The sequence below is a fragment of the Nelumbo nucifera genome, chromosome 2, assembly GCF_055504915.1.
Source record: "Nelumbo nucifera cultivar China Antique chromosome 2, China Antique-T2T, whole genome shotgun sequence".
In the NCBI taxonomy this organism is placed as follows: Eukaryota; Viridiplantae; Streptophyta; class Magnoliopsida; order Proteales; family Nelumbonaceae; genus Nelumbo; species Nelumbo nucifera.
Window position 1 is genome coordinate 16,052,944 of NC_142650.1, and position 72,089 is coordinate 16,125,032.

Below are 72,089 nucleotides of genomic sequence, written 5' to 3' on the forward strand. Positions count from 1 at the left end.
CACCCAACAGAAGACCACAAGAAACATGGGGAGGGAAGACAACCGAATGTTTCTACGCATTATATATAGTGTGTGTGGATGTCTTGGTATAAGTGGGTTTCACTGTTGAGTTCTTAATAATCTTCATGTGCCCTTCCTCTTCCTCTGATACGACTTAAGGTGTGATAATTGTATGTCACTTCCCTCCCCAGTCCCCACTCTAAACTCACATCTTCTCCGTCAACTAAACTTTAACCAGCTAAGCTAAACCAGTTTTTAAGGGTACGGGTGGAAAACTGGATATTTCTCCTGTCTTTTTAAGGGTACTTGATATTTGTATCTACATATTACACATGTAGGGAGGCTAACGAGGTTTGGGTTGGGCTCGTCTTAATCCAACCCAAATCCACACGGACCCGTGAATTTAGCAGGACGGTGTTGTTGTAGAAGAAGGCAAACCCCAAGTCATAGATAAGAGAGGGCGTACAGACCTGTCGCAACGAGTTCGGTTTCAGTCAGGGCAAAGCCCATTCTAGCAGTTTTTACTGTCTTACATTGAGAATATCTCATATTTCATAAGGAGATATTCCCACTGAAAGGTTACAAAAAACTGTTAGAAGATATGAACACAGATTTGCCCTGATAGAAGCCGATGTCTGTCGCAACACAGTCCGGATTAGTTGAACAGGTCAGCCATGCATGGAATGAACGTGGAAGCTATTACACACCTCCTTCCACAAAATTTTAAGGGTAACACCAACACTTATTGTCTACGTGGGAAAAAAACTACAATTCTACGTCGTTTTCATTTCCGTGGTCCCCCCGGCCCCTCGGCCTTGGTTTCTTTATCCATTTTAAAATTCTTATGTAATTCGTGAGAACATTAACTTCTCTGTCATCAATCACATTTTCAAGTTATACAACTCTACGGTTGGACCTTGGTATTTTTTCTTAACAGTTTGTGTGTTGCAATACTACGAACAACTAGATAAATTGAATGCTGATCTTGATAATTTTTGTGCTTGGTCGGTCAGCAAGTAAGTTTTGAAAAATCATCCATCTTTTTTTAGCAAAAATGTGCATCGTAGAAGCCGTACTCGAATGACTCGTTACTTGGGGGGGGGGGGGGGGGGGGGGTTTCAAATTGATGACTGGCAACGAAATTTATTTGGTTGCAGTTTTCATGAGATCCGTGGTTGCAAAGAAGTTAGCCAAGAAAGTAATTGAAAAGGTTAAATATAATTGGAAATGCAGATTGTTATCTCATGCAGGTAGATAAATTCTGATTCACAGCACACTCAATTCTCTGTCTACTTATGTTATGTCCACAAAATTTTTCACTCAAAATCACTGTGATCGATTAACTGCTCTTACTCGAAAGTTTTGGTGGGGTTTTCTGGACATATTTATATAAAAAACTGGGCTTCTTTTTGTGTTCTAAAATCTCAGGGTGGCCTTGGATTTAAGGATTTTAAGCTACTTAACTTAGCATTACTTATGAAGCTTTGCTGGCGTTTTCTAACACTCAGTGACCAAATGTGGGTTAAGGTTTTGTCATCCAAATATTTATCTTGTCTTGCAACTTTTGGTCAGTTAATGCTAATTCATGCCACTCTCATATCTGGGCAAGTATGTTAAAATGTCGGCCTTTCTTGAAGCAAGGCTGTCGATGGTTGGTCTATTAATTGGTCATGTGACCCCTGGTTACCTTTAGGAACTACTCCGGAGCCCCTGCCTTCTGCACCACAAGGCTCTACTTACTTTGATGACCGATTGGTGAGCTTGATCTGTTCTATACAGCTCCCTCTACATCTTAGAGATGTTGAAGATGTGTTCGTTTGGACATATACTCCACATGGAAACCTTACCACTTCTTCAGCTTACAAAGTTATTATGCTTTGAACTTGGCTCAGTCATCATCATCTATATATGCTTTTGGACATTTAACTTGGAAGGCATTTTGGAGGTTTAAAAATCTATCTCCCAGAATTCATATTTTTCTCTGGTGTTGTTTGGTTGGTTCTTTACCATTTGCATCTTCTCTGTCTCGTCACTCCCAAAACATTAATCCTCTTTGTCATTTATGTGGCTTGCATGAAGAAAGTATTGGTCACTTGTTTTTTGGATGTCCGGTGACCCAGAGGGTTTGGTTTGTGATGGTGCGCGATCTAGATATTCCTACCTAGAAGATGATCCGAGCTTCAATTGCGCAGCAAGCTGGACCAAGCTGCAAAAGAATAGATCAGAGAACCTGGGGTGGATAACCCAACGAGCTCGCTCCGATGCTTAAGTCAGTTGTATACTGTGGATGCGAGCTGAATACTTGAATGCTAGTGAGTAAATAATCACACGTACCTTTGCCTTGGGGTTTGATGTTCTTATATAGTAGAGTAGTCGTGGGCCTTACGAAAGAGCTCCGGGATCTCAGGGCTGTGCGGATAAAGATCTGTTCCATTTTTTAAGGAGAGCAATGTGTTGATAAGGTTTATTGTTTTACCTTCGATTCAGGCGGAGCTAGGATGAGTCTCGTTGTGATCCCAAGAAATTCGGGGTTCATTGGGGAGGCTTTTGGAGTCGATTACGTGGCATTTCGGCTCTTTAGCTCTGAACTGGTACTTCGGTTCTTTAGTCAAGAACTGGATTGGGTGTCGAGGTGTCTTTACGCCGAGGTGGTTTTTGGGCCGAGGTGACTGGATATCCGAGCTTCGAATGTTGCGAACTGGATTCGTTTGGCTGAGTTGTAACCCCTCAAGCAGATCACGTCTACATGACCCCTTCTTACTAGGTCGTGCCAAATCACCCTTCATCAATTGCCTCCCACTCCTCGTGCTAGGGGTACTGACCCGGTGCAGGGAGTTCATGACGAGTCCAGGTGGATTTGACACGAAGTCTAAGCGATTTGGAGGGCGAACCGTTGGTCAGACCTGTTCAATCATCTGGCTCAACCATGAAATGACCCAAATCGTGTCTCGGCCATATGCGGACATCACACTGTTTATAAAATCCGCAGACGCCAAAGGGCGTGCTCAACTGATTTCGTCCTTGTGTAGCATTTATCCGGTTTTCATGGGAGCCGTCGGATCACACAGATTTCAACCGTTGATTGCCGGATGTGGTGGACTATAAATTAGGGGCTGAAGGGCCCACTATGCTTGCCATAAATCGTGTAACTGAGCTTTCTTGAGGTCGCGTTGGAGTCCTTCAGCTTGCCATTCTCTCCCTTGTGTCCGAGGTTGTTATCGTCTTCTTTGGTGAGTTCGTCTTATTTCACTAGTTGTTACCTTTACCTTTTCCTTTTCCTGTCCAATATGTCTAGTGCTAGCATAGATAGGTTACTTAGTGATTCTAGCGAGCCCGGGGGTGCCGAGGTACGGTCCTCAGCTCCTGTCGGTGAGGCCAGCTCTTTGATAGAGAGCTACTCTTTAAACCTTTTAGGAGAAATGCCTTTACCTAACGTCGGGCCATCTCGGGTTGAGGGACCCGAACCTCAAGTAGAGTGGCCGACCTCTGGAGAGGGGGTCTCGTCTTCTACTCGAGGTCGGGATCCGGACAACTTCGGCCCTTCCACGATGACCTCAGACAGGTTGTTGTCCCTGATAGCTTGTTTCTGTCTCCCCGACACTCTTGTCTTCAGCCTTCCTTTGGGTCAGTACCCTTGGGTTCATGATCATTATGAACTCGTGGTTTTTGAGCAGCTCGTTTCTGTGTCCCCATCATACTTATCTAACGGGGGCACCTTGAAGTCTTTCGGCATCAGAGTTGCAAGGAGCTCGGGAGACAGAGGAGATCACCGGCAAAGCAATGGAGGATTGTTTCTTCCTTTTCTTTAGCTTACTCTGTTTGTTGGCTTGGCTTCGCTGGTGGATTGTTTCTGTCTAAGGAGCAGCATGTCTTGCGACGTCGTCGTTGCTGCTTCTTCACTGGCTCGGCGTTGGTACTACTGATTTCGGTATGATCTGGTATCTCAACATCACTACGGACATTATCGCGAGGTGGATCCTGGTTCCTTCTCTCTGGGTTCTCTTGGTTGTGGAGTTCGCACCGGCTATCACGAGGGACGGAGGGGTCTTGCCTTGAGTTTGCACCTCGAACTCCGGGCTGATTGCTATCTCCTCGTAAGCCATTATTTTCCTGTTGGGAATGCCGAGCCGGATTGGCCTTGTTGAGCTGACTATCCCCGGGCCTGTTTCTAAAATTTCCTTTCGAGACTGGAGGAGTGTGCTGACCATCTCTCTTCCCATGGGGCGAAACCTGACACCTGGGAGGAACCGGCACCTACGAGGTCCCCTCACCCCGATGGGGGGATCGGTTGACGTTTTGACTAGTTCTAGGCCGATTCGGGTCCTTGCCTTGACGCAACCCTGGGTGCGAGTGTGGAATTGGTTGTTGGTTCGGCTACGGTGGTGAGAACTACTACTGATACTGCTGGTACAGATAGTATTGCTGATACTATTGGACCTGCTGCATCTGGATCTGTACTGTCCGGACGCACTAAACAAGGTCATGGAATTGGGAGTGCCTGATTCCAAGAGGGACCACAGATGGCTCGGAGAAAGTTCCGCCCACTGGGAGAAGCGGTATGCTCACTTGCGTAGTGCCCTGCGGTACGAACAGTGATAGGACTCCTGAAGCTGTAAGAGGAATAGTAAACTGGCCAATGCATACCGTAGGACCTTGGGGGAAGGTTGATTGCTGACCTTGCCCCCCGGTGACGTTCATCTCGATGCTTCCGTTGTTGCTGGAAGAATCCACTGGGATAAATCGAAAGATAAAATTGGGATGGCCTTTCGATCGAATTCCCACAGACGACGCCTATTGATGGTGAGCGATCTAGATACTTCTAGTTGGAAGATGATCCAAGCTCTAGTTGTGCGGCGAGCTGGACTAAGCTGCAAAATAATAGATCAGAGAACCCGGGGTGGCTAACCCGGCGAGGTCGCTCTGATGCCTAAGTCAGTTCTATACTATGGATGCGAGTTGAATACTTGAATGCTTGAATGCTAGTGAGTAAATAATCACGCATACCTTTTCCTTGGGGTTTGATGTCATTATATAGTGGAGTAGTCATGGCCCTTACGAAAGAGCTTCGGGATCTCCGGGCTGTGCAGATAAGATCTGTTCCATTTTTGAAGGGGAGCAATGCATTGATAAGGTTTATCGTTTTACCTCCGATTCAGGCAGAGTTAGGATGAGTCTCGTCGTGATCTCAAGAAACTCGGGGTTCGTTGGTGAGGCCTTTGGAGTCGATTATGTGGCGTTTCAGCTCTTTAGCTCTGAATTGGTACTTCGGTTATTTAGTCCCGAAGTAGTTTGGGTGTCGAGGTGTTTCTACACTGAGGTGGTTTTTGGGCCGAGGTGACTGGACATCCGAGCTCTAAATGTTGCAAACTGGGTTCATTTGGCTGAATTGTCACCCCTTGAGCTGATTGCGTCTATGTGACTCCCTCTTACTATGTCGTGCCAAATCACCCTTCATCAGTTTGCCTTACAATTATCTTTTCACGTGGAGCTTCATACTGATTATTCTCTTCAGGACTGGCTTCTTCTTTGTCCAAAATGGATGGCCCTTTGGACACTTCTCACATTTCAATGTTGGCACAAGGAGCAATAATTATGTGGAATGTCTGAAAGAATAGGAGCAAGATGATCTTTAAGCATGTTACCTTTGATCCTCTATCTGTGGTCTTGATGGCCCATTCTCGGATAGATGGATTTTTTTCTATATCTTAATTAATATATTGCCAGTAATCTAGTCATCTGCAAATCAGATTCAGTCACATATTGGTTGGAGCAAACCTCCTGCTCGTTCTCTCGAGTTAAACTTTGATGGGGCACTGAATTCTTCTTCTGGGGGCGTTGGTCTCTTAGTTCGGGACTCCAATGGGTGTTTTTGTTATAGTAGAGCATCTAAAATTCCTCTGGAATCTCCTTTGGAAGTAGAAGCCAAGGCAGCTCTTACTGCTATCCAGTTTTCTGTAGATCTTGGTGTTGACGTTTCATCAGTCATTAGTGAGGGTGATTGCCAAACAGTTTTTTCGAGTTTGTTGGAATCTGATTCTTCTCGTCCTTGGCGAATCATACATACTATTTCAGATTTCAAACTCATGTCGCAAATCCCTCACTGCTCGGTTCGCTGGTCCTCTCGTTCTTGTAACAAGGCGGCCCATCTTTTGGCCAAGCATGCACTCAAATTTGGTTTCCGGCATTCTGGTGGTAGACCTTTAGCCTTGACAAAAAAGAGAGAGATGAAATGGAGAAGAAGGTTGAAAACAAAGTAAAAGGGGAAAAATAGGAAAGAGAACTATGAGGCTCAGTATACTTTTTTGCACTTTGGGCTCAGTTTGGAAAGAGTACAAATACAAATATATAGAGTGCAAATTCTTGTATTTTGTATTATTTTGCATATATTTACTCTGTATATATTTATATTTGTACTTTTAGGCCTATGGGCTACGACATTAATTTTAGGATAAATTTCTTAAACTATCCTTGTGGTTTAGCTAATTGATTAATTGTACTTTTACTGTTTGAAAATTGATTAATGTTACCCTTACTGTTTTTGACAATTGTCTAAGTCTTATCAATATTGTTAAACATGGACGGAAAGTCTAAAATGTGTGTTTTTCTTTAATCCAAACATTATTGATCGGCAAAATTACTTTTTTATCCCCCGTTTTAACATATATGTGTGGGTTCACTTGGATGAGTGGCCACCGATGGCCACCGATCTCTGCTCGCTGCAGCTGCGGCCTATCTCTGTTTGAACACTACAACATCAATTGTTGCTAGTCTTTGCTAGATTAACCTTAGATTGCAGTGAAAGTCTTTTGCCTGAGAGAAAAATCAATAGAGGATTTTCAAAATATTCCACTAGAAGAGGATTTTCAAACCCCACCAAAGGATGGAGACCGAAGCGCCCAAGAATAGAGAGGAGCACCGTCAACTTCGCCCGCGACGCTTGTCGTTGCAATTTCCGGATGGAGGTGTGACGGTGAGAAAGGTTGGAGATCTCAAATCTGCAAGCAGAACCCAGATCTGAGATCTGGCTCGTCGTCCGACGCTTCAATGTAGGTACTCACCGTCGATGATGATTTCTTTCGATAGGTGGGTGTTAATTTCTAACCGCTTCGATTTGCAAGGAACCCTTCTTCTCCTCTGTTGTTGATACTCTTCACCCAATCCTTTAAACGCCCAGCTGCTCCCACTGGGTTGGACTTTTCCCTCTCATTCAAAGTCCCCTCCAACCTGCTCTCATGCGAACCCTATATCTAGTACGAGACCATTGACGACCAACATCAACTGATGTGCGACAGCAAAGACTGAGTCAGAGACTGAGTTGTTCCATTCTTGAGGGAAGAAGATGAGAACTATATCTCATCTTAAGCACGGTTTGAGGTTCTACATTCGACACTCCTGAGCCCTCATCCCAGAAAGTCACCTGCATTGGCCAGGTTTGTGTCAAGACGAAGAAACAGGGAAGAAGATGAGAACAATGCCAGAACGAGAGTTTCAAAAGAATCGATCCAACCCAGGACGGGATTCATCAGCAACCACATCAGTATTGTTTGTAGGAAACAGAGATGGGTTCATCTGCCTGTAATGATTTGCAAAGCTCTGAGAGCCTCTGAGGCCGAGTTTAACCATTTCCTTCCTTTCCGGTCTTCGTGTACTTCAACGGATGAGAGACAAAAGGCGGTAAGGGTGCGGACTTCACGAGAGTTTAACTATTCATCATCTTCGACGAAGAACAGAGTGACGAGAGCAGAGGATTCTGGTGGCCCATCATTTTTGTTAGCTCAGGAGCTCAACGGAGGGTTGATCTTGATAAGAATGTTGATTTGGGAGATCAGTGTTGACGGAGAAGAATCTCTATTTGTTAGCTCGGGAGCTCAACGGAGGGTTGAAAGAATGTTGATTTGGGAATCGATATGTATTGATAGAGATAGTTGGAGGAAGATAGATGAGAGAGAGAGGGTTGGAGGAGGAAGGGGGTGCCGGTTTGAGAGGAAGGGGATGAGGGTAACATTGGGTTTTAAAAAATTTTAAATGTTAGTGGTGTCAATTTTCAAACATTAAACATATACTTAATTAATTAGCTAAACCATAAGGGTAGTTTAAGAAATAATTCCTTAATTTTATGAACTTAAATTGTAAACCCAAATGATGAGCGAGATCGGATTCAGTACTCACAGAATTTGTCACAGTATTTACAGCCATGCATTTAGAACATTTCAATAGTTGTATTTTTTTTATACATGGGAGATATTCCCAATGCAGGACTGCAATTGCTATAAATTTTATAGAGAAATACAGATTTGTTCAATGCAAATTTCTGATTTACGCTGCAGAATTATAAACATTCAAAATGATCACAACCCACACTTTATGCACCAAGGTCTGCCCATAAATTAGGATCAATTCTGAACTGGCACCTTTCCCGACAGTACTTTGAGCCTACAAATTCTCCCTAAATTTTATGAGGACCGAATCCGGATTCATGATAAAGTCATCTCTGAATTTCGATTTTTTAATTTAAAAATACCCTAACCACGTTACAGGGTTGCTTATGCTTAAAATTTGCCTTGTGATATCAGAGGCCAAAAAGAGGAACATGTAAGGCCTTTCTGGGATCCGAACCACATAACCATATGGGATTTTCCTGACCCAACAGCTACACTCCCTCTCGTGTGACGCATGTGATAGTTTGTAATGGAAGATCATTTGACACACACGTGCTCTGAAAAGAATGGTGCACGTGAGGACAGGTATGCAATTTCAAAATCGGGAAAGAGAACATGCCTAATTTCGACTGGTGTTTCTGTTGGGAGGTTACAATGCCATCTAAGCATTTTTTTTTCGTCTAACTAAATGACTTCACTAGCAAATTCATTTGTTTTTAATATTTTTATAAGTTTTTAGTAACAAGTGCGCGGCCCAAGTCCAAGTCGATTCTAAGCCCAAAATTGATCAGACATTAGTTAGATTGGGCCATTTCAAATTGCAAATGCTAAGGCCTTGAAACAATATGCCCAATATTGTTCAAACTTCAAACCTTGAGACTGGGTTGTGCTGATTCAAAGCGGAGTACGGTTGTTAAGAAGATTCTGATCCTATCTTATGCAACCTTTCGGGAATCAAATCCCAAAGTTTTAAATTAGATTTTAAATCCTATCGCCATTGCTTTTTCCTCTTATTTTTCCAATCATTTCTTGAGTTAACAGCAATATTATCTAGGATGTTAGCAATGATAAAAGCAAATTGGTTAAGATATATGTATTTTCCAAAAATAAATTTTAACTTATTAATTAAAATTTTTGCAATTATTTTATACAATACATAGTAAAACTTGTAGGCTTATAATAAATTACACATAAAAACTTTTAGTAATTAAAGTAATAAAGGAACCTAAGAATATTCTTATTAACAAAAAAATTCACACACAAAATAAAAAAAATATCGTAATACGTAATCTACTAAACCTTTTGGTAAATAAGAATTGGTATATCATCAATAAACCTGAACTGACGTCTAATCTAGATTCTTACATGAATCTGCACCGATCGAATGATGGGTGCCATTCCCACTTTACCAATATACTCATCTTGTATTAGGTATCTTTCGAATTTAAAAGACGACAACTTTTGGGCCCTAATATCAATAAAAATAATATATTTAATAAAATTTTAAATAAGTTAATTTTTCTCAGAGTCGCCCGCCGCTGTTTCTGACACGCCTCCGGCATGTCTCTGGCTGTCGTTTCCGTCTTCGGTTGTCATCTCCGACAGTCGCCACCAATTGTCGTCTCCAACGATCGAGAAAGCGTTGTTGATAGTCGGACATCGGCAAGAATCCACCACTCCTCGTGATGTGCAAACCAAGTACAATCAGCATTCCAAATCGTCTGATTCAAAGATTTACGACGATGACAAGCCACTGCTCTCTCCAATGGCTGATAAGAGGTTCGTTTCGATACTGGAAGCTGACGAGAACGAGGACAAAGAAGAAAATGAAGTGGGTGATGAGATCGGTGAGTTTCAGGGATTCTTTGTGAATTTGACTCATTCGTCTTTGTATAAGGAAACAGATGAAACGATAATCAATACCGGCATCTTGAGGAATATCGAGGTTCAAATGCTACCAGAGGTTGTCGTGGTCTCTATCGACCGAAGCCACAAGACTTACGTGGTGGCACTAAAGATGAAGGCTCCTCCATCCTCGGTGTGCAATAGCAATACGATGCTGCCACTACTGAACCCTGGGCGTCGTGTGCCAATCGATTTGGTCATAGTGCTCAACGTTAGTGGAAGCATGACCCTGGGCGTCGAAGATGTGCCAGAGGCGGCGGCGGGTGGCTCTGAAAAGAAGATGAATAATAACTTTGCCCTTTTTTAATATTATTTTTAAAAAGTTAATTTATTTTTAAAATTTTATTAAATATATTATTTTTATTGATATTAGGGTCCAAAAGTTGCCCTTATTTGATATAACCCCTTATAAGTGTTGAGGTATTACTACGACTAAAAATCACTGTCATGTTAAAGCCACATCAGCCTAGAGGAACCGGTGCTGAAATTTCTGTTTGGTTGGTCAATTTGGTGATTTTTAAGAAATCAACTAAAAATACATTCTTGAAATCAGCTCTTTTTAGAGATTTCCTTTTTGGTAATTTCCTGATTTTTAGCTGATACTCATTTTTTAGGATGACATGACACCCCACATGGCATTGAATAAATAACTCTAATGCAAAAATAATCGATCCTAGAGAATCATTGCCAAATTTAAAGTCAAAAAATCGGTTTAGATTGTAGGTAGAACTGATACCAAATAAAAAAATTTACCAATTTTTGAAAAAAACACTGATTTCAAAAAATCACGGATTTTTAGGTAAGGAAAGAAACAACATGAGTGCCAAACTTTTGATATTCTTCCCCTTCCATATCTAACTAGATTAGTTCATCCTGGTAGGATGGGGATTATTTTGTATCCTATCTTCCCCATCCATTTTAAACCATTAAAAACATGTATTTTTTAGTGGTTCCTTTCTTATCTTGCCAAAACAAATAAAAAGTGCACCTAGAACACAGCAGGCCTGTGGGGTTGGGGAGACGTCGTCAGTTCAGGTTGGAAAAGACCTGTCGGGTTGGGGAGAGGTGGCCAAGTTGTGGCAGGACTGGGGAGTTAAGAGGGTTGGGCAAGCTTTATTAGGCTTTTGTAAAAATACTTAAATGTGAAGCTCAAGGACTGGAGCAAAGAGAAATTCAGCCAATTGAGGAGAAGAATCAGATTTTTTATTAGAGATAGAAAAGCTGGATGAGAAAGAAGGGAAAAGGAAAAAAATACTTAAATGTGAAGCTCAAGGACTGGAGCAAAGAGAAATTCAGACCAATTGAGGAGAAGAATCAGGCTTTTTATTAGAGATAGAAAAGCTGGATGAGAAAGAAGGGAAACGGATGAGTGAATTAAGGGAGAGATGTATGGTTAATTAGGAGGGAATAAATGTAAATGTATTGGAGACAATGGTAAAGGGTAAAATGGGTCAAGGAAAGAGATCTATGACATATGTTTTGTGCATCTCCTTGGAGAACAAAAGATAACAAACCCAACTGAGGAGCAACTGTTAAACCATCCTAGAGCGCCAATATTTTGACGCTATAGGAGTGCAAATGAAAAGGGGGGTTTTAACTTTTAAGAGCCCAAAGCCATGATGAACCTGCCATGAATGAGAGTCATGAATCACTATGCCAACACCTGAGTTTATGGAAATAGTTACGTTGCACCATCAAGGTTGATCTACAAATCTTATGCTAGCGATGCTCGGGTGATCTCCAGTCGCCACACTATAGGTTCTCAAAAGTGAGCTTGTAGGTCTCAGATTAGGGTCACTAGCTCGCTAGTCATCTAGCATTAGAGCCGAACAACTCTCACCAATTTCAGTATGTGCTTCTTGATGTAATATAGAAGGGATTAATAAGTTCTATTCAAGTTGGTATCACTACAAGACATGTAAGAAGCGAAAATGATGCCACCAACTTAAATAAATATTTATTGAGACAACATCATCGTGAGATTCTATCTTTGTTCGTGTTTACCAAGTTAGCGTCAACGTGGAACTTCTATCTTAGTTTGTAATTACCAAGTTTGCGTTATGAAGTGATTCTCGAATTTGTGTTCAATTAAGACTTTCTTTTTGAGGACTTTTACTAGGATTATAAGGAGTGCTCTTATAGATTAGGAAACTTTCTTATAGAAGTCGTAATGGTGTAACTCTATATAAAGGGTATATAGGGCATAACTATGATAGTTTTTGTTGATTTTCTATTAAGTATTTACTGAAGAGTTGTTCTTTCTGTTTATTTTTCCTTTGGCTCATTTCTTTGAAGCTTCTCTAAACATGATTTGCTTCCGAACTGTGCCATTTAGTATCAGATCTCAAGTTTGATTCTTCTTTGGATGATGGCTCCTAAGAAGAAAGATGTGGTTTATATCATGGAGTAAGAACTCAACAACAAAACACAAGAAGAGATGGCAGAATTGAGATGACAAGTCGAGGCACTTGCTCAGGAGTTGAAATCGCTGCATTCTCATTCAGAAACAGGGGACAATGACTAGGGGTGTAAATTGATCGAATTCGAATCGGATCCAACAATATCCTAATTTGAAAATTTGATATTCGAATTCGATTCAATATCCTATGGGTATTAAAAATTAATATTCGAATTCGAATCCGATTAAATATTTGAATATTCGATTCGATTCGAATTTGACTAATTAATTATTTTAGGTAACTAATAAATATACAAAATAAATGTTTTATTTATATAAAGTATATAAGTATATAAATTATTTATATAATTTAATTATTATATATAAATTATATAAGACATTTAAATATTTTATATATTATATATAAGAAATATATAATCGATCGAATTCATATATTTATCAAATATAATTAGGTCATATCTGAATTCCATCGATTAGATATTCGAATTATCCGAATTCGATTCAATTATATCGAATCTCGAATTTGAAATCGGATTTTCGAATACCATTGACACCCCTAGCAACGACTCTGATGCAAATATCTCCACTCGTTCCTTTTCATCATCAAGGCAATTAACCATATTGACTGTAGTTGCACAGGGTGACTAGAGACGGTGGGAAATGGGTCTCAAGATTGAGATCTTGGAATTCCATGGAGGTATGACTCTTCAAGAATTCATGGACTGGCTCTTTATGGTAGAAGAAGTCTTTGAATTCAAGGAAGTTCCAAAAAATAAGATTGTGTCCTTAATAACCACTCAATTAGATGGTGAGTAACAGCATGGTGGCAACAATTAAATGTTATGCGATAGAAAAGAGGCAAGGAAAAGATTAGAACATGGAAGAAAGTCAGGGCAAAGATGATGTCGGAATTTCCATCTCATAACTATACTCGTTACTTTAACAAGAATTGTAAAATTTAAAGAAAGGGATTGATATAGTAGATGGGTATACAAGAAAGTTTCACTTGTTAGTGCCCCGAAACAGGTTAATTGAAACTAATGACTAATTAGTGGCAATGTACATTGGTAGTCTGCGACCAAATATCTAGGATGCATTGGATTTATTTGACTGTTATGGCGTCTCTATGGCTTATCAACATGCTTTAATCATAGAAAGTCAAAACAATAAGGCCTAACCCATTGGGTTGAGCCCAAGTTAGTGGACAAAACCAAGATCAAGTTGGGTCATTTGGGTTGAAATGCTACAAGTGTGGTGAACTGGGGCATAAGTCTATTGAATGTACAAGGAAAGATAAAAAGAAAGGAGTGTTGTTTGTAGAAAATGAGGGGGAATACCATGGCGATGCATTTGACTTTTCAGCCCCACCTGTGCTTGACTCCTATGACGATGAGACTTTAGAAGGGAAATTGGTGTATCACAATGTAGGTGAAGCCTTAATGATGAAATGATCATTCTTCTCACCATAGGATGAATCAAATGATTGGCTTAGAAATAACATCTTTCACACCACATGTACCAAGGGAGGGAAAATAGCAAACCTCATAATTGATAGCAAGAGCTGTGAGAATGTTGTATTAGAAAAAGCAATCAACAAGCTAAATTTGAAAACCCAACAGGATCCTCACCCATACAAGCTTGGATGGTTGCAAAAGGAAATGAGGTAACAGTTACAGAACAAAGTTTGGTGAGCTTTTCTTTTAGCTAACACTATAGTGATCAGGCATGGAGTGATATTGTGTGCATGGATGCATGCCATCTACTAGGGGTGGGCAAATGGGTAGGTTCCACTTAGAACATAATGGAATTGACCCTACCCTACCCAATCTATTACAGGGTTGGGTGTAGTTCCAAATTCTTGGAATCGACTCCCACCCAGGTCAGTTCCAAGGTCTAGAGGTTTACCCTACTTGAATCGACCCAATGAACTAGTCTTGGTTGGCCTTGGAACCGAACTTGTTTTGAAATAAACCCCAAAATATTTTTAAGGATGCGAAGATTTGGGTCCAAACTCTCAAGGTTATAAAAGCCATTGTCTCACTTGATCATCGAGTTACTTAAGTGATTTGATCATTTGTTTTCGTTTTAATATTTGTATATGTATAATAAACAATCTAAATGGTAATATTTATAAAATTTAAATTATTATGAAAAATTTTCAACCATATATTAATATATTATGATAATCTACATATTAAATTGCTCAATTTAATCAATAAAGATAATATAAGTTTTAAACTATATATTATCATTATTGAAAATCAAGTTTTTGAAGGACATGTTTAATTTTTTCTTTTCTTGAAGGGGGAGAGTAAAGAAAGAACAGATTCCACAGGTAAACTCTAGAATTGTCAATGCCAGAACTGACATTCACAGGGTAGGTTCTAGTTCCAAAAACCCGAACCGACCCCTACAAGGTAAGTTCTAGGTTTTGTCACAGAACTGAGCTGAACCGACCCATGCTCACCCCTATCATCTACTACTTGGGCGACCATGGCAATTTGATTGCCACATCATACATGATGGATGGATGAATACCTGTTCTTTTGATTTAAGTGGAAAAGACTAACTCTTTGTCCTTCAAGAGAGATGATACCTAAGCCAAAACCTGGAAGAGTGTTAGTCTCTTTACCGTGACTGAATTATCAAATTCCTCGAAGGAGACTGATAATGTGTATGCGCTAGTTGAAAAGGTCCCTCAATTTAAAGACATGACAAGTCCAAGTGTGAAAGTGAAGAACCTTTATGAAAAGACCTATGATAGTTTAGAAGCAATTAATGTCAAATACAAACAATGTGTTGATAAAATGTTGGATAGTTGAATTATATTAGTTAGGCAATATTAAAAGTTGGCGCCAAGGTAGGTTGGACCATGTGAAATTAATGACAATGCCTGCAGGTTGAATCTACCCATCCATATACATACCCGTGATGTCTTCAATATCAAGCACTTAGTACCATGTGTTGGCAATCACTCACATGATGACTTGAATTTGAAGTCGGATGATCTTTGACTTAGGGATGATGATGCAGTATAGAAGGAGACTAATAAGTTTTTTGGAAGTTGGGACCACTACAAGACTCATAAGAAGCGAATATGATGCCACCTAGCAAACTTAATAAATATTTATTAAGATAGTATCATCATAGGATTTCTGTCTTAATTCATTTTACCAAGTTAATGTAAATGTGGAACTTCTATCTTAGTTCATAATTAACAAGTTATCATTACATCGTGATTCCCGAATTTATGTTTAATTAAGACTATTTTTGAGAGGTTTTAGTCCCAACTACACCACTTCTAATATATATATATTCTTACATCACTGACCTTGATGTAAAGTGCATTCATGAAAAGACAGCTACCACTACTAATATCTCCGTCGCTACTTCACGATTCCACAAACTAATGTTCATGAAAATCACAGCATCCAAACCATGGCGCACGAGATCCTGAACACTGCGGGAACAAGTGTTCAATATTCTCGGAAGCTAGCTTCACCACAAATAGTGCAAACATCCTCCACCGATCCTACACCTCGATAAAGTGTTCAATATTCTCGAAAGATATAATAATAATAATAATAATAATAATAATAATAATAATAATAATAATAATAATAATAATAATAAGCATTATTTATTAGTCGCTATACTTGATAACAAATATACATTTGTTCTGGGTCTTAATTTTATTGTAAAACGAAACAATCAAATCAAACTGAAGCGCACCCTGATGAAATCCCAATCGAAATTCCAAATGCAAGCAGAAACATCATCAAATTAACCTAAGTGCTCTAAAAGCCAAGTAATTCTTCAATTAGCACTTCAAGGGAGGAGAAAGGTCTGTTTCTGCTGTTGGGTCCTGCGTCCGCTTAAATATACGACTGCCGAAAAGCAGGAAGCCGACAGCATGGCCGGCGACAACAACGATCAAGACACCGACATTGAAGGACATGAGAGCCAGCATGACCAAGTAAGCCAATCCGATATGGATTGTATGCAAAAATGTCCGGACGAACCTGGCAACGACACTGTTGGAACGGGGTTTGATAAATGGACAATGGGTGAGCCACTCCATCAACGCAGTGACTAGAAAGAGAATGATGAGAGCCAGGACGTACATGCCGGTTTTGGTGCCGGGCCATTGCTTAAAGAGGATTTCGGAGTTCTTACCCCAGAAAAAGGTCATATGAGTATACCTCTTGGCGGACATAGCAGTACTGTTTGTCATTTGGTGATCCATCATTCCCTCGAGGTTTCTCTTGTTCTTGATTTCGGATATCCCTGTTTCTTTGTTGCTATGAAAATGAGAACGAAATTATATACAGAAGCTTGAAGTTGACCAAGTTGCATTGGTTTCGTACGCTCAGTTTTCATCCTTTTGATAGTACAAGATATTGATAGTACAGCACAGACAAAACTGTAATTTAAAAATTTATTTTTATCCTTTTCTCATTTAGTGGGCAAGATCTAACAGTCAAAAGAATGCAACTCAAATAAATGCGAAAAGTTCAATTCCAATTTATAATTGGAAGTTATAAATGAAGTTTCTGCCCTTTATTTTTTGTCTCATCTTTGCGCACCTCCAACCAAACAGTTTATGAACTCACAAAATATTTATGTAAAAACCCACTATCTCTTTTAACTATCATGATCTTTAGAAAAGAACTGCCAAACTACACCAAAATTTATGTATACATTTGATACAAATCATTAAATACAAATTCAATATATGGGTAAAGTGAGGGTGAGACCCATCATTCGATCGGTGCATATTTATGTAAGAAACAGATTACAGGTTAGATGGATGGATGGATGATGATATTGTTCGTATGCCTCATTACATGTATAGACCGGTAACAACGCACGATATATCCCGGTATAACTTCATCCAAACTGGCATATTGAATAAGAAGAAGAAAAAAAAAAAGAATTCAATGAAGGGCGCATGATAAGAATCATCTCACTCTCGAACAGCACGATTCATGCCATTTTAGTTATGTACTCCCCACGAAGTCTATCCCTTTACGCAAATCTCCTGAGAATTCGTTCATTAGCCAGGTCCTTATTGTTTTATAGTGCCTTAAGTTTTTTAATAATGAATAAAATCTTCATCATTAACAATCTTTCGGCATGTGATGTCATGTAATTTATATAGTTTTTCTTAATTTTAGAATTATCTTTTTATGGTCTATTTGTAGAGGTATTATCTTTATTCATTATTTTCCTTTATTCTCTTTTATCCTTTACTAGCTGAGCAGGCATTCAGTTATTGAGTTGGCAATATTCCTTTAGTTTTTTTTTTTTTTTTCTATCAAGTTTGTTAGTTAGTTAAGGATTATTCTTGTATATAAACACTGTTTTTGTAACCTTTTTGGGAGTAGAGAATATACTGAAATTCTCTCCATTTTCTTCTTACTTTTACTTTTGTTTATCGTATTAGAGCATCAAGATCTGGTGCCTGAGTTTTTCTTGTGATTGATTAAAGAAATTTCTTATTAACGCTATGGAAGAAGAGGTGAATACCTTTGTTACTCGAAATGGTCGAAGTATGACTGGCCTTGGAGCTGTTGCAGAGATTACGAAAGAGTTAGCCTAAACTCGAACGGAGATCCTTTCTTCTTGCACAATTCGGATCATCCTGGAATGATGCTAGTTACAACACCATTAACTGGAAACAACTACCTCACCTGGGGCAGATCTATGAAGATAGCTCTGGGTGCGAAGCTGAAGCTGGATTTCATAGATGGAAGGATTGCTTAACCAGATGAAGAAACAACAGTGTTTGAGCTATGGACAAGGGTAAACTACATGGTAACTTCTTGGATCCTTAATTCAATCTTAAAAGAAATAGTAGATGCTTTTCTATATACTACTACAACTAAGGAACTCTGGGATGAAATTGCTGAAAGATTTGGTGAAAGTAATGGGCCTTTACTGTATCAAATCCAAAGAGATATAAGTTCAATATCTCAAGGGAATGAATCAGTGGCTAAATATTATACCGGACTTAAAAGGCTATGGGACGAATTGACTTGTTTAATGCATATTCCACCTTGTACCTGTGGTTTTGCTAAGGCAGTAGCCGATTTGCCTTCATACAATAGATTAATGCAATTTCTGATGGGTTTAAATGACTGTTATGATGATATAAGGAGTCAAATCCTTGTAATGGAACCCTTACCCTCAGTGAACCGTGCTTATTCCTTGGTTCTCAGAGTTGAGAAACAGAGAGAAGTACACATAGTTTTTAATGAGAACATAGACTCTACTGGGTTATTTTCTAAAACCCAAAACACCAATCAACCATACAAAAGTGATGGAACTAATAAGGAAAATGCTAAGAAAATAGACATGGGTAGGAAGGACAAGGATAACAAGTATTGTGATCATTGCAATGTGAAGGGAAATGTAAAGGAGACTTGCTTCAAGCTCCATGGATACCCATAATGGTATAAGGAGCTTAAGAAGCAGTAGAAAAAATCAGAAAACAGAACAATGACCAATAATGGTGGAAACCTCTTTTGATTTTGGAATTGAAGAGAAGCTTGATGGGAAAACTGATAAGAAAGTGGATTTGGCTAATATGGTGCAACAAGAAGTTCTGAAGCTGATGAAAGGGAAGACGACTATGGAAGGCAGCCATGTCAATTTTGCCAACCTGGACAACTCTGCGGGCAATTCCTTCAATACTAAATGTGCTTTAAGTTTTGCATTGAGTACTATTGACTTATTAAAGTCTGGTACTTGGATAATTGACATAGGGGCTTCAAACCAGATGTGTGGAAATAAATCCCTTTTTGATAAGCCTAAACCCACTAAACATCCATTACCTGTTTGCTTACCAGATGGATCCATTAAATTTATTCATAACATTGGAAATATTCATTTGTCAACTGATATTTGTTTGAAAGATGCCTTGCACATTCCTAGTTTTAAATTCAACATCTTATCAGTAAATAAACTTGCTAAGTCTACCCAAATAAAATTCACATTCTTACCAAGCCATTGTCTGCTGCAGGACCTGCAGATTGAAAGGATTCTGACAGTAGGGAAACTACTAGGAAGCTTATACATCTTAGACAACTCTTGTCTTAGGAAATTCATATGTAATAAAGAGCCAAACAGTGACAAGTTGTTTTTGAATTTCAAGGATACTTTGTTACCTTGTAAATCTGCCCAAATAAAATTCACATTCTTACCAAGCCATTGTTTGCTGCAGGACCTGCAGACTAAAAGGATTCTGGCACTAGGGAAACTACTAGGAAGCTTATACATCTTAGACAACTCTTATCTTAGGAAATTCATATGTAATAAAGAGCCAAACAGTGACAAGTTGTTTTTGAATTTCAAGGATGCTTTATTGCCTTGTAATGTTGTTGTTTCAAGCAATGAAAATATGACTACTTCAAAAATTTCTCATTGGCACGGCCGTTTGGGACATGCTTCAATGAATGTTTTAAAACATATTGATTTTCTTAAATGCTTGAATTTACAAAATGAGGTTGGGTGTGAAATTTGTTAATTGTCTAAGCAACAAAGACTACATTTTCCAACCAACAGCATCACTACCCAGCAACCTTTTGAATTAATCCATTTGGATACTTGGGGGCCATATAAAGAACATTCAATTACTGGAGCCACATATGTTTTAACAATTGTGGATGACCATTCCAGAGCAACTTGGACATTTCTGATGTCACACAAAATCCAAACACTTGCCATTTTCACTCAAATTTTCAACATGGTAAATGCCCAATTTGATAAAACTATCAAAACCATAAGGCCTGACAATGGAACAGAGTTTACAAACCATGACTTCCAATCTTTTCTTTCTAGCAAAGGGGTGTTACATAAAAAATCGTGCCCTTATACACCTCAACAGAATGGAATTGTTCAAAGGAAACACAAGCATCTTTTGCAAGTGGCAAGAGCTCTTATGTTTCAATCTAGCTTGCCTAAAAAATTCTGGGGACATTCCATCCTTATGGCTACTCATATTATAAACAGAATACCCTCTTCATTGTTAGGCCGAAAATCTCCATTTGAATCCTAATTCATAAACCACCAGATTATACCAATTTAAGATGCTTTGGTTGTTTATGCTATGTAACAAATACATTACCTCATAAAAACAAATTTGATTATAGAGCATTTAAGTGTATATTCATTGGGTATAGTCCTGGCCAAAAGGCTTATAAAGCCTATGATTTGGAAAATCATAAAGTTTATGTGTCAAGAGACACAAAATTTTATGAGCAAATTTTCCTTTTCAAAACCAATTCAGTTTCTGTTGACAAAAATCCATCAATTGTTTTACCACTACCATCTCCAGATAATATTTCAGATCTTTTACCAACATCTACAGCAGATGTATCATCACCTATACCAACAATAGATGAGCCCTATGAAACACCTGATATTTTGAATTCACCAACCTCTGAACAAGCAGTAGAAACCACTGATCCACCTTATGATTTATTTCCTGAAATTACAGAACCAGAAACTACAGTCCTAGTTAATACAGACAACCTACCCCCTATCAGACATAGTACTAGAATTAAAAAGAAACCAGCGTAGCTTACAGACTATGTTACTAATTTGGCTTGCAACAATATTAGAACTACTGACAGAATCTCCAATCAGTCACAGTTTCATGCATAAACACCTCACACACCTCCAACATATCCATTTATTCAATCACCTTCACTTTCTGCATCATATTTATCCTTTTTAGCTAATGTGTCAAATATTCAAGAACCAGCTTCTTATAATCAAGACAGTACTAATGCTGAATGGATTAAAGCAATGAATAAGGAATTAGAAGCTTTAGAGAAAAATGAAACTTGGGAACTCACTGATTTATCAGAAGGAAAAAAAATGGCTATTGGTTCTAAGTGGGCGTATAAAGTGAAGTTGAACCCGGATGGTAGTGTGGATAGATACAAAGCCAGGGCTTGTAGCCAAAGGCTTTCACCAGGTGGAAGAGATTGACAATTTTGATAGTTTCTCTCCTGTGGACAAAATAGTAATTGTGAGAATTTGTCTTGCAATTGCAACATCTAAACCATAGCCTTTCCATCAATTGGATATCAATAATGCATTATTGCATGGGTATTTGGATGATGACGTTTACATGCAACCTCTAGAAGGGTATTTTAAGGCTGCTAAGGGTCAGGTCTAAAAAATAAAGAGATCACTCTATGGGCTTAAACAAACCTCAAGACAATGGAATGCTGAATTTAGTGACAAAATTAAAGCTTTTGGTTTCCGTCAATCAGTTCATGATCATTGTTTATTTGTTAGGCACACATCTATCTCCTTCATTGCATTGTTAGTGTATGTAGATGATGTGTTTCTAACAGGTACTTCAGAAACAGATATCATTTCAGTCAAACAGTACTTGAATAAGTTATTCACTATCAAAGATCTTGGCTGTGCCAAGTATTTTTTGGGTTTGGAGATTGCTAGGAGTTTTTCAGGTACTGTTCTTAACCAAAGGAAATACATTCTTGACATTCTAATAGATACTGGACTCCTAGGTGCTAAACCAGCTAAAACACCTTTCCCTAAGGGTCAAAAGTTTTGTGCAAATAAAGGACCTCCACTAGCTGAACCAGAAAGATATTGAATGCTTGTTGGGCATTTGTTGTATTTAAATATTAGCAGGCCAGACGTTAGCTACTCTGTATAGCAGCTAAATCAGTACGTGAACTCTCCATGTCGGTCACGCTGGGAAGCTGCAATGCACTTGCTTAGATATCTAAAAAGTTGTCATTCTAAAGGTTTTTTTTTATCCAGCAGACAATTCTCTTCAATTGAAAATTTTCAGTGATGCAGACTGAGCCTCCTGTTTTGAAACTAGAAAATCCTTAACAGGTTTTTGCATTTCTTTGGAGTCAGCTTTAATTTCTTGGAAAACAAAGAAACAAACAACAGTCTCAAGATCATCAGCAGAAGCAGAATATTGGAGTTTAGCAGCAACGGTTTATGAACTTCAATGGATTTCCTATGTTTTCAAGGATTTTGGCATTCAATTAAAACTTTCAATTCCTCTTTGGTGTGACAATCAAGCTGCTCTATACATTATTGCCAATCCAATGTTTCATAAAAGAACAAAACACCTGGACATCGATTGCCATTTAGTTAGAGAGCAGTTCAAGCAAGGCTTCATCAATCCTCAGCATATTTCTACTCATCACCAAGTAGCTGATGTTTTTACAAAGCCACTTTTTGGTCCTCAATTCAACAACTTCATGTCCAAGTTGGGTTAGATTGATATCCACCAAACTCCAACTTGAGGGGGGGGGGGATGTAGAGTTATTATCTTTATTCATTCTTTTATTCATTATTTTCCTTTATTCTCTTTTATCCTTTACTAGCTGAACTGGCATTCTATTATTGAGCTGGCAATATTCCTTTAGCTTTCTTTTCTGTCAAGTTTGTTAGTTAGTTGGGGATTATTCTTGTATATAAACACTGCTTTTATAACCTTTTTGGGAGTAGAGAATATACTGGAATTCTCTCCAATTTCTTCTTGCTTTTACTTTTGTTCACTATTTTATCCTTTATTATTCTTTAAATTTTCAAAACAAAACCCAATAACAATAAAAGAATTGCAAAACATCTTTCCACACAACATTTTTACGAATCTCACCTCTACATATATTACCCTTCTATCAGGGCATTCGAAGAACAGGCCGATATGATCTTCAAGTAACTGGGGAAGAGAGAGAATGACTTTTCTTAAAATTGTACGTTGAAGTCCATCTCCGAAAAGAATTGAATGAACAGCAACCAGATGAGCTTGTCTGATGTTCTTACATGGACGCAATGATGGAAAAATGCTCAGGGCTGAGAAGATCAGTTTAATCCGCCTTCAATTTAATATTAGTCAAAGGCTACATATATACAACCATTATTATGCACAGTTAATCTGACCTCCTCTGTTTTCCCATGTACCAAGCGAGCTGAATCCGATTAGCAACTAATCCCATAGATAGAATCCAAGACCTGTGAAATTCTGGAATAAAATGAAATAAATTAAGCAAACATCTCACATAATAAACTAATATAATTGAACACAGAATTTGATAAATAAATAATAACAAAATGAACTCAAACATGTAGGGCAAATCTTTGTAATCCATAAGACAGTGATAACAGCGACCATATATGTGGGCATCCAAACCGAAAAAAATAATGACAAAGCTACTAACCCATAGGAGCATTACAGCGACCTCCTTACAGATACGGACAATAACTCCAAGTAGGGGGAGCTGTGGCATTCTAACTCTAATGAAGGATAAAATTGCTGTGTTTTTGTGTTAACGGAGCTGTGGCATTCTATTAAGATAATGGAGGATGAAGCAGGTTGACTATATTATAGTGTGGCCCTCTTTAGACTTTCTTACGGTTGAAAATTTTCATTTATGGGTTTTATTTTAAAAATTTGAAGAATATTAGACGATGCCAATTGTGAAAAAATTTAAGGATACTTTAAGTAATTCTTTAAACAATAGGGTAAGTTATTGTCCATTTGTTAAACCATAGGATACTTCAAGTATTTAACCCAAAAGGAAAAAAAAAATTTGGCTCTTCCAAATTTCAATTCTTGAACTTTGTGAAAAGATCACTTTTGACCCTATAAAAAATAGGGTTTCAATAACCTAATATTGTTAGGGTTTAGGTTTTATTGGAATGGGCTTAAGTTAAATCCCATTATTTCCTCGTATTGGGCTAGGTCTAGTGTTTGGATTCAAACTTTGGGTTGGACCTAATTTATGCACTCAAAAGCTGCAAGTCTATAATCCAGGTCAGCAAATTGGTCCAGCACAAGGTAATCAATAAAGAAATTTCGCAAAGCAAAAAAGGAAAAAAAAATGACTTGGCATTCATTTGGATTGAGATAAAAAGGGTCTAGAATTGGAATTAGAATGGTTGGGCAGAATTGGAATCTGATACCCTTTCTTGATGGAACGGCACATCCCCATTAGAGAGAATGGTCATTTCCTCCACCGTTGGGAATGAGAATCAATTCCTACCTGTTCTGATTCTAGTTTGAACCAAACAAATGGGGGAATAGATCATTCCAATTCTGATTTAGAAGGATTTCAATTCCGATTCCAATTTTGATTGTGAATGAAATGGACCCTTAAACTTTTATGACATCTCTAATTCATGGGGAGATATTCCCAATGTGCATTGCAAGTGCTACAAGGCATTTGCTCCTCATGGTGTGAGTGAGGAGGTAAGGCGACAGGAGAGGTCCACTTGAAAGACGGTAGAAGGCCTAAAAGGGAAAAGTTGCAGGAAGCTTTGACAGAGGTTATGGAAAGGTGGGGGATTCGGTCTAGCAAAGCCTATGCATAAGGATGGTTTGAATGCGTGAGAGCTTTAGGCCTCCTCTATTTATTACGAAAATTCTCTAATAGAATAGGAAGTCATGTAATAGAAGGGGAAAGTTTTAGGGATGGCAATGGGGCGGGGATCATATTCCCTGTTCTCAACCTCGAGTTTAAAATAAATTCCTGTCCCCAACCTCATTCCCCACATGGGATAAAAGTTGTTTTCCATCAACGATCCCCGACGAAGACTAGTTCCTCGTGGGGACTAAAATCCTTGAAATTTTTTAATTAATAGTTCCTTACTTAAAATAAGGAAAAAATTTAAAATATAAATATAATTTTAAATCTATTTTGACATATATATATAATATAAATAATATCATATATAATAATATATATTTAAAATATATAATTGGGGCCAGAGTGGGCCGGGAACTGCATTCTCAATCTTGACCCTATCGGGTTGGGGAGGTCAAGTACCCAACAACAATGGAAAAATTGCCATCCCTAAAAACTTTCCCCAAAACAGGAAAATATATTAAGCGATTAGATTTGGAACAAGGAAACAAGAAGTAAAATTTTGGGTAAATTAAAAAGACCCCCCATATACTATGGGGTCTGTGACAAAGACCCCCCTGTACTTTGTTTTGCGACAAAGACACCCTTGTACCATGACAGTGAGACAAAGACTCCCTTGACCAGTTAAGTTAGATTATGAAAGACTTTAAATTATCAAAATACCCTACTAAACTCTTTCTATTTTCTTTTTATTGTCATTTTTCTTGAGAAGCCTATTTAACCTATAAAATAGATATCTGGTCCTACCGATCTTCAAACCTTGTCCAAATTCAACCTTGGTTCATACTTGACTGACAACGCAACTCTCTAGGACCAAACGACCTGCATGGATTGATTTCTCCACCCTGTACTGTTCCCTTATTTCCCTCCATTTCCTAGGTTCCGTCGAGACTAAACTGATCCCTTATTTCCTTCCCATAGACAGAACTGATCCATTATCTGCAACCCATTACCAGTACTGTTCCCTTATTTCCTTCCCATATCGAAAAAAAAAAAAAAAAAAAACTCCTATATTGCTCAGGCACACCCACTACCTAGAACCAACTTTCTAATGGCGGAAAAGGATCAGACCCTTCATTCGGCATTTGCCGTAGCTCCAACAGACGCGACGAAGATTCAGCTACACTGCCGGCGGCTGCATTGACATCCAAAATACCCCAGAAACGACCTTGATTCATTTCTACATGGACAACAGCGTCCCTTCATTTCTCCACCCGGACCAATTCCGCCGAGCCTGCTTGGATCAGTTCCGAGATATGAAGGCCACGGACCCGGTTGAGCTCCTAAGCATATTTCCCACTTGTGGCTTTGGCAAATTTTGCTCAATGATCTCGTTCACCCCAAGATGGAGGAGTCTCTGTTCGGACATTTTGAGCAGCGTCGAGTGATTTCGACGGGCAACCACCCGAGGAGTGAGTTTTAAGAAGAGTTCTTGGCAATGGCCAAGGCGGTTTGGTTCCTTCACTTGCTGGCCTTCACGCTCGAGCCGGCTCCATGCCATTTCTAGGCAACCAAAGGAGCTGAATTTCATCCTCTATACATGGAGAGTGTCATTGAGTTTTCCGGCCGGTGGGAAACTAAGTCATTTACGGATTCCGTTGAAGAGTCTCAGGATAGCAGTTCCTACAGTTCAAGCTATGATATTTTGACGTCTGCTGGGACTACGAATGAAAGAACGGAACCATAGTAGTTCAGAAGAGGCGTCCTCGCCGCCTTCACTAGGCTGGCCGATTCCAAAGTTGGAGTTGCAAAATTATTCGATTTGTGATGCTGACAAAATGCCCCATTTGGATAATAAGAAATTAGACAAACAAGGATCAAATATTTCGGGCATGTTCTGTTCTCTACTTTTTTTTTTTCCTTTTTCTTTCATTTTGTCGATAACAATTTTCTTGTTAGTTCATTTTGACTGATTTATTCTGATTTTGGGATTTCCGGTTAATCCTGGGTTCAAGCTTGGAGACGGTTCGATCATAGTAGTATGGGGATTAAAAAATATGGCAACGGAAGTTTTGGATTGAAGGGGTCTGTCTCACTGTCATAGTATAGAGGGGTCTTTATTGCAAAATAAAATACAGGGGTCTTTGTCACAGACCTTACAGGGGGTCTTTATAATTTATCCTAAAATTTTATATCAGTGTGGAGATTTCGAATTCTATGTTCCTATCCTTTTTCACATCTCACGCCTTAATTGTTTTTATTGAAATATTAATATGTTGATTTATCATTGCGATTATCATCGAGGACATCCTTCCAAGTAGTTTATTTGGTTCATTGTTTGAATGTGGGGGTTTGAGTTTGTACACATTGCGTCTCACTCACCGTAAAGCATGCTGCATAGTCGTACATTGGGAATATCTGTTTCATTCATGAATGATAAGATTACAAGAACAGGAGATATTCGAAGTTTGGATCTCATATACATTCATTTCTGTACTTCAAATCAGAGGGTGCCATGTTAGCATTCTCTCATGTTTGAATTTTACATGTGCCAGAGGGATTAACAGACGTTTCAAACGTCTTCCACTCCTCCCATTCTGTTTTTAATATATTAAAATTTATACTAAATTTTAAAACAAGGGTTAAGGGTTTCTTCTTCCTCTTTGTCAAATAAAAAAGGGTTTGCTCTCCGAAGAGCTAAATATTAGTAAGCAAAAAAAACTACGAATAAGATTTCTGACTTCTGGAATTCCTTGACCAACTGCAGAACCACTGGTTCCTTAATCCATCATACAACAATTTCTCAGGTCCAATTCTAGCTTCTATAGCAAATCTGCCCAAACTAGAGCTTCTGGGCCTAGAAAGTAATAAATTGACAAAAAACATTCCCGACTCACTTTGGATATCACAAAATCGCTTCCTTCATTTTGGCCTTTCACAGAATTAGCTTTTTGGTAAGATTCCCAAATCGTTAAGCCATTTCAACAAATTTATAAGAAATGTGTCGGCGTTGTTCAAAACAAACAGAACATTGTTGCGATTAGGGTGAAGCTTCCCAAGAGCCTAGAATATTTGGACTTATCACATAACAAGACCAGAGGGAGTATATCCCTAAGGAGGTCATGGCCTCATGGGATTGAATTTGTATTAGCTAAACGTGAGCTATAATCGGCCATACAGAGAGATTCTATTTGGCGTGAAGGTGTAGGAGTTCAGTGCCGACTCTTTCTTCCATTACCATTGTCTGTATGGTCAGCCACTCCCCAAGTGCTACTAGTTTAGTCGACTCGCCGTGGATGACAAACATAATGGATTCTGTTCGTCGAGAGCAAACCCTTTTTTTATTTGACAAAAGAGGAAGAAAAAACCGTTAATCCCTGTTTTTTATTTGTTTTAAAATTTAGTATAAATTTTAATATATTAAAAATAGGAAAGGAGGAATAGAGGACATTTGAAACATGTTTTAATCCCAATCGCACACGTCGGATTCACGCATGAGAGGGTGCTGACATGGTAGCAAACCCAAAGGTTTGTGGCATTTATCTGCAATAGGTGGAATTGAATTGTGATTTTTGAAAAAAGCTTACATAAGACAAGTGGAACAAACCTTTGATGTGTTAAGGCTCAGCTAAGGATTACAACTCTGTAGGTAGGGGTGGCAAATGGGTGGGTTGGATTGAGTTGGATAAGGGTTGAATACCAACCTATTAACCCACTAATCCATTATGCTCATTGTCAATTCTTGTTAAAGGGTCATAACCCACCCTAATCTAGATCAATCCTGACCCACCCATATTGACCCATTTGACTCATTCATATTGACCCTTAATCACCCTCACCCATACTAATTCATCTATCCTCACCTATAAATACAACAATGAATCGGGACGGCCCGTATACCTGAAATAATAATTTTTAAGAGGAGCATCTCTCTCTCAAGATTGTCATGTGGTAGAAATGGGTCAGATCGACCTGTATACCCAAAAATAATAAATTTTTGAGAGGAACATCTCTCAAAACTACCACATGGTAGAAATTGGTCGGGGCGACCCGTATACCCGAAAAATAACAATTTTTGAGAGAATAATCTCTCTCAAGGATGCCACATGAAAGAATTGGTCTGGGTCGACCTGTATACCTAGAAAAAAAAAAACATTTTTGAGAAAATAATCTCTCTTAAGATTGCTACGTGACAGAAACGAGTTGGGTTAACCCGTATATCTGAAAAAAAAAATTGAGAGAATTATCTCTCTCAAGACTGCCACGTAACAAAAATGGATCAGGTCAACCTGTATAACAAAAAATGCAAAAATTGTAGATAAATACAAACAATAGCAAAAAAAAAATGTAGAAAATGCAAAAAATACCAAAAAATTACAGAAAATTCAGGAAAATATAAAAAATACCAGAAAATTACGAAAAATGTAGAAAATTACAAAAAAAAATACAGAAATTTTGTAGAAAAATCATAAAAATGCAAACAATTATTAGAAAATTGCAGGAAATGCATGAAAGCATTAGAAAAATGCAGAAATTATGCAAAAAAGCACCAAAAATTGTAGAAAATGTAGAAAAATACCAGAAATTTTCAAAAAATGTAAAACAAATACCATAAATTTGCAAAAAAATGAAAAAAATACTAGAAAATTTCAAGTGTAGAAAATGCAAAAAAATAGAAGTGTTTTTATAAAAGTACTTTTAAAAAAATACTTCTATAAAAGTACTTTGGTAAAAGTGCTTTCATAAAAGTATTTTTGTAAAATTACTTTTATAAAAATGCTTTTATGCTTTAATAAAAGTACTTTGGTGTAAAAGTGTTTTTATGCTTTCATAAAAGTACTTTTATAAAATTGCTTTTATGTTTTCATAAAAGTACTTTCATAAAGTGCTTTCGTAAAAAGTACTTTTATAATAGTGCTTTTGTGTAAAAATGTTTTTGTAAAACTGCTTTCGTAATAGTACTTTTCATAATATTATTTGATAAAATTACTTTTGTAAAATTGCTTTTGTGTAAAATTGCATGTGAACATGAAAGTTAATAAAATTTATTTAATTCTACTTTTAATTACAAAATGAAATGTGGCATGGTGGTTTGGATTTGACAAGTATAGATAGAGCTTAACTTTGACCCAATCCATCCAGACCCTTTTCCATTGACCCTTATGGGTTATTTAACCCATATTAACTCGCTAATAGAATGGATGAGTATGGGTGGGTTTCAAGTAAATGAGTTGGGGTCAAGATTGCCGGCCCTATATGTTGAGTGGAAAACCTTGTATTTCGTATTAGGAAAATTCCCGATCAGTACCCTCTATTTTGGTTGGATGAAAATTTGGCCCCTAAACTTTAAAACGCGACAATCTAGTACCCAAACTTTTGAAACGCAACATAGCTACCGTTAATGGACCATTATGCATATCACATGACCTCATGTGCCATTTAAAACTTTTAAAAATGTCAAAATTAGCCTTATAAATAAAACACTATTTATTTTCATCTACACATAAACACCCCAAAAAGTAATTTTCATTTCACAAACACTATCGTTTCTTAGATCTTTGGAAGTTAATAATAAAAAGGAAAAAAATCCCAAGAAAATTTATCAATAATAATATGAGTATTACTATTATAGACTCTCGCATTACAGAGATATATAATCAATATGAAATCCAAGAACACAAGGACGAAAAGAAAAAAAAAAAAAAGGAAAATTATGGTGAAGAGCATAGCAGAAAGTGTTTTCGTCTACCACTGTTTTAACTTTCATCTTCTCGAAATAGCGAATCGAGAGGAGAGAGAGGGAGTTGAACCTCGTCTTTTCCCCAATGAACTGGTATTTTTCGTGGAATTACCAGAACTAGAAACGGAGACGAGAGAAAGGAAGTAGACAATGACGATGACACGGCCCACTAGATGGTGGCAGTGATGGAGGTGGTTTAAGAGGGGCTAGAGGCAGTGAAAATGAAGGCGACAAAAACCTCCAAGAGCAACCGCGGAACAGAGCTATTGATTGCAGTGATTGCAGTGACCGATGTTCGTCCAGTGTCGGGACCAACTCCCACAACCGACCATAATGGGCCGTCCTGTGCCACTGTTTGTTAATGGAAGACGTTAAGAGACCGCGTGTCCAAGTGCTTCAACACCTCGAAGAGCAGATCTTTCATCGAGAAGCACAAACCCAATCTCTTGACTACTCACCTCCTCTTCTTCTTCGCTCCTTTTCTCGTCATCAATCCCCGATGACACCTAAGGGAAATTTTTGATCTCAGAAGTCTGGGTTTAGGACTCTTCTCATTCAATTCACTTTTCCTTGCTCACTGATTCCGTAGCTCTGCTCTGAAATTGGCTTTGATTTGATACGATTTGTCGAGGTCCCCGGTCCCAAAGTCCCCAACCTCAGTGCTCATTAATTTATCTTGTTTGGTTGAATTAATAAAACATTTAAAACTGGGATTTGATGAAATAATGAGAAATGCCATTGATGAACGGGCATTTGTGATTTTTCACATGTCACCTACCGGATGGGTAAGTGCAGTTACTAAATTGTCCCATTTTAAAATTTCGAATAAGTGAATTATCGCGTTTTAAAAATTTACCGTTCAATCCACCCGAGCTAGGATTTCTAGGGGTGGACTGGAATCCTGCCCGTGGATTGATGTCGGATTCACGGGCAGGATGCGGTTTATATGGCGTAACAAATTCAGCTTTCATGACAAATATATTACAGGAGATGCCGCTGAAATAGCCACACGTTAATCGAGCTCATGGTTTTATCCTCGAAACTATTAGCGGTGGGTGAATGTGGATTAGGTTGGAGCAAAACTGATGTTTTTACCAATATTTACTTCGTTCTATAAAAAACAGAGCAAAGTTGATCTTTCTGAGATTCAGAAACTAGATGTAGTTGAAGGCTTGAAGCATTCCCTAATCCCTTCTGTTTTTTTTTTAATATTTTTTGAAAATAACAATAATTTATCGTTTCGCTTCAAATTTTCACTTCAATTTGTAACAACTGTGTTGTTGGAATAGATAGGTTAAAATCAATCATGAAATGGATCTTCAAGGAAGTTTCAAATCCATATTGGGTCTAAGAGAAATGTAAGAAAAGAGAATATTTCATTGAGAAATTGGACTTGAATCGAACTGATAACCGAAGAAATGCAATTTTAAAACCCTAAACTAAGACTATATATCCTCACGTTTTCACTCTAATATAAATAATCAGTAATATCCTAAACAAATCCCCAACGAAATAATCTCCTAGAGAGAGAGAGAAAAGGGAATAGATCTAACACCTCATGGGAGGAAGATCAGAGGGTTTCTCATATGAAGGTATCTCGGATTGCTTAAAAACCGAGCTGCCGAAAAACAAGAACCCAACAGCGTGGCCGGCAACAACGACGAGGAAGACACCGGCGTTGAAGGACATAACAGCAAGCATTACCATATAAGCAAGTCCCATCCGAATTGCATGCAAAAGCGTCTGAAGCAGCCCTGCAACAACGGGGTTGTTTCTGGGTTTGATGAATCGGGAATTAGAGATCCACTCGACGAGCACTGAGAGCACGAAGACGAGAAGCAAGGCCAAGACGTACATGCCGGTGCGGGTGCCAGGCCAGCCAGAGAAGAGAATTTCGGCGTTGTTGCCCCAGAAGAAAGTCATGTGCATCATCATCTTGTGATGCATGTACATGGTGTTGTTCATGGTGGTGCCGCCGTTGGACGACGACATGCCCTCCATGCCGGGACCCATCATCGTTCCGGCCATTCTGAACTGGAGAGGGGCCTAACCCCTTTATCTTGGTGTTGGGTATGGAGGAGGAGGACGGAGATGTGAGCGTGAGAGAAGGATTTAAGGAAGAAGAAAGTGTTTGTTTGTTCGGGTGGTGTCGTCCTCTTGGAACGTGTGGGGGTGTAAATGTGTAATACGTCCAAAGCCATATCACATCACAAATTAAGAATGGTGTACTACGGGAAGTAGCAGTACAGGTACAATACTAGTGACAATACATGTGAAATGTACGTCTTTCCTTTCAGGAATATCGGAAGTTCTGTTTTTCTCGGTGAGGTGAGAGCTTCTCTTTGATTCTTTTATCTTTCTTCGTTAACTCATCCTTACCATTTCCATGCTGTAGTATTTATTGCCCTGCCATTCCAGTTTTCTCTTTCCCGGAAAAGGTTGGTGGAGCGTTGTAATTAACATGGTTAGGATTGAAAATTACAATTATATATTTATTTTTCTTTTTGACTTCTTTTAAAGGGTTATACATACATTGGGGTGTGAATGGACCGGTTTTGGATTGATCAGTTAAAACCAAAATTAATTTTAACAGATTGGTCTAATAAGACATATTGAATTGAACCAATCCAGATTTAAAGGTCTAAAGTATTTATCGGATTGTATTGAATTTGGTCCATTTATAATGAGTTTATATTGGATTGATCCATATCTGATCCATTGATATAATATAAGAATATAAGTGCCAATGAATCAGGTTTGAATTAGAATTAATCTAATTTAAAATAAATTTGAACATATTAGATGGCCCAAACATTGAATTAGACTGGTTCAAACTGGTCTAAAATATTCATTGGATTGGATTGGACCTGATCCATTTGTAACGGATTAGATCAAATTGGACCAAATCCAGTTCAATTAACAATCCTAACTACACAACCGTGATAGCCCATCCTGACCGGAAGGAGACCTTACCAACCTCTGGTTGGCACCTTGCCAATTATATATTTATAATACCCACTGAAGATGCCTGATAATTGGCGAGGTACGTACATCTTTTAATTTTGTTTCACTAACCTTCCTCCCGCTTGCTAAGTTACAATACAAAACATATTTGCATACATGGTACAATGACATTGCATTGCCTTTTGGATTAGATTGATAATACAAATCTGTGAAAAATATATGTTGCCACATTATATATACATATATATATTTCAATTAAAAAAATGCATGTGTGAGAATCATCAATTTAGGTAGAACTTGTCAATTAATTAACCCAAAACTGTTTTCAAAACATTTCAAATGGAAAAATCTCTTACACAAATTTGTATTGACCAACCCAAAACTCAATGATAGTATAACACACAGACCGACTGTCTGATTCATCAACCCCACACGAATCAACATTGAGAATGACATGCACTCCATCATATTTATCCTTCCTATCTGCCTAATAGACACCTCTCTTCCTCGATTAGTTCAACCACGATTGGTGCCTTCACCTTGATCCTCGGCTTTTGAAGCTCAACGGGGAACGGCCAGCCTCTAGGGCAACGCATGAAAAAGAATCTCTTTTTCCAGCGCTTCACCAAAGACAGAGCCCCGACAAGCACCTTATTATATTGCCGAGCCGAGAAGTAGTAGTACCCTTGCTGGTGCTTCTTCAGTTGCAGAAAATAGACAAACATTGGCAACATGACCTCCTTACCGTGGACCGAACAGTAGCATAAAAGACTCATTAAGTACCGAAAAGAGTTTGACATTAATTGGATAGGCTGGACGCAGAACCACCTCAGCACCATGGTGATTCCCTCACTCAAAGGAAACCTTAGCCCGACCATCAGGCTGTACTCATAAACATAAGGTTGTCTAGCCAAGCCGAAATTTCTCTCTCACCAGCACCCGGACATCTCAACTCTTATTCCTCGGGTATACAGTACAAGGCCCTGATTCGGGCCAAATCCCTAGGATTCAAGCGGAACGGAGTAGACCTAAACCGGCTGCCGAACCACGGAGGGAGGTCGGTCCCCTCCTTAGACATTACTTCGACCTCGGCCCCCCAGGCCATGGCCTCCTCCAGCTCTACGGCCTCAACCCCAAGTTCATTGACCTCGGCCCCCTAGCCATCGACCTCATGAACTGTAAGCACAGTGGCCTCGACGGGAAACCTTGGCTCGGACTCACAACCTGAACTGAAAGAAGAGGAAGACGAACAAGAGGAGTCAAAGGACAAAGAAGAAGACATCTTATCGAAGTGAAGGTAGAGACTACGGAAAATCGAAACACCATTTGAGCCAAGGACTACGTCTCATCGAGTTCCAGAGAACACTCTTCGCAAATGACAAAGTAGAAATTCACTCCCCTTTTATAGGACTCCCATCAACCTAGATCGAAGTAAATCAACAACAATGATTCAATTTCGCCCTCTGATAGCTCGGGAAGACAAAACGACGCCATGCCCTTTGCGCGCGTGTAGCCTCGGGGAAACGAAACAATGCTCCTACTGACCTGTCTCATAAACAGTATGAGCATTGAACCGGCCAGTTCGCCCGATAAATTGGCTACCCCAAGTCACTTAACTCGGAAAGGCACGCTTCCCCAAAGAGTTCCTTAGCCGAAGACCGCAAAGCTCTTCCACTCCACACCGCGGGTTGAGTACTATAGTCCCTGACTTAGGAACTGGGGAAGTGGTGTTTGGGTTTTGGTTGAGCTGGCCTTAGGTGCCACATGGTGCCTCCCTATTCGGCCATGTTGGCACCATGTAGGACGGATAAGCACGACCAAGAAGAGGAGCCCCGCACGAATAAGGAGGACAGTTCTGCCAGGGATTAGGATTTATCCCGAAGAGCTTGGTGGACAACCTCATCCCGACAACCCCAGAAGCCTCATCTGAATCGGACACGAATTTTTGGTTATAAATAGGTAACCTCCGCTCAAGGTCAAGGACTTTTGACTCTTCAGACTCTATACTGTTGTTCTGCTTCTACTCGGACCGACATTCTTCTCAACTGCTCAGCCCGACCACCCATCTCTTTCATTACTGACTTGAACGTTGGAGTGCCTACCCGGGGAACAACTCCTCGGGCCTCTTTTCTCTTTCTTAATTTCAGATCTTTCTATACGACTTCATCTTTTCACCTTGGCCTCACCAGTTGACAGGACTATCTAACTCCAATCTTGATTCAGAACACCTTGAATCAGACAACATCATGCTTAACTCGAATTCATCCCTAATTCTCATTTATTCCTTGTTCAAACCTGAAGAAATTTATGTAAAGGTTGAGAAGTCTAAAATCACCCAACCGTAACTTAATCCATGCCCTGTTCTTGAACGTGACTTACCTAGCAGCCTAAAACGTTTACACCGTTAGAATGAAAGATTGCAAGTCTGCAACCTTGTTTTTTGCATGACGTATTCATTCTAAGTCATGAACTTCTCTTAGCCAAGCCATAGTGATCAATCCCTTATTTTTAGCTCAATCTCTATTGACAACTGGATGTAGATAAGACTCCAACCAAAAAAAGATGGAGATAAGGCAAATTAAAAAATGAAGATGCCGATCGAGGTAAGGCTTTGGCCCGTATAATCGGACAAGCTGATGGATCCACAACTCTATAAGCAATGGATCCACACTTGCCCACTCTAACGGGGCAGGTTTATTTTCTTAAAAAATGGACTTTGTAGTGGGGCAAGTTTAGAGATTTTACATGCAACGAGTAGAATATAGTATTAGGTTAAATTCGATTTTTAAAATTAATCTATAGGGATGAATACGAATCGAGCTTTTCATAAGCTATTTATTCCTTTACTCCCTGTTTCCTCAACGAAACTAGAAAGAATGACTAACCGTTCCTCGCTTTAGGCTCTAGCACAAATGCATTTGAGTAGCGGATGAGAGAGGGTAACATCCAGGTTCAGGACTCAAGAGAGGGGAGTGGCAAATGGCAATACCCAGTTCGTACAGATTTTCGGACTGAGCGAGTCTAGCTGGTTTGTTCCACTGAAAAAATGTCCATCTTGTTCTGGTTCTGTACCCATGTTGATGTAGTTCAGGAGTCAGGACTCCAGGCTCAAGAATCAAAACTGGTTTGAGACCAGCCACAATAAATTAAAGCAAAATTGTTGGATAAAATCGGTTGGTCGAAATCGAGGATTTTCCTTACAGGTCAGTTGTTTTTTATTTATTAGTGACTTACTGTCAATGCCAATCATCAGATGACAAATAAATTTGGCTGGGCCAAAAATGATTACGTACATTACATCCAGTCCGGTCCATTGTTTCTATAAATGCACACATATATAGGAAGCTGGTCCTAATACCTTAGAGCCCATCTAACTGGAGCAGACAGTGTTTGGTTTGAAAGAAAAAATATGGAAAGAGAAGGTAAAAAAACCTTTACAAATTTTTATAAATCTTGTATAGCCATTTTATCTTTTTCCTTCAAACCAAACAATTTTGACCCTTTCCCTCAGATTCTATTCGGTCGAAGACTAAGGAAAAGGAGACAATATATTAGGATGGAAATAATTAATGAAGTATTATAATTTGGGGAAGTGATGGATTAGGAGTGAAACATATCTTTCAATCAATAATGCCTCCTCACACAAACACAAACACAAAGGAGGAGGGGCAGCATGCAATAGGGAATGGGTATGCAATGTCACTATATCGGTCCTCTATGGGAAGACTAATAAGACATTGTGGTATGTATTTGGGAGTGGAATGGTGTGGAAGTCGGTCGGATCAGTGAATGGGAAGCCCTTGAAGCCGCCCGGCCAGTAATGGCTGGCAAACAGTCATTCCTTAGGAATGATTGATGAGGTAAGGTTGTAATGTTATTAAAACAAACAAACAAACAGAGAGAAGGGGTTGGGGGGACACCAGTTCGCGATTTAGAGATGAGAAGGGAGTGTGTGTGTGTAGGCACGCCTGCAAGTGCACAAACACATAGGATTGTCTTATTAAGCTTAATGCCTGCCTGCCATGATTATGATCCATGCTTTTATTTTCTGCTCAGAAGTGATTCTTCATTTCAAGCTTCCTTATTTAAAAATAGCGCAAGGGTACCACCGTACCAGCTAGCGGTGCAATCAAGCCAAGTCGAGCGTGACTTTGTCATACTTTGGCTCAAGTTCGATTTGAATTATATTTTTTGGCTCGAATTCAGTTCAATTAAATATTCAATGAGCTGTAGTTCAGTTTGAAAGTTTCAAAAGAAATATATTTATGTATTATATATGATATTTTTTTGATAATATATAGTACATTCTTATATTATATAAAACATAAAAATATATTTTTATAATATTCTATGATATATATGAATGTATATATATGTATGTATGTATTAATTGAGCCAAGTTCAAGAGTTTTGGAATCAAAATTTTTATTGGTTGAATTCGACCTCAAATAACTAATTAAACTAATCCCAAGGTTTAAATTCGATTCAAGCTCAATTAGAATCTAACCTAAGTCAAGCCTAATCGAATTCAAGCCCGAACTATTTGATTGGAGTTCAATTCGATTACAACTTTAGTACCAGATATGCATGTGTGCACGTAATGGTTAAAGTCATAATAATATAAATTAACAATTTAATATTATATTTTAAATATGACTTGTACCAAAAAGCAAGAGAAGTATTCATTTTATAGTATAGATAGATAAATAGATTAGCTTGATAGCTAGACTAAACCTATATTTGGATATATGATTTTTTTATTTTGAGCTTTTGAATTATGATAAATAACAATGTGATAAAAATTGCTATAAGTGGTCCAAAATCCAAATTAGCCAATCAGGGTCTCCTTCACCTACGATTTAACTATGGCTAACGTACACTGATCAATAAAACGAAGGCATGTTGTCCTCAGTGATGTTGTCTTCAATTTTCATTTGATTATAATCCACATGGACTGTGTACTGAGAAGTAGCTAATGAACTTGCTTCATTAGTCTTCGGAAAAAAAAAATGAAATGGTTACTTTGGGTACACTAGTACGAGATCACATCTCTACCCCACAAGGGGGCGCCCCATAACACATCACATCCCCACTGTGTATTGGGAGCATCTCCCGATGATGGCATTATTGGTTCTAGTACTATCATCAGGAGAGGCGGAAATGTGCTGTGGGACGTGGGGCGGAGATGTGAACTCGATCAGTACAACACTTTGATTATAGTGATGGTTGGATTTTGTTCAATTTTTTTCTTTATTTTTTAAAAAAAGGCAAAAGAAAATTTTATTAGTAGTGATGAATGAACTTAAAGAGTAGGGAGATATAATTATGCAAAGAAGCATGCCTTTATCCGGTAAGTTATTTATTTTGGTAAGTTACTTATCCGAGTAAACGCACTTACCCAGGTAATTGTTTCCTAGGAAAGATTTATTTGGGTAAGTGCATTTACGCATGTTCTTTTATTTCCCATGTAAATAAGCCAATGTCCATTTTATCCACAAAAATTCATTATTACAAGGGGTATTTTTGTCCCTTTCAAGTGTTGGCAATTTTCCCCAAGGTGGGAAAGTTATTTATCCACCTAGGGGGTGGGTATCACTTACCCGGGTAAGTGGTACCCAGGAAAATAAACTTTTCCTGATCCCCACATAAATCTAAAAAAAAGAACATGAGATTTTTGGTCAATGGGAATCCCATTGACCAACTTTCCCCCCTCTCAAAATCCAGAAAAAGAACGCCCCCTAAGGTTTTGTTGGCTTACAGCTTTGTAAGTTACACATGGGGTAAGTGCACTTACCAAGGTAAATGTTTCTTGGATAAATTCACTTACCCATATTCTTTTGATTCCTAGGATTTTTAGGTAAATAATAGAATGATATTTTTATCTATAAAAGCTAGTATTAAAATGAACAAAGTTGTCACATTATGTTTTATAAAGGTTTTCACCTAGAGGGTGTTCTTTTTCTGGATTTTGAGCAGGGGGGGAGTTGGGCAATGGATTTTGATTGCCATTGACCAAGAATCTCATGTTCTTTTTTCAGATTTATATGGGGAGTAGGGAAAGTTTATTTTTCTGGGTATCACTTGCCCGGTAAATAAATTTTCCACATAGGGGAAAATTGTCAACACTTGAATGGGACAAAAATGCCCCTTTTAATAATGGATTTTTATGGTTAAAACGGTCATTGCCTTATTTACATGTGAAATAAAAGAACATGGGTAAATGCACTTACCTAAGCAAGTCTTTCCTGTGAAAAACTTACCTAGGTAAGTACATTTACTTGGATAAATAATTTACTGAAAAGCGAATGGGGCCCTAATAGGAAAAGCCTATGGAAATTTTACTTAGGTAGGAGATGAATAAATTTTATCCAAACAAGTAAATGTGATTTTACCATAGGACCCACTACTTAATGTAAAAAGAATATTATAAAATTGGCCAGTGGAAAAAAATACACATTGACCAATTTTCATAGGCTTAATTACCGGTAAATGAAGAAGGCCTAAGATTATTTGTTTGGATTAATTATTGAAGCAGGTATGGCTTCACTTAGATCAATCACCCACAAAACATTGCATGTGTAATGAAACACTGGCATCCATTGGCACAATGGGAATATCTCCCATAAATGTGTGTTAAACTTATGGGGAGATGTTCAGATTGATGCTAGTGCTTTGAGAATGCATGCAGAGTTTTTACGAGGAGGAGATGCCGTATCCATTGAAACTGCTTACATTAGCAGTAATATTTGGTTCATCCAAACAAATGGCATTTCGATGAAGCTTCTTTAGTGCCTATTTGGGAGGGTTGGAGCACAGCGGCTTCTTGCTTTCCCAGATGAGCCTCATATGAATATGCTCGAATCTGCTACCCCAATAGTTGTTGCCATATCCCTGTCCATAGGACATTATAACTGTACATTGGGAATATCTCCCTTGTCATTCATAGAGTTATTTGTTAGTGTGAGTGGCGAGATGCCCTCAAATGAATAACCTTGATGTATGGATCAATCCTAGGGCCGATGGCTCAGCCTACACCAATGGGAAAAAATGTTTCTACTGCTAAATAAAGAATAAGTCTTATTCTCCACTTGTGTTATTTATTGTTACAGCTTGATTCACTCTTATCGGATAAACATACTGTTGGCATGTCAGCTCCACTTGCTTGATATGGTCAATGGTTTGGTTAGGTAGTTGAGAAACCTGAGCAGAAAAATCCTACCTAGTAGGACCCATGTCTCTGATCTAACGGGCTGAGCAGGTCCAAGTGCGCCTAAATCCATTCTGCAGAGATTTGTTACTGTTAGCACTCTAACAGTAACTTTCTTGAACATTAGAAGTACACATATATAAATAAATAAATAAATAATATATATATATATATATATATATATATGGTTCTGTTCTACAGAAAGCGCAAGCTTCAACTGTGCTTTGCAAGGAAAAAGCCGTTTTAAATCATAGTCAAGTTGGGTCAAATCTGTATTCTTTGGCTTAGTGTCAGAGCGTCAGTCAAGTGTTTTATCTGCCCTCTATCAATCTGCTGTTGACTGATCAGGGACTAACAATATTCCCAATACACTACGGTGTTTTGTGGGTTGAGAAGTGGGACCATTTTTTTCTCCACCCAGCTGATCCTCCATATAAAACCCGTTCAGTGGGCCTGGGTTTATATGGGCCTAAGTCAGGCCGAGCCTAATTCCAGGTCCATGGCTTCTACTCGTAAAAAATTAATCATTTAGAAAACTTTAAACTAAATAATGTATTATACATAAAAAATCACATAAGTCTAAGCTAAGATAAACTTGGCTAGGCTTTAGGCATATGTCATAAAAGTCAAGGCATAAGCCTCATTTAATTCATAGAATTGGATTGGCTTGGCTTGATTTTCCTGCGTATCCATTTATAAATGAATGTACTGCCTTTATTCCCATTCCCAGATAATATAGGTGTCGTTCCAAATCACATATCGAAGCCATATTATATTGGTGTTTGGATAAAACCTGGGCCCAGGCCCAACAATTTCTAGGTGGGCCAGTCCAAGCTTCTAGGCAAGGCCAAGAATGATCACCCCTAATTCAGTATTGGTCAATTTGGTTAAACTATGGAAATCGGCAAGATATCTATTTAACCCTCCTGTGTCTTGTATCCTAAATTTGATTATATAGCTAGTGCATTGAAATGATCAAATATTAATCTATTTCTAACGTTGATATAAGATCAAACTTGGAGTATTGGATTCGATTTCGGATATTCTATATCATTAATAAATTAAACAAAAAATTGAAATATTACATTTTATTAATAACTAGAATTTCACCATTGTATGCTATGAACAAAATGACTTAAAAAAATATGGTTATATGAGATTTTTAACTATGTCTCCCTAAGAAACGGAAATTTATTCAAGAAGAACGCAAAAACCAAAGCCCCCCCTATAGACTCATAGGAATAGTGAAAGAACGGCCTAAGCCAAGGATGGCTGGGGTCCCAGCTCAGAAACAACTTCTGAGTGGTTTCGCAATCTGCTTGCGATTGAAAGGGCCAAAATTGTCCTGCCCTCCAAGTTCTAACAAAGTTCACGTGGCACCTTCCGAAAGGAATGGCAATTCTTTTCTTAAAACCATCTTATTGCCGTTTCCAAAAATAAATCAAAACCATTTTATTTAAAAAAGTATATTATTTTTTAGGGTAAAATATAAAAACCTATCCTCAAGTTTGTAGCAATACTAAAAACTTTTCCTTTAATGTAGCAAACACCTTCCCAGAACTTTTTAAAAAATCAACAAAAACTTTCCTTCCGATACTGACCCCGCCAGAAAATTATAAAGTTACGAAATTACCCCTATTAATGTCATTGCGTTTTGTGAATTGGATCTTTCAGAGTTACAGAGTAATGGCACTCATCCACGTGTACGGTCTAAAACTACCGACATCAATGGCTCTCCCACCTTCTTCTCCTTCCCGTCCGATTTCACAAACTGGGTTTCCATCAAAACCACAAATTTTTATTATCTCTCACAATCATAGTAGCGTTAATAATCGTCTTCAATATTTTTTACTAAGCTCAAGCATAGTCTCCTCCTCCTCCGATAACTGAAGCAACTAATCTTCAACAAGTATATATCCATCCACTTCTCTGCAAATGTTCGTCGATGAACTCCCATAAATAACAAATCTCTACGCTTATTCCATGCTATATCGCCTTTCCATTCCTTCAAGTCTCACCATCGGCATGTATCAAAAGAAATGGGTACTAATTAATTCTTGATTCACAATACTCTCTCTTGCTTCTTTATCATGTCTGATGAACTTTTTCTTTCTCCACTTTACTACAGAAGTTCCATCTTGACTTGCCTCCCACCACAGTCTTCGCGTATGGGACCTCCTAAATGATCGCTACTGTTCTCAGTCCCACAATCGAGACTCTCCCGAATGACCGCCATTGTTCCTGGTCCCACAATTGAGACACTCCAAGGAGTACCTACTACCAACTTATGTGATGTGGCAAAATCATCTTCCTCAAAATCACATGCTCCCATGGGATCGAACTGTCTCCACTGCCTTTCCCAAGAACGGTGACGTTCCCACGGTCGTCCATCTCCATGGCAGTGTCCATGAGCCACAAAGTGACAGCAGAACCTGGTTCATCCCCAACTTCAGAGACACCGGACCTGCCTGGTCCTAGCAGATTTACACACTTACCCCAACGTCCAACACTCTGGGAACCTTAGGTACCAAGATCATGCGCTTGTCTCTGCAATGACAGATGAGCTTCAAGAACGCATTATTTTCTTCCCGAATTATAGAAGAAAAAATCGATGAAATGCCAAGTGGGGAAGGTAAAGAGAAATAAGGGAAGATAAGGGTGACATCTAATCGCACAATGAGACCAGATTGATATATACTTTTCATAAACAAGTGAAGCTTGTCACCCTCCATGATATGAGCGACAAGAAGATCACTCATTGCTCTGGTTCCTCTCCTAAACAGAGTTTTCATTCCTTGCAAAGCAGCCGAAGAATCCTAAACCCCAGCTTTCGTTGCTGCTCTTGGCCATGGCAGAGATTCTGCCAATACCCAGGTTAGAATGGGTATTTGAAAAAAAAAATTATATGCATCAATTTAACGGTTTCCATCTAAGTTAGTGATGGAAGGGAGATTTTTGTTGACTTTTTTATAATTTCAGGGGAGGTATTTATTAAAATAAAATTAAAAGGGAGATTTTTATTATTTTTAGAAACTTTAGGGGAGGTTTTTGTATTTTACCATATTTCTTAAAACAAAATGACTTACAAAAATAAATCAAAACCATTTTGTTTTTGTTTTTTTTTTTACTTTTAAAACTGAAATAAAAAACATATTCTTAAATAAAAAACATATTCTTAAATATGTTTTTTTTATAGAAAAAAGATGGGCTACAAAAACCTGATCAGGGTAGCTCTTTCCCAGGTTTCAAAAACAAATTTTCATTTTATTACTCAACATCATGTTTTATATATCATATAATTTTTATATTAGAAAATTTATTTTTGTTTAAAAAACCAATATTTAGTTGATATATACGTTTTTCTGAAACAAAACCAACTTGTATTTTTCTTTTGAGCACAAAGGAGTTCAAGAACATAAACATGTTTTTTGTTTTTTACTGATCTAGCGATAGGGGCAGAGCGAGTCCCCCCCCCCCCCCCAAGGCACAGCTGAATATTAGTCTAACCTGTGGGATAAGAGAGAACACTGTTCACGTCCTCATGCAGTGTCAAGTGTCAATTCGGGCATGGACGACGTCTCCTTCTATAAACCAAACTCCTTGAGCCATGGGATGATCTCTCCAATTCAAATACTCATAAGCAGATGAGGAAGGAGTCGCTTATCTATTATGGTTTGTTTGGAAAAGCAGAAATGAAAGAGTATGCAACAAAAATGTTATAGGCCCGCCTGAAATAGTTACATAGTTACAAGGAATACATGGAAGCCTAAAAACATAATGAAATTCTGAAGAATAAGATAAGGAGCATCAACTGGATCAAATATGTCCCACCTCAAACCAATGAAATAAAATAAGTTTTGATGGCCATTATGCCTGTGGAGTTAGCAAGGAATGACTGTGGAGAAGTATTAAGGTTTGTACATAGCAGGCATAATATAAAAGATGAGGGAGTGCAAGTCTGGATATTGCTTAATTTCAACTACGTTCAGGTGATAGAGCTGCGGACTGGCTTGCGATTGCGAATTAAGGACACAATGAACCTTTTCATGGATCGAGCTCCTCGTCTACGGATTTCAACTCCATAGTTTTAGCAGATTTTCTTGATTTCTCTTCTCTTCTCGTTGTTTGCAATATAAGAAAAAAAAAAAAGAAAAATCTAAGCCCCTGTTATAGATGTTTCATCAGAAAGCATATGGATTAAAATCATTTTCTTACATTAAGTTTTTGTCAAAGTGGCTGGGCCAAGCCCTGCCTCAAGCCCGAGATATGATTTTAGATTAGGATTGGCTTGAGCATGGAAATTTGAGTCCAAGCCTAATATTGGACTTTTGCCAAAATTTGAATGAACCTAGACCGAACACTGAAGCACAAACTCAAAACAATGTAAAATGTTAACTCAGGCCAAGCTGAATTGCACCCCAGTGGCCGGCCCAACCCAAAGAAACACATACCGTTTACAGAACTAAATAAAGAAACTAATCTGTTTGCTAGTATCAAACGACGCTAGGGACGTCGTAGATTCACATCCAATTTTAGAATTTTTAAAAATAATGTGAATAAATTTATCTTACTCAAATTGTTATTATACGCAAATGAAACAAACCTACATTATTATACACAAATGAAACCCATGGTCCCAGGGCTCAGTTTGGAAGTAGTGTAGAGTATAAAGTTTTGTATTTTGCAATGTTTTGAAAATTGGATCGGATCGGGTGGTTGGACCGGAAAAATAAAAAATTGGTTGCCTGATTGGTTCGGTTTTACCTAGAACCATCTTTTGGACAAAAACCATTGGTTTAGTCAGCAAACCGCTGACTCAGATAGTTGAATTGTTCGAATCATCTAACGACTTTGATCGTTTTTTTGTTTTTTATTTTTGTCAGAATGGGTTGTCTGTGCCGTTCGACCGAGAACCGGACCTTGAATGGTTCATTGTCCAGTTCAGTTTTAAAAACCTTAATATTTTGTATTATTTTATGTATTTGTACTAGCGGGGACCCGTGCGATGCACAGGATTTATTAAGCGAAAGTTAAATAATAAAAAAAAGTCATTTACTAAAATACCCCTTATAGTTTCATGGATTTACTGAAATCTACCATATAGTTAACATTTTATTAAAACACCATTTATAATTTGCAATGGATTTAATCAATCTTCCATTAGATGACGATGAAAAATGACATTGTTGATCCTAATGTTTATTTAAATAAATTTAATAAAAAATAAAAATGAAAATACCGTTTTTACCCTTAATAAGATATGGGCAACCACTCTATTGGCTATGTTTAGCCAATTTTGTTTTTTGTAAAAAAATTATTAAGGTATTTTTTGAATAAAAAATCATGGGCCTAATAGCTAAATAAACACACCTTAAGAAAAGGTTGATTAAATAAATAAGTTATAAAATATATGTGATGTTTTAGTAAAATGAGAACTATAAAAAGTTTAAATAAATATATAAAACTATAAGTTATATTCTAATAAATAATCTTAATAGAAACATATAAAAACATACAATTATTTTATATTTCTGTTTAGAACATCGATCTGAACTCTAAAAAACTATTCAACAGAGCCACAAATATGATCTGCATGCCATAAAAGGTCATGCTTTCAAAAACATGGAATATCGTAGTGTTGCAGAATTACCAAAACACTATAATCGCTATGTTACAAATCCACGACAAAAAGCATCCATTATATTAGATGTTCATTGCTGAAACAATATAATCAGAGGTCGAAATCAAATTCAAATCCAAGGTGCGAAGAGACATTAATGTAGCAGCCTGAAATTGAAAAGGAACCGGCTACATGCCAGTGTTGGGTTTATAAATCCCGACCAATCATGCCAGTACTGTTTGAAAAAAAAAATTGATGTAAATGAACAGTATTTTTGCCTTTGTTGATATTATTTTTTAAAAGTTAATTCATTTTTGAATTTTTTTTAAATATTGGGGTAATAGTATATAAGGGAAACTTTTGGAGTTTAATATCAACAAAAGTAATATATTTAAAAAAATTTTAAAATGGGTTAATTTTTTAAAAATAATATCAATAAAGGACAAAAGCACTGTTCATCATCTTCTTCTTGCCATTGTTCATCAGAGCCGCCGTCTGCCACCACTTGCCACCTCTACCTCCGACAACGTTGCTGGAGGTGGCCGGAGGCAGAGATGGCGGCAGCAGTGCTGATGGTTTCTCTGTCCAATGCCGCCACCTCCGTCCATCTCCGCCTCCGGTAACATTGTCAGAGATGGTTGGGTGGACACAGAGGTGGCAATGACGACGGGCTGAGGAATGACCACCAGCGCTGCCGCCGCCACCTTTGCCTCCGGCCACCTCCGAAAACATTGTCGGAGGCGAAGGTGGAGGTAGGCAGAAGCGGCGACGGACGGCAACTCTAAAGAACAAATGGCAAGAAGAAGATAATGAAGAGTGTTTTTATCCTTTATTGATATTGATATTATTTTTAAAAAATTAACCCATTTTTGAACTTTTTTTAAGTAAATTATTTTTATTGATATTAAACCTCAAAATTTGCCCTTATATGCTATTACAGTATTACCCCTTGAATTTACGGGCGGGCATGATTTAAGATTTTTTCAAAATATGATAAGGATCTGTTGGTTTGGTTGATCTTGCATACAGATTAAATAAGATAGGATGTAAGTAGTACCAATTTTGATTCATTTATATTTGAATTGGATTATATCCATTGAATTTATATCAGATAGGGGTGAATGGTAGTCGATCCAATTATAAACGAATAGAATTTAGATTAAAAAAAAAAAAGCCACGCATGAGAAAAGAAAGGGATGCTTTTCATTATTTATTTATTATTAAACTCATTTCGAAGTTACATACACAATGACACACAGAACAAGCAAACTTGCAAAATCCCATTAAAAGCCAAAAAAACAAAAGGAAAAAGCAGTCTCACCCCTATTCAAATCTGAAGAGTCATTAATTAATGTTTTATTTTTAGGCGTTTCCTATTTATCACTTCCTTCCTGAGTTAGTAGGCCGCCAGGTACGTAGCTTAATTTAAATATTTAATAATATCAACCGGAGATTTCAATTGCCTTGACCTCAGGCTTTTGACTTCTTCCTTCGGAACCGTCAGGGTTAGAACTCCGTTCACCATGCAGGCCTTCACCTGGTCCACCTTGGCATTCTCAGGCAGCCGGAATCGGCGAAGGAATTTGCCTCTGCTGCGCTCAATACGATGCCACTTGTCATTCTTATCTTCCTCCTTCTCCCTGCTCCGCTCTCCGCTGATCTGAAGGACCCTGCCTTCTTCTACTTCCACCTTTACTGAGCCCAGGAAGGTCGGCTTTGAAGACGTGAGCCTCTGGAGTCTCCTTCCAATCTATGCGGGTATTGATAAATGCAGCCGTATCACTTAGATAATTGAGGGCGAGAAGTGAGTAGAGAACTAAATGGAAAGTCCTGGAAGGGATCCCATACGTCCAGGGAGAAGGGGTCGAAGATGTTGCTTCTCCGGCCACCGAACATGCTGGGAATGAGCGACATCTTAGAGCCTAACTGAAAAGAGCAACCTGAGAAGTGAGAAAGAAGGCGAGATTGGAGAGGGAAATTCGATGGATTTCAGGAAATTAGCTCGTCAACTGCTATCGAGTCGAGACCACTGAGTTTATATAGTGAATTGCGATGGAGGTGGATCATCTGGAGTAGTTATATAGGGGAAGAGAGGGATACAGAGAGTACTGAATAGTTTCGTCGGTCGATACCGAGTAATATTTTTTATAAATAAAGTGGTGTTCGTGATGGTTCTAGCCTTCTAGGAATGTGACGAAGAAGATGAAATGCATGTCAACTCCCTCTACTACCTTCTACCAAGTATATGTGGGGCAGAGCTGTGCAAGAATTGGATTACTGGACTAACCGGCTGACCGCCTCCGCCTGCTCCGAACTATTCTCACAAAATCAAGCTTAAAAGCAATTAGTTAATCGTCACAGCCAATTAAGCAGCCACAACATTTACATTCTATAGGGCCCGCATTTCCACCTTGAACTATCTATCAGTCGTAAACGTCAAGCTTGTAGCTCCCTCAGCCTCAGGTGTCACAAAACTGGGGAGTGGGCCTGGACGTCTGGACCCATAACCCAGATGGGAGAAGTGATCTTTCTGGAACAAAGAGACAACCTACAATAAGATTATGATCAATTACTATTAACCGCCAAGAGTGCAGCTGGTAGATCAACGATTTTATGCAACTCTAGCTCTCTGGTTTCTTCGCCCTATCACAGGCATGATAGGACCCATAAAAAACACTTGCCCTATCTATGTCTAGCATGTTGGGCCAAGTTAATTTGGAAGATTTATTAACAAAAATAAAAATCTTAACTAGAATTTGAATTTCCCATGATCGTAAACCATCATCCGATCGTCACAATGTACGTATCACCCAACCATCGTTATTTCCAGATTCTAGAATGAACCAAAGGTAAATTTCTTAAAATAAAGTCAATTTTTTGACTGTACATGTTTCAAATGCATCTGGTGGATGTGGATCCCTCATCCCAGTACATGAACTAACTTGGCCGCTGAAATAACACGGACAAGGTGTTCAACAGAGGATTGAGAACTGAGAATAGCCCGGAAAATTGAAGATCAATCCCCAGGATCCCTCACCACCGTCGAAATCCTTCTCAACGAATTGAAGATGTTATAGTAAGGAGTGTAGCTTTCTACAGATAAAAAGTCATATTTGTCTAATGACCTAAGAAGTGGTGTGTGCCAATGACCTAAGTAGCTGACATTATCACTTGGCGTCTCAAACTGTGGAATTAAACCAAATCGGTATAGTTGCAGGTAAGGGTGCCAATGGATCGGTTTTGGATTGGATCCCGTCCGCTGTAAAATCAATTTGGATGGATTTGACGGACCAAAAAGGCATAGTGGATTGAATCAATTCGGTCCAAAATATTTATTAGATTGGATTGGACCTGATCCGTTTGTAATAAATTTATATTGGATTTGATTGAATAAAGCCAATATCCGGTCCATGGATAAAAGATAAGAATATTGGTGTCAATGGACCGAGTTTGGTCTAAATTAAAATGAATTTAAACAAATTGAACTAGTCCAAAATGGTCCAAATTATTCATTGGATTGGATTAATTGGACCTGGTCCATTTGTAATGAACTCACATCGGACTGGATCAGATTGAACCAAATCCAATCCAATCGACACCCCTAGTTGCAGGCTCTTCCATCGGAAGGTCAGTGGGTCTTATATGCTTGACCTGCTCACAGGCTCTGTCTGGTAAGGTTAGTCAATGAACCACACATGCTGCACCCTGGCAAGTCTTTTTAGTAAGACCTTTCTATTGTTTAGATGGCTAAAATATGTAATGAACATTCGGGATCCTATCTTTAAAGATTTAGACTGTTTGGTAAGTATCTTATTCTGCCATGATCCACAAAATTATTAAATGAATGTAGACAGATAGGAAACTTCATTTTGAGCTTTTATTATCAAATATAAGAAGATCAAATTTTGATTTTCCAAATATTGAAAAGCCTAAAATACCACATAAAAATCCATGCCAATCGTAGTTGCATTTATTGGCTAGATAGACAAGCATCCAGGTCTGTAATATGTCAGCTACAGGAGCTTAGTTGCTGTGAGTTAAATAGAACTAGCGGGGACCCGTTCGATGCACGGGATTTATTAAGTAAAAGCTAAATAATAGAAAGGGTCATCTACCCTATAGTTAAAATTTTACTAAAGCACCACTTATAATTTGCAATGGATTTAATCAATCTTCCATTAGATGATAGTGGAAAAAAAGTGTTAAGGGTATTTTTGGAAATACCCTAATGTTCATTCCAATAAATTTAATCAAAAGAAAATAAAAATAAAAATACCATCTTTTGTCATTTATAAGACACGGACAACCACTCTATTGGCTATATTTGGTTAATTTTGTTTTATATAGAAAAAAAAGTGTTAAGGGCATTTTTGGAATAAAAATGCCCTACGCCTAATGGCAAAACAAACACTACTTAATGAAAGGTTGATTAAGTAAATAAGTTGTAAAATATATAGAATGTTTTAATAAAATGAAAATTATAAGGTAGGTTTAAGTAAATATGTAAAACTATAAGATGTGTTATAGTAAATGAACCTAATAGAATCACATAAGAGTATACAATTGTTTTATATTAATTTCTGTTAGTTTTATTCACCAAACTGATGAAACTGACCAACCCGATCAACTCAACTCGAGTTGGTCGGTTTTCCAGTATTTTAAGTCGGCTTTGGTTCAAAAATTTCCCAATTCGAATAAGTTGGATCAATTTCACTTTGGCCATTTGTAAACCAACCAAAATTCGAATGACCTAACCATGGATATATATTAATATTTATATTTTTAATATGGAAAAATACGAAATTTCCCATATTTCTTAGTCTAATATGTTTTATATCATAAATCTAATTTTTAAATTTGTGTTGTAATAATTTTATTATAATTTTTAAAATTAAATTAATTTTTAAGTTTAAATCTTTTGAACTGACTAACCAAACAAAAAAATCGACCCAAACCGATAAGACTTGAGTGGGTCGCTTTTCACAAAAGGTCAGTCGGTTTTAGCTGACCAACTCCCAAACTTAACCAGGTCAATTTGGTTAGCCAAATAGTCTATGACCAAGCCGAACCAACTCATGAACACTCATAATTTCAGCTAAATGAATAGTCTCATCTCTGATAAATAACAATAGTTTAATCTCCAATAATTATTGAAAATTTATAGCAAAAATACAAAATTATTGAAAATATATTGATAATGAAAAAATACAATAATTACAAAAATACAATAACTACTAAAAATATATTAACTTAGTCAATAAATAGTATAATCTCAAATAATAGTTTAATCTCTAATAAATATTAATCAATAAGTTATAACAAAAATACAATAAATTAAATTTAAAATTTTCAATAATAGTAGTTTAATCTCCAATAATTATTGAAAGTTTTCTTTTAAATAACAAAACAAAAAAATTCTACATAATCATAGAAAATACATTTATCACAAAAAAACAATAAATAATTACTGAAATACAATCAATATTAATTTTAGTATATATAATTATATAATAAATACAGATTAAGAGTTTAAAATTATTATTATAAGTATTAATTATTTTAAAAGTTATTTTCTCGAATTATTACTTGATATAAGTGAAAATAGTTATTTACCATATTATGTAAAAATATTAAATTATTATTAATTTCAATATTATGTTATAATTACTTTTCTACTTTTCAGAATTTGTTAAATTTATTACATAATTTCTTTATTTTAACTATTTAGAATCTATTTATGTTAAATATTTTGTTATTTAAAATATTTAATTACTTAAATACTTAAATAATATGTAAAATATTTAAATTTTAAAATATTAACTATTTATTGAATTTAATTATCCATAAAATTATAATTTATACTATTATTATATAATTTCATTATTAATTTGGTAATATATTAAATTATTATTAATTTCAATATTATGTTATAATTATTTTTCTACTTTAAAGAATTTTTTAATTTATTAGATAGTTTCATTATTTTAACTATTTAAAATCTAATTATGATAAATATCTAGTTATTTAGATTTTTAAATAATCTATAAGATATTTAAAATTTTTTGTTATTTGAATTTTATTTATTTAAAGCTATTACACAATATTAAATATTCGAAAAAAATTTAAATTGATGATCAGGAAAAAACATAATTTAAATTGTTAGTACATCATTTTGTGATATATTTTGTAAAAATATAAAATTATTTATTAGATAATTTCGTTTTTTTAACTATTTAAAATATAGTTGTGATAAATATTTAGTTATTTAAATATTTACATAATCTATAAAATATTTAAATTCTTTTGTTATTTGAATTTTACTTATTTATAGCTATCACATATTATTAAATATTTGAAAAACATTTAAAATGATTATCCGGAAAAACATAATTTAAATTTTTAGTACATAATTTCGTGATATATTTTGTAAAAATATAAAATTATTTTTTGTGTTTTTAATAAATATTTTAAAATTATTATATAAATTTGTTAGAATATTTAAATAATTCTTAAATTTTTTAATCCAAACTTTCTTTAGATATACATAGATAAAATGTAGGGGAGAGGATAAATAGGAATTAGAGATAATTTAGGAGAGAAACTCTCTACTAAATTAGAGATAATTTTGGAGATTAATAGGAATTATAGATAATTTAGAAGATAAATAGGAATTAGAGATAATTCTGGAGAAAGTAGGGAAGGTAGTTTAGGATAAATTTTAAGAGAAGTGATTATTTAGGTTATTGGGAAAGTGCATCTCATTGGTTCTTTAAAAAATGACATAGAATAAACAAAATAAAAATTCAAAAAAAGGAAATAATTTCTTCACCGCCTTGTTTTAATATATACTAGTGGGGACCTGTGCGATGTATGGGATTTATTAAGCGAAAAATAAATAATAGAAATGATCATTTACTAAAATACCCCTTATAGTTTCATGGATTTACAAAAATCTACCCTATATTTAGCATTTTACTAAAACACCACTTATAATTTGCAACGGATTTAATCATTCTTCCATTAGATGATAGTAGAAAATAACAGTGTTGACCTTAATGTTCATTTAAATAAATTTAGTCAAAAGAAAATAGAAATAAAAATACCATTCTTGCCCTTAATAAGACACGGGCAACCACTCTATTGGCTATATTTGGCTAATTTTGTTTTATGTATAAAAAGTGTTAAGGGTATTTTTGGAAAGTGCATCTCATTGGTTGTTTCAAAAATGACATGGAATAAAAAATTAAAAAATTCTAAAAAAGAGAAAATTTCTTGACTGCTTTATATATATATACTAGCGGGACCCGTGCGATGCACAGGATTTATTAAGCAAAAGCTAAATAATAAAAAGGGTCATTTACAAAAAATACCCCTTATAGTTTCATTAATATACTAAAATCTACCCTATAGTTAAAATTTTAATAAAACACCACTTATAGTTTGCGATGGATTTAATCAATCTTCCACAGTAGAAAATGACAAATGGATAGAACCATGCATGTCCAAATGCTTTTCCTGGAAATGACAAATGGAAGAGGTTGCAATGTCAAATAGGCAGCCCCAAAAAGGAGTTTAAGCCGTCCCGTAGTGGAAGAGGTTGCATTGAGCTCTACTAAATTAATTATTGTTTTATTAATTATGTAATTTGAATAAAATAATTATTAATAATTAATCATTTAATAAAATAATTAAATAATAAAATGAATTATTAAAATTAAATAGTTAGAATTGGAAGGAGTGCATATCTAGAAATTAAAACTAAATAATCAATAATAATTAATTATTTGAAAATAATTAAATATTTTTAGAATTTAATAAATAGTTAACTATTAATTAAATATTTTTCTATAAATTAATTAAATATTAATTGAAAATCAACCCATAGGTTGAACAATTTTTGCCTCTGAGTTGTGGGTAATTAAGTATTATTGATTATTAAAGCTACTAGAAATTGTCAACCGGACACGCTCTCTCTTTTAAAGTGGTAAAATGCCACTTTAGTGTTAAGAGTTAATAAGAGAAATCAGCTTCCGTCTGGGCAAATCCATGCTCACATCATTCCAACAGCCTTTTACAACCATGCATTAGAAATATCTGTTCCAATAGGCTTTTCCCTAACCAAAGCCAAACTCTTAATAAGAAATGAACAGGCTATTAATATGGGGAAAGGAGGTTTATCTTGCCACTCACCAGAAACCTTGATATATTTTTATTTCATCATTTTGAAGGTTCTGTACTGTTTATGCCCTGGAGTTTACTTTTGCTATGAGTGTGTCGTAGCACAAGGCTAAAATTGAGAATGAAGCCTCTGCTGTGTTATAGTAGCACCACCCGGGTGTCGCTTCATCTAATTCAACATTAGGCTATGGCAACACATCACTTGCTACACTATGTGGCTGTTTGAGAGAAGTTTCATGCAGTGGCTTAAGGTAACCATCCTTACATGGAAAGTCTAAAAGCCATATTTGGTGAAAAATCAAAAAGATTACGTACATACGTGAAATGGAAAATTGACTTTCCATCTGGATCTAGTAGGTAGAATATAAGTGAGCATGTTAAATGATGTTGGAGCGAGATTTAAAATTTTAAGAATCCCTCCTCCTTCTTTTGTACTCTGAGTATTATCTTTTTTCCTTTCCTTTTTTGAATGTATGGAAAAATTCTTTGTCTTATATTGCTTGGGAAGGAAGTTGAGTTTGAGTATATTTATAGACTTGCTCTCTTTATGGATAGGAATCCATAAGAGGAAAACATTATACATGTTCACATGCATATGAGGGGGGTTGGGAGTGCTTTTCACACGTGTATCAAGTTAAGATGGGATGGAATGGGGCGAGGGCACGTGTACACATGCTACACCAAATACATGTACATTCGGGTGTACTGTTTCTAAAGTGACATATCTTTGAAAAGACACTTATGTGGGCTGTTTTATCTTGAGGATCAATTTGCAAGGCAAATGCGTTTTAAGGAAAGTGACCAAGTGGCACGATTAAGTCCTCATTTTCTCTACAATTTTTTAGTTTTACAGCTTTACAATACTACAGTTTCGCAAGTTCTCAATTTGAAAAGTGATTACCGATAAATTTCATTCTATTTTTTTTTATTATTTTCAATAAATGGGCACTTGATAAATATTTTGAAAATTGTCGAAAGTGGGTTTTAATTTTTTTCATGGATGGGGGTGAAGGTATTTGAAGGAAGAGGTGTCAAAAAAATTTTCAAATGCTTACAAAGTTATACCTACCATATCTGAATTGACTCAATCAACGCTGAAACCCTCCCAAATGTGCCTTATATTCATGTGTTGATGGTTTACTATGTGGCTTAACCTGAAAAAATCAGGGCCTGGTTAAGGTTAAGCTAACCCGACCCATTATCGTCCATATATACAATTACCTATCTGTACAAGATATTTCTAGTAAAGTTGGTTTCTACAAGTTCGTAAGCATCGTTTGAAATGTTGGAAAAAAATCATGAAAATCTTGGGATTTTTTTTATTTCGCATATCAAATTTAAAAAAGAAAAATAAAAAATAGCGGGTGAATTTATTTTAGCTGAACCTTTAGTGACATTTCATGATTTTCACTTTTTTTTTCTGAAATCTCATCTTTTTTTTTTCATCAAAATTAATGAATTAACTACATAAAAGTTTTTTCTATCTACAAAAAAAGAATTACTTAACAATTTCAATCTATAAAATAAAATAAGTCATTTCGAACCCGGGATATGCAATAGTCGAATTCTGAAATTTATACCTTGTCTCTTTGCACTTTTTATATAATTTTCTGGATGTTGCCCATAGTATTTTCAGGGTAGTTATAGTCATCTTCTATTATATCAATTAGAAGCCCAGAATCATTAACCAAATCCTTTGTCAAATATTGCAATAAGAATGTTATTCCTCAGGGTTGCGATTGATTTGGCCTTGATTATTTATTGTATTGTTTATTTTAATGACGGGGGGTAGCCCGCAGGCCCCACCTACCTACCATTAATTGGGCCAGTTGGCATCGTGTTATAGAGACAAATTATGCCAGAGTTGTGCTAATAATTAATTTTTGGGGTTAGGTTGAGCTGGGACTTAATGCTCCAGAACTATCATGAACCAGTGCATCAAAAATTACAGCGAGGTTTATAGAGTTAAGCGGCCCAAGAGAAGATATATCGGTGGATTGCAACAGGTAATTAAGAATGTAAACCATCCTTGCTATAACAATCCATCTAAATCCTGTGTGCGGCTGAGCGACGAAAGGAAACTATGATGTAGACTCTAGTGGCAGATTTAAGGGTATCCATCCCCACTTGTACTAGAAGTCTAGAATGATTCATCTAATGGATACGCACGTGTGCGTAGATATGTGTAGTATGGTGTCTTGTCAAAACTCAACAGCTAGGTGTGAGGTGTCCCGTCTAGGACTGGGTGCATAAGTAGAAAAGAAAAGCTAGGGATCTGGGGACACGCCGCATCTTCACTGATCTGATATGGGACCACACAACTTGCCAAACATTGATCAGGACCCATTATATCTAATGGTCAAAATACGATGTGGCTTCGTTGCAAACATTTGGATTGTGATTGCAAATTCATTCCGATTCTTTGAGAGCTCAAAAGATGGTGTCCAGTTCTGCCGGAAACAACAAGTTATTAACAGTCTGATAATAGTATGGATTCTCACATGTTCTATCATGTATGGACTTCTTTTTTGGTAACCGGAATCCATCAAACGATCGATGGGTCCTCATGTTCTGAACATAAGTTATAGTGTGAACTGGCCGTAGAAGAACCGAACCGATACAGTATTTGGGTTCATGGTTTCCATTAATTAGCCAAGATATATTGGAATGTAAGCAGCAGATGGTTCTACCTTGAAATGTCGACTGAATTAATTGCGTTTGAGACGAATTTTGCGAGTTTTGGCTTCGGTCAGAGCAAAGCTCATTCGAATAATTTTTACAGTCTTTTATTGAGAATATCTTCTTACTTATATACTTTATTTACTAGAAAGATATTCCCTATGTAAAGTTTTAAAAAGCGATTAGAATGGTGTAGGCACGGGCTTGTCCTGATGGAAGCCGATCTCGAATTTTGGGTGGTATTGGAGAATCTTTCTGAGCCATAAGTTATTAGTGGAAGTATAAAGGTTGGTGATTTAATTAAGTAAAGTTAGGTTGAGAATGTCGGATGAAGAAGGTCGATTCCCGATTTGTGGATCAAGGTTTTTAGAAAGCGTCTGTCTCTCCTTTACGGAAGAAACTTCAAACTAGCAAGATCTGCTTTAATTTCTTCTGTTGTGCCTCACGAGTTACAAATTGCATAAAAAAAAGATTTGATATCTAACTTCATCTTTCTCTATATAATACAGAACCCATCCATGCATGATTTCTTTATATTTGTAGGTAACCTATCATCTCCTCGTAGAGAATATGAAATATCTCATAATAAAAATAATTCAAAAAGGATCTAATTAACAATTACTCTTCTATAGAGGTTTGTTATCAAGTCTCTTTATCATTAAGCTGGAATAACGAATTTTCGATTCTAGTAGGTAAGCTGGAATAAGGATATATATTTGATTTTTAATCTTTATTTAACTTGGGTTTTTCTGACCAGTCTTGCATTGCTACTGATGAGTATTCCAAGATTATTTTTAATGGTCTAGCTTGGCTAGACCATTATTCCTACTGGAGGAGAATAGTGATCTTGTGGCATCAAGGTTTAAAATATTGATACGTTCGATACGTCTATACCGACGTATCAGGCAAATCGATACACCTTTTTAGTATTTTTTTTATTTATTTATTTTTTGCATCTGGTTTAGGGAAGCTGGTTTAAGCTTTCTCCACAATTTGAACCGGTCAGACCCCTAATACACTCACTATAGGGGCGTATTGACCGATACGTGTCGATACTTTGAACCTTGTGCGGCATGGGCTTCAAGTTTGATCGTAGTGCCTCTATTTATATATAAAAAAAAATTCATTAATTAGATAGAGTAATTTAGTTTTAAATGCTTACATAATTTTACAAATTATCTACATCTAAAGTGGCATTTGAAAGTTTGAAGTCCTATACTTCTATAGTCAAATTAGATATGGTTGGGATATATGGGCTGATTTTTTATTTTTTTTATCTAAACAGTCTATTTAAAAGTTTGATGTGAGACTGTCATGGTGCAGCTAGATGAGAATTGCTATAATAGTTTTTTTTTTTTTTCTTTTTTGTTTTTGAACATGGGCACAATGACTATTCCTATCATTATGAGAGTTTAGAGAGCCATCAAAAGAAGAAAAAAGAACACTTATTGTTTGCACCGGTAATGAGTACTAAGTAGTGCTGAAAGAAACAAACTCTTTATTAATAAAAGCAAACTTTCAAATATAAGTAAGCCCAACTGCCCAAGTACCCCTTTCTAAAAGATCAGAGTGGACAGATAGCATATGAAAGAGACAAAACGATAGAAAAAGAAGATAAAGATTGGTAATGATGACAACAAAGGTTACTTATTTATGCTTAGGAATAATTATTTTCTTTATCGTTCATATTGAAATGAATGATGGTGAAGAGACGTGGCCAGTTGAGGGGCTCCGCTTTATAAATTTACTACATGTTTGGGGCTGGAAAGGGCCCCATGTTCTGCTTCCTGCTCTTTTCCAGTAGGACAATTACCCGAACAAACACATGGCCCCATCTAATGGTTTCCGGTCGGCAATTCCAACCTGATTATGACCGTAATCGGTTATGTAGAGACATGTTTCTCATGGTTTGTCCATAATAACTTGATAATGATCAATGAGATATTCAACTATCATTCAATATTTACATTTTTTTAGGAAGTAAATATAAATTGAAAAGAGAGAAGAGCATATTTAGACGGTTTTATTGTCAAAGTACTTTGAATTGGTTGGTACTTGGTTGTATAGGGAGTTGACCCGTGTTTTCTTATCGGATTGGGACGAGAAGGTCTACCCGGACCCGGCCCATTGAGCAATATGGGACATGAGAAAATAAAATGCAAACTATGCACTTGTACAACGAGGACTAGACTTTAGTTGTATTCCTGGCGGGCTGGCCCTGAGAATCTTTGTCACAAATCTCAATATCCTCAATATCTTTGCTAGAGGCAGATTGTTTCTTAATAGCCCAACCAAATTCAATAAATACAACTAATTAATTGGAAAGTGGAAAGGTATGGACATTAACCCATTTGAAGTTGGATGGATGCCAGTTCAGTGTTTCATTATAAATTTGTCCTTACCACATTGGATTACAAATTCCTCTGATGAATGAAAAATACATACACGTAGGTATTTGAAAGAAATATGCCAGTCATGAGGCTCCGCCATGTAGCTTGCACATGGATGGCTTACTAGCAATTACTGTGAGGACAATGATTGATTGCAACACTAATATGTAGCCACGTCGTTTTATAGGGTGTATGGCACTTTCAATTAGTTTGAAAAGAACCTCATTTTCCATAGAATCCTTACAAAAATACAATTGACAATGATGCAAATCGAATTTGAAATGAAATGATGATATCATTCTAGTGGTGTTGGTCTCTTATGATTTGTAGACAGTATGTTAACCATCTAAGATATAAGTAACATAGATCCATGCATTTCTGATCCCGAAAAACAAAAATATTGGAACGAGGTCACTTCAGGTTTTCTTGGAAAACACGCACTCTGATTAGTCTAATTCAAGAACCTTTAGTTGTTTTCACAATTGACTAAATCCTCTTTTATCACAATCCGTTCACATGTGACATTTAATTGTCAAAAAAAAAACTTGGAATGCTTTTCAGGCAATTTCTAAATAGTAGGGGTAGAGTAAGTCAATTTCCTAAAACTTAAGAGTATTTAAGAGATTTGTCCTTAATTATATCTTTCTCTTATTCTATATTGGATTTTGATATTGCATCCCTACTTTATTTATCCTTGATGATATATATGGAAAAGGACGTATCAGTTATTTATAAATGATAACTACATTTTCTTATTATTCACTCATTTGTTAAGAGCGTTTAAAAATTGAAAATATATAAGTTGTTCATAGCTAGTGATGCAGTGCGATCCTGACACTCCTAGCTGGCTGCTGACTGGCTCCTTGTTGGCAACGAGCGGCACTTGAGAAGATGAAAGGAAGGATTCCCGGGGATTTGCCCGGTGGGAATACTCCGATGCTTAAGTTAGTATTGTGTATGGAAAGTAAAGAGAGAAACGAAGGCTAAGAGTGGAGGTCGCGCTTTATCACTATACTCGAGAGATTAGAGGTCTCAAGAAGACGTTTCTCCTCTGCCCTGAGGGCTTTTATAGGAGCGCTCTTGCGAGATTGGGCATAACCGCCACTGGGTCCCTGCCACAGCCGTTACCTACCAGGGCTGCGCAGGTGGCCGCTGGGACGTACTCCTTACTCGGGCGAGTGACACGTCCCCTAAGTGACAGGCACGCCTCTGTTTACTGAGAGACGTGGGCGCAGACTTTCGAAAGGACAGGGACTGCGCCGTCAGTTAGAGACGTGGCCCAGTTTGACTGGTACGGCTTGTTAAATATAAGCTTCCTGAGGAATGCTCGTGCGGCCCATTCGCGAGCTACTTTGCAACGACCTTCGAATACTTCAGAAGTACCCGTAGTAGAATTGGTCCTCGGATGACTTGTCTTGTTCGGGGGCTCGGGCGAGCTGGTTTTCTTAGCTCGCAAGTTAAGGTTTGCCTTGGAATATCCCTTTAGAGGTAGCTCGGGTAACCCGGAGCTCGCGTTGTGGCGAGCCCCTCCTTTAGCCCGCTACCATGTAGCGAGCTGCTTTATGGGTCCATTACTTAGTTGTACTAGACCACAATGCTGAGTTGTTGCTTACACTGAGTCAGCATCCACGTGTTTCCGTTTCATAGGTCGGGTCAAATCATCATTCATCAATTGCCCCCCACTCCTCGGGCTAAGAGTATCGCCTTAGCGCGGGGAGTTTATGAAGCGTGATGGACTGATTTGACCAAAATTCAAAACTGATTGACTATCCCCATTAAATGCATTTGCGGGAACCAAGAGATCTTCTGACTTCTCTAACTTTTCAGATTCCGAAAACGTGTTGAGGTGGCCTTTAATCCCGAATGTCGTGCGGCTGCGACTACCGTAATCATGGAAGATGTGCCCGCCAATCGCCTTCGATTTTCAGAAGGCGTGCGGTCAGGGCGCCCGCGGACCGTTGGATCTGCTTTGATCTGGGCCATCGGTTTGAAAGGATGGGGGCTATAAATAGGGAGCCCCCTCGGCCCTATCTCCTTCCACGCCATCTTGCTGTCTTTGGACTCTGAGGTCGCGTACTTCGCCTAGTCTGCTCGAGTTCCCCAGTCCACTCCGTTTCGTCTACTCTGGTGAGTCCCAATCGCCATCAGCCATGTCTAGGTACCCACGCCATACCTATCACAGGGGTGATAGCCAGGATGATGATGCTCCCTCGAGCTCGGGGGGAGCCTGGGAGCAGATCCCGGAGGCTCGGGAGGCCTCTGGCGACATGGCATCCACTTCTAGGGGGAGGGAGCCTGATACCTTTGGCCCTTCCTTAATGACAGCGGAGAGACTCAGGTCTCTGATCCGCTACTTTCGCCTTTCTGGGGACCTGGTTTACAGCCTCCCTACTGGCAACTTCCCCTAGGAGCATGGTTCCAATGACATAGTAATCTTTCAGGAACAGCTCGAGGCTGGCCTGCGTCTTCCCTTGGACCCATTGATAGTGGAGGTGCTGAATCACTTCAACATCACTATTGACCAGCTTCATCCCAATGTTGTTCGAAACATGGTAGGGACTATATCCCAGTGTCACGAGTACTGCCTCCCTTTGGACCTTGACATTTTTGTCTCCATCCTTTGTATAAAGAATGCTGCTCCTGTGGTTCCTCCGGAGAGGCGCTTTTATTACCTCTCTCCCCGTCGCGGCTATAAGCTCTTGTACGAGCTGCCGAATAAGATTCCCGCCTAGAAGCGAGACTACTTTGTGGTCCGTAACCCCGAGGGGTGGCCCTTTCCCACCGCTTGGAGGGGCACCATCCAGGACCCCGGGGCCGAGCCGAACCCTGAGATTCGGAAAACGATGCTATCCTGGGTGACGGTAGGCTTCCTTTGCTTGGACTACTTTGCCGAGGAGAAGCTCGTGCAGGCAGGCTTGAGCCCGGGTAGGTCGGCCTTTTAAGTCGCGTAGTGTCTTGTGACTATTGTGTACACATGCATTTTGCTTCCTGTTGGACTAATATCTTGTGGTCTTTTGGCAGTCATCATGTCTAGTGCCGATTCGCGCCGCCTTCTCTCGGGCAGCCAGAGACGCCAGGTGAAGAGGACACGCCCCGATCGGACCCCTCTTTCGGGAAGTACTGAGTTCGGCTCTGCCGAGCCGGTCCTGCCCTCTCCTCCGCCCGAGGTTCCGATGCCCCTTCCTGAGGGGACTAGTGGGATTAACCCGGGGGGAAGCGAGCCCTCTCTGCCGGGGGAGGCCCCCTTTAACCCTCTTCAGCCCCGTCCTTACCCTCGGTTCCTAGTGGGAAACTGGGAAGGGGTAAACGATTATCTAGTAGCTCGCCGGAGGAGTCGGAAGGCAATCAATAACGACGAGATCGCTTAGTGGGGAAACATGGAGCCCGGGGATCTCTCTGCGTTCGCCTCTACCCACTGCATGGTGGTAAGTGGCCTTTTTCCTTTTTTCCCTCTCGTTTTGCCCATTTCCGCTATCTTCTGATCTTCTTTTTCGTCAATAGGTAAATTCCGCCATCCATGCCATGGCTCTCCAGACACGCATCCATCGCGTCGACGCCCTCGACCAGCGCGCTACCAACCAGAAGCTCCAGGTCGAGCTCGACCGGATCCGGGGTGAGCTCCATCACACTCGCAAGGGGAGCGAGTCTCAGGAGCTGCTCGTTCACGACCAGGAGGCTCAAATCGCTCGGCTTACTGAAGAGAGCGCATGCTATAGGGAGGAATCGTCGAGGATGGCGGGGGAGAGGGAGCTCCTCAGGCAACAGGTGCGGGACTTGGAGTCCACTCTTCTAAATTGGACCCGAAACTTTGACCAGATGGTGGAGGCTGAGCGAGAGAAAGCGGTCTGGGATTTTAAAGACTCCTAGCAATTTCATGACCTCCAGGCGGAGTATGGTTCAGGTTCATACCGCTCAGGGTTTAAGCTCTACCGGTGGCTGGTTCGGAAGAAGTTCTCCGGGCTTAACCTCGACGGCATTACTATGAAGGGTCTGTCCCCTGAGACAGCAGACCAAGCGGATGAAGAGGAGCTTGACTCTCCGGAGGATGAGGAGGCAGATCCTTGAGGTGGCATTTCTCTGGGCTTCTGTGGCTTCCGGGTGCCGTAAACCCGGTCTTTCACAAGTTTTTCGGTTGGGCGGTTGTGCCCTGTGATGATCAAACCTTTCCCGAGCTGTTTAGCTCGATTACCGCACTTGTTATTTTCCTTTTCTGCTCTTTCTTCTCTTTTTTTTTGACAACGAAAGTCTCTTCCTTCTCTTGAGTATGATGAACTCCCTTTATTTTTGCTAAAGCGATCTCATCGTTTGGGTTATTGAAGTTACCTACCCGAAGTAGGGCTCTTCAGTAGGCGTTATCCCAATTTGTCACGTTTAAGGCCTCTGTGGTATACCGCGAAGTGATTACTACGTATGTCCGAACTAAGCATTGGTTGGTTATTCCTTAGTTCGACCGACGTATCGAGACGAGCTATGCTTCGTAGGGTTTGAACCCGAGCTGCTTACGCCTTTAATATTTCATACTTTGCCTCACCCCCTACCGTGGGAGGAGAGAGACAAACTATCACTCGTGGGGTATCAATTCCATTTCTTTGGGTAGGCAACACAGGAACCATCCGCACACGCCCAGATAGCAACAACTAGCTTGGGCGAAATTGAAGAGGAGGGGAAGGTTAATGGTTCCGACCACAAGCACAGAGCCCATCAACACATGCCATCCAAACACCACTCACGCGCATCGCATACACCTTTAGGCTTTGGGAGTGACTCGTGGTCAACTCTCGGAGTTTGCCCATGCCATAGAGGCGACTGGGTCCTCTTGTGGCCCTCAGGCTTAGGGAGGGACCCATAGTACTCTCCTGGATTCTCCCAGGACGAAGTGGCAACTTGGGTCTTCTTGTGCTGAGGTCATGTTAGCTCACTATTCTGGCCCTTAGGCTTTGGGAGTAGCTCGTGGCCTACTCGCTTCTTACAGATAATATTGCCTCAAGTTGACAATATTCCATCTCGAGGTACTTGTTTCCCTTCGAGGGTCTCGAGCTCGTATGTTCCTTCCCCGAGCACTCGTTTCACTCGGTAAGGACCTTCCCAGTTGGACCCGAGCTTGCCAGCGCCGGTTTCAGGCACCATAACTTTACGAAGGGCCAGGTCGCCAACGCGGAGGTTTCGCTTCTTGACCCTGGCGTTATAATACCGAGCTACTCTCTGCTGGTAGGCTGCGATCCTAATGTACGCGAGGTCCCTTACTTCGTCTAGTGGGTCGAGGTTGGTGTGTAGCTCATCTTCGTTTTTTTGCTCACTGTATGCTTCTAGGCGCAATGTAGGTACTTCGATCTCTGCGGGGATCACTACTTCAGTGCCGTAGGCGAGATTGAAGGGTGTTTCTCCCGTGGCGGTCTTCTCCATGGTCCGGTAGACCCATAGGACACTGGGTAGTTCATCTTCCCACAATCCTTTAGCTCGGTCCAGCCGTGCCTTTAGTCCACGGAGGATGGCTCTGTTCGTGACTTCTGCCTGACCGTTTGCTTGAGGGTGCGCGACTGAAGTAAAGTTCTGTTGGATCCCCATGTCTCGGCACCTGTCTTGAAATTTGATGTCCTCGAACAGTTTGCCGTTGTCGGAAATCAATACTCGAGGTAATCCGAAGCGGCATACGATGTTCTTCCAAAAGAAGTTTTGGACATTTCGGGTTGTTATCGTTACGAGGGGTTCAACTTCTACCCACTTGGTAAAATAGTTCACTGCTACCGCTAAGAACTTCCTTCCACCCGTTGCTGGCGGGAATGGCCCTCGTAGATCGATGCCCCCCTGTGCAAAGGGCCACGGACTGGTGAGGTATTTGAGGTCGGCAGCGGGTCGGTGGTGAATATTGGCATGTCTCTGGCATTTATCACATTTTCTAACGAGTTCAATGGCATCTGCCTTCATTGTTGGCCAATAATACCCATGTCGAAGCGCTTTCTGGGCAAAGGCCCTACCCCCCAAGTGTCCGCTACACAGACCCTCATGAGTGTCGCGGAGTACGAGCTCGGCTTCGGTAGGTCGCAAGCAATGCAGGTAGGGGAGTGTGTAGGATCTCCTGTAAAGCTGCTCGTCTATTATGACGTATTTAGCTGCTTGGCGTTGCACCCTTCTGGCTGCATTGCGCTCTACAGGGAGGGTACCATGTAACAAGAAGCTCATGAGTGGGTCAATCCAGCTCGGCTCTGCTTGAACGACGGGAGCGACCTCCTCTGCCCCCCTGAGAATGCTAGGCCGAGACAGGTCCTCTATGTACACGGTTCTCATGGTGATGTCGCTTGTGTTGGATAACTTGGACAGGGCATCGGCCTCGGCGTTCTCCGACCTAGGGATCTGTTTGATGAAGTGTGACTGGAAGTTGAGCAGGGCCTCTCTGACTTTGGCTAAGTAGGCGACCATGGTCGGCTCGCGAGCTTCATACTCGCCCGTGACCTGGTTGACCACGAGCTGGGAGTCGTTGCAGATAACGATATGCTTGGCTTTTACTTCTCTGGCTAAGGTTAGTCTGGCTATCAACGCCTCATATTCTGCTTCATTGTTAGACGCCTCGAACTCGAAGCGTAGCGCGTATTCCAGTTTCATGCCGCTTGGGCCGTGCAGAACTATTCCGGCACCGTTGCCCTATTGGATCGAGGAGCCATCTACGGGAAGGATCCAAGGCTCCTCATCCCAGCTCACGGTTGGCCGAGCTAGGAGAGGTGCCACACTGGCTACTACTTCACGGGGTTCGGACTCGACCGACCCGGGAGCTTCGGGCTCACCCGAGGTGGGAGCCTCGCGCTCAACCGGCCTGGGAAATTCGGAGCTGAATGTGCATTCGGCTATGAAATCTGCTAAGGCTTGGGCCTTAATGGCAGTTTGTGGCTTGTACTGGAGTTCGTACTCGCTGAGCTCAATGGCCCACTTCGTCAACTGACCGGAGACCTCAGGTTTAAGCAATACTTGCCTTAGAGGTTTGTCGGTAAGGACGATAACAGTATGAGCTTGGAAGTACGGGCGGAGCTTCCGAGCTGCAATTATCAATGCGTATGCTAGCTTTTCCATCTTCGGGTATCTCGTTTCTGCTCCCTGCAATGCTTTACTAACATAATAGATGGGTCGTTGGACCCGATCTACTTCCTTTATTAGTACCGAACTGACCACCTCGTCGCTTGCCGAGAGGTAGAGTTCTAAAACATCGCCTTCACCAGGTCGGGTTAGGGTCGACACGCTAGTAAGGTATTCCTTGAGCTCGTCGAACGCGAGTTGGCAATCTTGGGTCCATTCGAACCCTTTGTTCTTTATTGCCTTAAAGAACGACAGACAGCGGTCCTCCGATTTAGACATGAAACGGCTTAGGGCGGCTATGCGGCCATTCAACCTCTGAACCTCCTTCGGCTTCCGGGGTGGTTTCATGTCTAAAATGGCCTTAACCTTATTCGGTTTGGCTTCAATGCCGCGCCGGTTAACGATGTATCCTAGGAACTTACCCGAGGTTACACCGAACACACACTTGTTTGGATTCAATTTCATATTAAACTTACGCAAAATTTCAAAAACAGAATGCAAGTCTTGTATTAATTCATGTGAGAATTGGGTTTTGACGACCATGTCATCTACATAGCATTTTACTTTTCTGTCGATTAACGGCGCAAACAATTTATTTACAAACCTTTGAAAGGTTGCCCCTGCGTTTTTCAACCCGAAGGGCATAACCTTGTAATAGTACAGGCTGAATTCAGTGATGAAGGCAGTCTTTTCTTCGTCCGCCGGGTCCATCTTGATCTGGTTATATCCCGAGTAGGCGTCCAAGAAACTTAGCAACGCTTGCCCTGAAGTCGCGTCCACCAAACGGTCGATTCTGGGGAGCGGGAAGCAGTCTTTCGTGCAAGCCCGGTTCAGGTCGGTGTAGTCGACGCACATGCGCCGCTTGCTGCTGGCCTTCTTTACCAGGACGGGGTTGGCTACCCAGCTCGGGTAGTGGACTTCTCTTATGAAGTCCGCTGCGAGGAGCTTCTCGACTTTCTCGTCGACCGCTTTCCACCGTTTCAGGGCTAGGTTGCGTTTCTTCTGTCTAACGGGCCTAACTACAGGATCAATGTTCAGCTTGTGAGTTATGAGTTCGGAGTCTATACCGGGCATTTCTGCCGCGGACCATGCAAAAATATCTAAATTTTGAAGTAAAAAACTTACCAGTTCGGATCGTAGGGGCTCCTGGACGGAAGCGTCGATCTGGAGCGTCTGAGCTGGGTCTACTGTTGAGGTCGGGACTGCGATTGTTTCTTCCGTGGGTGCGGCTCATTCTTCGCCTTGCTCCGTGGGTCATTCCAGTTCAAGGTTATCGGCCACCTTGGTTTCCCCTTTAGGGCGGCAACGTAGAACTTGCGAGACTCGAGCTGGACGCCCCGCGCTACTCCCACACCGAAGTCTATTGGGAACTTCATAGCCAAGTGGTAAGTGGAGACCACTGCCCGTAGGACATGGGTGATCGGTCGACCTACTATGGCATTGTAGGGAGAGGGGGTCACTACCACTAGGAAGTTGTGTTCGAATCTGACAACACAAGGCCATGTGTCGATCTCTACAGGTACTGTTATTTTCCCAAGGGGCCGGACTTCTTCTCCGTAGAAGCCTACCAAAGGAGTGTCTGCGGGATTCAGGTCGCTTCTCTGCAACTGGAGCTGGTCAAACGCAGATTTGAAGAGTATGTCGGCCGAGCTGCCTGAGTCGACGAGTATGCGTTTGACCTCGAAGTCGTTGATTCTCAGCTTTATTACGAGCGCGTCGTCGTGGGGGTAATGGACCCCTCGCGCATCGTCTTCTGTAAAGAAAATTGGCTCTTCCATTCTCGGCCGCTTTGGGGGTTTTTGCTCCTCCCGGGTGACCTCGCGAACTGACGTCCGAGCAGCTGCTGAGGTGCAACCTGCAACGATCGAACCTCCCACTATCATGTGGATGGTCCCTCGGACTGGCCTCTCCTCTGGAGGCTGCCTCTGCGGTTGTTCGGCCGGCCTGCTACTGGACTCGGGATCGTCTTTACCATGCTCCCCTTGCCGACCTGTTCTATTACTATTATTATTTTGTACAAAGTTTCTCAAATATCTGCGACGGATGAGCTCCTCTATCTCGTCGCGGAGGTTTTTACAACTCTCGGTACTGTGACTGTGGTCTTTGTGAAAACTGCAATACAGACTCTTATTTCTTTCATTGAGAATCCCCCTCAGACAGGGTGGTCACTTCACGTATGGGGCATCCTTGATTGCCATCAGGATTTCGGCCCGCTTTGCGTTCAGTGGGGTGTAATCAGCTCGGTCTGGTGCAGGAGCTCGGAGCAGCTGACCCGGCTTTGCACCCCGAGCTATTTCCTTTTTTCTTCGGGTGTTCTCTTGACTGGATGGCTCTCCTTTTCTCTTTCTTTTTCGGGTGCACCCTCACCCTTCTGGTTGATCTCCTCTTCAGTGGCTATGAACTTATCCGCAAGCTTTAGGAACTCGGTTATGGTCGCGGGTTGGTTGACGACCATGTGCCAATTGAACTCTTTGCTTCACGCCCTTCTTGGCTGCTACAAGGCGTAAGGCGGGGTCCAGGCGTGGTATCTGCATACAAGCATCGTTGAACCTTTTGATATAGCTTCGGATGGACTCTCCCTCTCTTTGTGCTACGTTGAAGATGTTTTCTTCAGTTCGCGGGCACCGTTTGCTGGTGACAAAGTGGGACGTGAAGGCTTATGCGAACTGCACCCAACTTCTTATCGACCCGGGTGCTAAGTTTCGGTACCACGTGTGGGCTGCTCCCCTGAAAGTAGTGGAGAAGGCCATGCACATGAATGACTCACTGGCTTGCGCCAGGTGCATCTATGACTGAAAGACATCTACATGATCATTCGGGTCGAACGACCCGTCATACTTGTCAAGAGGGGGAAGCTTGAAATCCTTGGGCATCGGGACTGCCAAGAGTTCGGAAGACAGGGGGACGGGACCGAGAGGAGGGGAGCCTTGGCTTCAGCCGAGCCTACCTCTTCTTTGCCCATGAGCTCGGGCAAATCGCGGGTGACAGACCGACGAGCTCGGCGGCGGCGTCTCTGCTTCTTGGTGGGCTCGGCGCTCGTGCTGCTCACCTCCGCGCTGTCCAGAATGGTTTGCGCCGGGAGTAGCCCGGTCTGCTGGTGATGGCTGCGGACAGAAGAGGCCTGCTTGGAGTCTGTTGCCAAGATCTCGAACCGGTTTTCAAGGATCGGGGTTCTGAACTTTGACTGTCGAGGCGACGTTGACCTGCCGAGCCGGGGTCCTCCCGACCTGTCCACCTGCGGCGAGATCGGGGTAGCTGGTCTCTCCCGTCTGCCGTGGGGGGAGGCCTGGTTTTTTGGAAGATTTTGGGGGGCCTCTCCTCGGCCAGAGTGCTCGCTCTGGCGGCGAGATTTGGCTTGCTGCGAGGCCAGGTGCTGAGGCTGGAGCTGAGGTTGGGGCAGCTGGGGGAACTACTGCTAATGCTGGTACTGGGAGACCTGGTGCAGCACGTGCTGTTGATAGAGCTGAAGTTGTTGGAATTGTTGCATTTGGGCCTGCATGGCCTTCATGCACTGCATCAGGTCCTCCAGCTGGTTCAGGCTGGCCGCTGGGGGCACGACCGAAGGTTCAGTTAATGTCGTTCCGACTGTAGCGGGGAGTGGGGTGATGACAGGCGCCATTGTGAGAGGCACGTTCAAGCTGGGGATTTCGTCCACTGAGAGGGGGACGGTGAACTGTCCGATACAGACAGTAGGGAGCTGGGGTTGTTCCCTGGAGTTACCCATTTCCGTGCTTCGTCCAACGTTGCTAGAGGAAGCCATGAGCGTTGGATTGTTTCAAGTAAGAAGAAGGAACTGAAAGAGTTTAGAGGGAAAGGCATTTTGAAGCGTTCCCACAGACGGCGCCAAATGATGCGGTGCGATCTTGACACTCCTAGCTGGCTGTTGACTGGCTCCTTGTTGGCAACGAGCGACACCTGAGAAGATGAAAGGAAGGATTCCTGGGGATTTGCCCAGTGGGAATACTCCGATGCTTAAGTTAGTATTGTGTATGGGAACTAAAGAGAGAAACGAAGGCTAAGAGTGGAGGTCGCGCTTTATCACTATACTCGAGAGATTAGAGGTCTCAAGAAGCCGTTTCTCCTCTGCCCTGAGGGCTTTTATAGGAGCGCTCCTGCGAGATTGGGCATAACCGCCACTGGGTCCCTGCCGCAGCCGTTACCTGCCAGGGCTGCGCAGGTGTCCGCTGGGACGTACTCCTTACTCGGGCGAGTGACATGTCCCCAAAGTGACAGGCACGCCTCCGCCTACTGAGAGACGTGGGCGCAGACTGTCGAAAGGACAGGGACTGCGCCGTCAGTTAGAGACGTTGCCCAGTCTGACTGGTACGGCTTGTTAAATAGAAGCTTCTTGAGGAATGCTCGTGCAGCCCATTCGCGAGCTACTTTGCAATGAGCTTCGAATAATACAGAAATACCCTTAGTAGAATTGGTCCTCAGGATGACTTGTCTTGTTCAGGGGCTCGGGCAAGCAGGTTTTCTTAGCTCGCAAGTTAAGGTTTGCCTCGGAATATCCCTTTAGAGGTAGCTCGGGGAACCCGGAGCTCGCGTTGTGGCGAGCCCCTCCTTTAGCCCGCTACCATGTAGTGAGCTGCTTTATGGGCCCATTACTTAGTTGTACTGGACCACAATGCTGAGCTGTCGCTTACGCTGAGTCAGCATCCACGTGTCGCCGTTTCATAGGTCGGGTCAAATCATTCTTCATTAGCTAGCATGCCAAATGTTCAAGTTATTTACCTCTTAGATTTTATGTCCACATCACTATTTTTTCAATATATATATACCATTCATGAGAGATGTTCTCAATGTACAATTGTAGTATAATGTGGGTAGTATTCTTGGATTTCTATTTTAAGGGGGTATTTCAGACTAATGTAAAAAATATTTGCCACATCATCAATATCAAATTGTTTTTATGGATATGGCAACCGTTTTTTTGTATTGAGAAACACAAATACAGATAGCAAACACCACCTTATTAGTAGTGTGTTGATGAGATTTGACAAGAGTAAATAATTTAAATCATTTTATGCTTGGATCAAAAGCTATGGTCGGCTCTAGAAATCTTAAGCCGTTTTCTTTGAATTTTCAGCCTATCTAGCCTTAAAACCGGATTTTTTCTGATCCGATCCAACCACTTTAATAAATCATAGATACATAATTAAATTTTAATATGACACCAAAATGGTAGCAGCCATTAGAAAACAAACAAGTTGTTCAAGGGTTCGGATGAGGTATTTACGAAGTTGTAAGCACGTTTAATCAATACTTAAAATTTTTTTTGACACTTATCCCTTAAAATATGAAAAAACTTTAGTTATTGGGGGTCAATAGCCTATGCTATGCTATTGAGAGAATTTCTAAAAATGTCACGTTATCATGAAAATGGATAAATTAG

General features: G+C 39.4%; 2 protein-coding genes and 2 pseudogenes across 2 annotated transcripts; 1 reads left to right on the plus strand and 3 right to left on the minus strand.

Moving 5' to 3' along the window:
* The first annotated feature begins 18,297 nt into the window (after positions 1–18,297).
* Positions 18,298–18,936, plus strand: LOC148801949 (uncharacterized). The gene has a single exon (XM_088897798.1). The coding sequence runs from the start codon at positions 18,298–18,300 to the stop codon at positions 18,934–18,936; it is 639 nt and encodes a 212-aa protein (XP_088753924.1).
* Positions 18,937–30,376: 11,440 nt separating this feature from the next.
* On the minus strand, positions 30,377–31,258 carry LOC148801950 (F-box protein GID2 pseudogene; annotated as a pseudogene).
* A 690-nt stretch (positions 31,259–31,948) lies between these two features.
* Positions 31,949–32,736, minus strand: LOC104597055 (copper transporter 6-like). Its single transcript, XM_010258444.3, has one exon. The coding sequence runs from the start codon at positions 32,617–32,619 to the stop codon at positions 32,140–32,142; it is 480 nt and encodes a 159-aa protein (XP_010256746.1). The 5' UTR covers positions 32,620–32,736; the 3' UTR covers positions 31,949–32,139.
* Positions 32,737–47,543: 14,807 nt separating this feature from the next.
* On the minus strand, positions 47,544–48,537 carry LOC104597054 (17.8 kDa class I heat shock protein-like; annotated as a pseudogene).
* Between the last annotated feature and the right edge of the window lie 23,552 nt (positions 48,538–72,089).

Coding starts and splice junctions, on each gene's coding strand:
- LOC148801949 (XM_088897798.1), top strand. CDS start 18,298: ATGGTAACTTCTTGGATCCTTAATTCAATCTTAAAAGAAATAGTAGAT.
- LOC104597055 (XM_010258444.3), bottom strand. CDS start 32,619: ATGGCCGGAACGATGATGGGTCCCGGCATGGAGGGCATGTCGTCGTCC.